The sequence below is a fragment of the Phaseolus vulgaris genome, chromosome 7 (genome assembly GCF_000499845.2).
Source record: "Phaseolus vulgaris cultivar G19833 chromosome 7, P. vulgaris v2.0, whole genome shotgun sequence".
In the NCBI taxonomy this organism is placed as follows: Eukaryota; Viridiplantae; Streptophyta; class Magnoliopsida; order Fabales; family Fabaceae; genus Phaseolus; species Phaseolus vulgaris.
The window spans coordinates 5,868,690-5,929,637 of NC_023753.2; the positions used below are offsets into that span (position 1 = coordinate 5,868,690).

The following is a 60,948-nucleotide window of genomic DNA, read 5'->3' on the forward strand; positions in this document are numbered from 1 at the left end:
ATACATAATAACCTTCAAATCATAAACTAATAACACTCATTTTAAGTTATATGCATAATTTGAAAAATTACTACAAAATATAGAAAAAAAAATATACATAAAAACTACCATGTTAACTGACACAAAAGAGAAGTATAAATGCAGTAGGTATAACATGATGTCATGAGAAAAGAGAGATAAGAAATAATTGTATGTATTAATGGAATTGTAAGTTCATATACTTAGTTATTTACTTTTATAATATTATTTTTTTGCACTCTTTCATAGGTGTCAAACAAACGTTTCTCTATTTTCTAAAGTTTTGGTTTGAAGAAAAGGATGGTTTGGTTGTGGACGAAAGTTCTGAACATTAAAAAGAAAAAGAGAAAAGCTGATTGTTTTGGTTTCCTTTGAAACATTTAACCTTTTGTTTTGAAGAAAGACAAGGAAAAAAAAATGCTTGCATTGAAGTTAACGAACGTTTCATGCAAAAATTCCTTTTATTTATTTTTTAAAATAATTGTTATTGCATGGTAGATTACAATGTAAAAGTTGCATGAAGTAAGAAGCAAACAGAATATGATTCTCTGAGCATGTTCTACCTTTTTATCCTTGTTCAAAAAGTAATGTATCCTTTTTATATTTCTTCTTTGTAGGTACGATAACACTATCTGCGCACTAATCTATTATTCCATTCACTTTATATCTAAGCAAAAAGATATGCTCATATTTACAAAATAAAAAAAATTATATTTTTTAAAAGATTCTTTCTTCATCTTTTTGGACAAAGGAAAAGTGGTACATATAATTGGAATATGATGGTATTTCTGTATGTGCGCGCAACATGCTAAAAATGAAGTTTAAAATCTCATATATTTTGTGCAAATTATTGTTTAAACTCCTCAGCTCTGAGTTCATATTTAATGATAAAATCCTTTTTTTTATCAACTGCCAAAATTATTCATATATCTTCAAAAAAAATTACATTGAACGAATTTGTGAATGGTTTTTTCCCTTCCCAAGGAAATCCAACTTTGTTTAGATTAATTTATTAAAGACTATATATTAGGGTTGCATGTATCTTATTGGCATATGCATATTTGAGGAGAACTTTTTTATTACTCAAGTTAAATTTAGTTTAACTATCCTTCTATTAGGAAAAAATATTTATTTTTGAGTTTATTGAATTTTTACTTTAAAAGTTGATGATCATATCCACATAAGTATGCAATTGATATTTTTATATAGTAATTTGAGACGAGAGATATTTTGCCTTCCTCGTTTTCCACACTCTCTGTTCATTTGAGAAATAAAATAGAAAGAGAATAAAAAAAGTAAGTGAAAGAATTTTCATAGAAACTAAATTAGAAAAAAATATGATTAATTTATTTAATATAAAAACAAAATTGAAATATAAACAAAGAAGTTGAACGCTATTAATAAGGTGTTGGTTTCATTTTGCGTAATTTTATTCTGTGTAGATTCACGTTGTAATTCTTTTTCTCATTTTTCTTCTATTTAAAATTAGAAAAAAAATATAGTTTAGGATTTTGACTTAAACAATCTCAAGACAGAATTCACTTGGAATTGTATATATGATTGAATTATTTTTTCAAGAAATCGTTAGTGGTATATATATATATAAAAAAAAAAGAATGATTATTGGGTTAGAATCGTTCTCTATTAACTCTGTTAGTGGTATATATATATATGGTTGGATTAGAATCGTTCTCTATTAACTCTATGATTTAAATAGACAGTGATTATTCTTATAACCGTTATCTATATACTCGTTTTAATTTTAAAAATATCACTGCGTTTTGATAGACAACGTTTGGTAATAAAAGTTATATATTACTTGTCGTAAATAAGTATTTTTGCATTATTGACATCATAAAAAGAATTCAACATAATTAACTGTGATAAATAAATTCATATATAGTATTGTTCTTTCTCATCTTAATACTTATTTTTTTTTAAATTGAATACTAAAAAAAAAATTGAATACTAAATCAAGGAAGAGTATTATGTATTCATTTTGTAGTGGTTAATATTTTAAATTATTAAAATACTTTTGTTATTCAATTTTTTTAATATTATATTTTTTCCATTAACTTTTATATTTTATAAAAAAATGCAATAAATATGTTGATGAACATAAATATAGTATAAGATAACATTGTTCAGGAAATATAAAAATGAAACACTAACTTTATGATCGTGTACATAAAACCGTAATCGTAATTCACAAAACAACAAGAATAGTAAGGATAAATTAATGAAATAAAGATAACATATGAAAATATAAGTAAAAAGAAACAATTAGACTTGAAATTAATATACAAACATAGACATACAAAATTCAAGTATCAAACCACAAGAGTTCAATTTCATTACAATACTAATATACAACAATCATATAGATCATACATGGATTATGCATTAAAGATATTCAACAAACGAAATATCAACTGACGTCGTCCATAAGACTCGTATTAAGTAGGTTATGTGAATCTAAAAGAAATGATCATGGTAAGTCTAAACATATAATATTGTGTGTCCATAGGCGGTCACAATATGTATAAACTCCTTCATCAATTTCTCACCACCTGATATCTTAGTTTACATGACTTAGATCCTGAGTGAAGCCAGATAATCCCAAATGTATAATTTTAATTTCATACAAATTCATCATTCTTGTACAATACATACCATTTAAATATTTCACAAATAAATTGAATATACAAACTTTACATTTGTAAAAAATCTACACATAATCCAATTCAAAGAGACAAGAAGAAAAGAAGAGAAAGATTTTTTTTAGCTTGAGTGAAATTGGCTTACGCTTTAGCAAAAACCTCTTTGCTTGAGCGAAAATTGGGTCGATACTCAGCTTAGTTGCAATACTATTTTCGTTTGAGCGAAAATATACAGGAGAGTAGGTTTTGTTGTAGTACCAATTTTGCTTAAGCAATAATCTTTTCCTTTGAGCAAAAATATCAAAAGCTTAAGTACCCTAGCAAACTAATTTTTTAAATCTTCACTCAAAATCACGCTTCAAACCATTTATAATACACTTCAACAATATTCAATACAATTTTCAACATCAAAAACAACATTTTAACTACCAAACTATCAAAATCGGATCTCTACACTTTAAAACAATATAGAACCAAACAATTTTCATCAATTAAATCTCTGCAATAGAAATTTAAAACTTGTGATTATGTCACCTCCACATCTATATCCTCTAGAGTACTATTGAAAAGTTAAAATTATTTTCCTTTACATAAAATACTTCTCTTCAAAACAACCTCTTAAATAAACTAGTTACACAAAAATCCGGGACATAGACCAAGTTATCCAAACATTATATAATTTTAATATATGATAAAACAAGTTGAGATGATATTTTTATCAACCGATCACACTTAGATTAATAACAAAATTATAAAAAAATAAAATAGACAAAATCTTTAAATTAAATGGGAACTTAATTATGAATGACCCTAATAATTTGCAATCAAATTTTAAAAGAAATGAGGTAGTAAGTGAAAAAGTTAAAGAGAATTGAGAGATTATGAGAAAGAGAAAAGAAAAATGAAAACTATAAAAATTTAAAATCCAGAATTCTATTATTTTAAAGTTATAGGTTACACATCAACTAAACTGAACATGGTTATAGATTTATCTTCTAAAATAATTACGTAAAATTCATTTATAAAATTATTTTTATTAATTAACAATATAAAACTCTTATATAGTTTTTTTGGGTGAACGTTGGTTCAAACATCCAAAAAGTTTGAACTCGTCACAAGAATTTGTCGACTTTGACGCAAAATAACATTTTTCACCGCATACAGGTCAAATGAATTTTCACATTACCAATTTTTAGATGGGGAACGAGACAAAAATCAGCATATAACTACGTGTTTATCATCCGTCCTCTTCTGTATTTTTACAATATCTATACAAAAAACTATTGTTATAATTTTAATTTTATAATTTTTTTAAAGTATAAATAAATTTATTTAACAGTTAATAATTTATGAATCATTTTTATTTCATTTCTTTGTTGTTTAAATTAAAATATAATAATTAATATTTGTTTCAAAAATATATAAATATATTAAATTATAACAATAGTGAGATAAGTTACTTGTTAGTTTACCCAAATTTGATAAAACAAACAATTCACGAAAATGAGTATCAGAAGTTTAAATTTATCTCTCTTAGGGGAAAGTATTCAGCCACTTTAGTAAGATGATCACTTACAATTTGTTTTTTCATCTATAATACTTTATTCTAATATTTTAAATAAGAGATTCAAACTCACTTTCGCACAAACCATATTCTTTTTTTAAGAAAATCTTATATACAATAATAGTAGTTTATAAAAATTTATGCAAAACAAAAACAAACTCATTTTTTATGTGTTCTAGCACTTTCTTGATAATAATGAATTACTGCATAATTATTTAATTATTAGAAATAAAAATAAATAGATAAATACTATAATAAAAAGTTTGAAAATAAGTAGAAACATTACCTTATAAGTTAATTTTATAAGATTGAGTTAGATTTAAAGTTCATTTATTAATATGGTATGAGAGTTATCTATTGTCTATCATAATAAGAGTTTGTTGTGATTACTAGTTATTGACTCGTTATCGGAGTATACATAAATATATAGTCTCACGCACGAGTTGACAAATCTTGATATGAGAGAGTGTCATCGAATCACCTATAAATATAGAATATCGTGCACGAGTTGACATATCTCGATGTGAGTAGTGTGTTGAAGATATCACATTGACTAAAGATAAGAATATTTTATATTATATAAGTGACTATAAACTTTATCCTATAAGTTAATTTTGTAAAGTCGACTTAAATTTAAAATCTTATTCTTAATACAAATATATCCAATCTATTAAAATCAGTTATTATTTTAATATGGATGATTTTTTTTCGAAAGAGAAAATTATAAGTGAAATGTAAGAGATTTTTAAAATAAAATTACGACTTAAGTCATATGATAAAGACATAAGGAAGTTTAAGTTAAAGATCTTGAAGGGAATTTCTTTATTTATTTTTGTTGGAAGTAACCTTTTATATTTTATTTGACTCTTAATTAATTAATTTATATATATAATGGTATTTTTACGGATTAATTTCATTTTCAATATTATTTTAAACTTGATTGAAAAATGTTTTGCAGATCATAGAGTGGAACTGAATCCACCAATATTATTTAATCTTCACTCTAACTTTTTTTTATTTGAAACAGTGGTGCAAATCAATATGGGTTGGTTTTCCTAATTTCATAATGTGAATATGCTTCCTGGAACAAGTAAAGCAAAATCCATTGATCTGTTTAAATTTCCTCGAACTATAAACTAAACATATTAACAAGAAAAAAGAAGAAGGGAATTTTACAATATGGCAACCGAGAGAGAGAGAGAGAGGGGTAAAAAACAAAGGACACGGAAAGCACTGCAAGAAAATGATGAGCTTTACAGAAGAAGGTGTGAGCCCCTCCCTTTTTCCACGGATGACGGATCCATGGTGTAGCCACAGCCATGGGGCATCGTATCTCTTCTCTTTCATCACGTGAACCCTTTTTTCCCATGTGACCCCACACTTTCCCTTCCAAACCATGCCGTCCCTTATGTATCTTCGCCACCAACCATAACGGTTAACGTTTCATGCACCAACCACTCCATTATGTTCCCCTCGATCTCCTTCACCAACCCTTCTTCTTCCTCTTCTTCCCTCATCTCCTCCATCTCTACCAACCCATCAATGTCCTCCAAAACCTCGCACTTCGCACGTGGCAAACTCCGAACCCTCTCCCACACCGTCTCCAACAGCGTCCCTCTGTAACACTTCGGCCTAACCAGAATCTCCGACAGCAACTCGTCCACCAAATCGAACAGTAATCTACGGTTGCAGCGCGGACCCAGCTTGTGTTTCCGCTCAAAGACGCAATATTTGTTGTCTTCTGGGAAGGAGACAAAGGAATGGGATGTGGGGTTGCGCTCGAGACGGTGAAAGAGTGAAGGGACCAAGGGGTGGGTGGGAGAGAACCACTCAAAGTGGAGGTGGGGTATAGGCGTGGTGGCGTTGCTGTGGGACCCAGTGCTACGGGACAAGATGGTTGTGACGTAGTGAAACTCTGGTTCTTCGTGGAGTGCGGCGGAGGGGGTGGTGGTGAAGGAGCCGTGAGATTTGTCGTGATCGCTGGTGGTTGGTCCTCGGGGCGGGGGTGGTCGTGGCGCTTCTTCTCTGCACGTCTGGCGGGAACAACTGAATAACCGTGTGCTGCGTTTTGCATCTCGAGAAGAATCATCATCATCATCACTCACCCGTGTCTGTGTTTTTTACCGTATAACACACGCAAAAGTTAAACCAAATGCCCAGAACACAGGAACCAAATAAGATCAATACAACAAATTTGAAACATGATTCTTTCACTTTTTTTGTGTAATATGAACACAGTGACTAGTATTTTAATTAACGCTGCACAAAACAACTAAATAAAATTATTAATAAATTTTATATTTAAATAAATAAATTTTATATTTCAAATTTATAATAAATAATTTAAATTTGGTATAAACTTAGATAAACGTAAAACTTTGTTATTTCCCCAGCAAATCTTTCAATAATATTATATCAATACCCAAACAAAAAATTAAACGTTAAAAAAGTGTACACACATACATACATATATAATAATATATATATATATGTATATATACATATATGTATATATACATATATATATAAAAGAAAAAAGAGAGTTTGATATTATTGGAAGATTTGTTTTCTATTGTAGGAATAGTATGCAAATGCATTTTAAGAGCTAAAATATCGAAAGAAAGAAAAAGGAAAAAGCGAACTAAAGTGTGTATATTAATTCAATATAAGAATATGTATATAGAGAGATGGAATGAGAAGTGGAGGATATTGTAAAGAAATAAGATTATAAATGTAAGCCGTATATAGTGATGATTAAATTGAAAGTAATGACCATTTTAAAAAGTTACTGATAACTATTTCAATATTATACAAGTTATGTTATTGAATGTTCTTGATAAGTTGTTAATTAAACATAATATTCAAATATATGATGAAACTCAATAACAATGTATTGTTTTTTTTGACGAGATTAATGTATTGGTGTTTGTAATGAGAATAGGCGGTGAAAAAAAGAAAGACTTGTAATTTGTGAAATTTATTTAACGGGTACCTGTTTTTGAGGAGAAAGACCAATCTTGACAGGGAGAAGATTTCGAACCGTGTTGTGGCTACTAAGAAGATCGCTTGAAAGTGGACGAGTTCTCTTGTTTTTGGTTTTGATGTCATTGGCTTTAGTGACTAATGGGTGACGGATAATAAATTGTTCTTCTTGCTTCTTTCTGATTGATGTTTGTGGAGGCTTGTTGACCCTCGAACTCGATTTTCCAAGGGTTGGTTTCTTGCATATTGTGACTGTTTCTTTTTTCTGCAACTCTTTCTTGGTCAATGCTTCAGGCTTTGGCTTTGTAGAAACTTTTGAAAGCTCAGTTTCAATGTTGATCGCAGGTGGAGGTGATGGGGGTTTTAACACTGAGTGTGTGCTTTGATTTTTTGGAATTGTTGGCGATGGTGTTGTGCTTGGTTTTTGTTTGGTGTCAATGAATCTGCTAAGTCTGGGGGAATAAGATTGGTTTGAAAGTTTACCAGGAGTGGATTCACTCACTGAAGTTTTAGGAGTTTTCTTGAATTTGAATTTGCCTACACATTCCTCTTCTCCTTGGTCTCTGTTTTTGATAGTGTTGGTGATGTCACGTCCAACCTTTCTGCCAACACCTTCTCTAACCTGTTTGACAATTTGCCTGGCATAGTGGCTTGGACTCCTGCTATTGTTCTCATCATATTTTCTCTTTGAAAAAGAAAGCCGAGGAACCTCAAAATCCTCATAAGGAACTGTGTTCTCCTTGTTGATTTGGAGAGAGAGTCTATGCTCAACATCCGATCTTCTTGCAGAGGACATTCTAGGAGTCTCAGGCAAGAAGTCACTTCCCGTGCTGTTTCTATGTTTGATTATTTTGATGTGTTGTCGTGGCCTATGAAGGTTTGGAGTGGAAAGGCATGGGGAAGAAGAGGAATGTGCATCAGGAAGAAGATCGAGACCCATTAACCTCGCAACCAAAGTTGGTGTCTTGGTCCCTGGAGAGACACTGATTTCTGAGGAAAAATCACTAAAGCTTTCTGTTTTTGATCTTGTGCACCCTCTTGTTCTGATCCGAATGTTCTTCTGGTTTTCAAGAACCATTAAACAAGTCAAGTGATTAATCATCATCGTTTTCATCATTACTCACTTTAGAGTATAAACAAACCCAAATAAAAATGTATGTGGAAAGTGAAACACATAGTGAAAAGTTGGTGGTACTGTGAAATAGTGAAAAAGAGCATGTTAATTAACTTACTGGTATTTTTAAATTTTCTTCTTTTGAGATTGATGACACTGTAGTACCATCTTCTGACTCCAAGCTACTCCTCGGTCGTTCAGCTCCTGAAATATACAAAACCATGAATTATCCATAGTTTGCCAGAGTAAGTTGATTTAAGGGCATATTGAAGTTATTTAGAGTAAAGTGGTCATTTTAGAGCATAAATGTGTTTGAGACTTGGAGAAAAGTGAGCATAAAGTAGAGTGTAGTGGAGCTAATGTACCTTTGGGGACAGCGTGATCTTCTGAGGTGCGAGACTTGAAAGAGGATTGGTGGTGGTTAATGGAAAAGTGAAATGGATGAAAATCAAAGGCCTGAAAGACTGCACACATGCAACCAGAAGGGATTTCTGTTTGAGCTTCTCGACCCTTCTTGGAGGACCTTCCACCCCAATGCCACTCCTTGCCCATAATTGGTAAACTTAGTGCTTTGCTGAAGTTTCAAAATAAGAAAGAGGAAGTGTGTCAAAGTGATAAAATCAGAATGAAAATGACATATATAAAAGGCACCAGCCAGCTGTCTCAGACACACGCTATTAGTTTGTTTAGTGTTTGTGGTCTTGGCAAGATAATCTAAATGGCTTATGGTATATGCAGGTGAAAAAGCGAGAAAAACGGATCCTTGAAGCATAAAACGGTCACATTTCATGAAAGGAATTAAAGTACACTTGAACTTGTGTATTTTGGAATTTTCGAGTACCAAAAAGACTGAGAAACTAGTGAGAGTATTGTGGGCATATGCGAGTCCATTTCTCTAAAGCGTAGGTCCAAACATGCAGTTAGGGTGTGGTATCACAATCACTAATGTGGTACACAAGTCAAAAGCGATACCAGGTTTAGTGCACACTTTCATGCTGTCGTAAGCTTCAGGGGGAGATGTTTAATGCATAGCACCAGTTAGTGCTTCGTCTTTCATCTCTATATCTTCACCAAGCCCATCTTTCTACCTTGGATTTTCTTCTGTCAAAAACATGCATTTTTGTTCTCCTAATTATATAATTTTGCAATTATATACAACAAAAATGGGTATTTGTAAAGCAAAATTGAGTAGAAAACACCAAGAGAGTACATTTGGAAATGATATATCAAAATTAATTTAAATTATATTATCAATTAAATAAAAGTTAAAATTATGATTTATGTTAGTTATCGGCGAAGAGATGATTATAATTTGAGTATGTGTATTATTTAATTCAAAATTTAGTTCATAAATAATATAAAATTACACAAAGAAGGAATAGGAGATGATGAAGACTTGAGAGATAGAGCATCTCCTGACCAAGTCCAACCCTTCAAAAGAATGACCCGAAACATGACATAGGATCCATGACTAGGTCAAGACCCACCACTAGTCCGTACATTAGAGCCCATCATTCCTCAGATGATCACCAGCTAGTCTTTTTTTTTTTTTAGGCACATTCTCCCTGCACCCAACACATTCTAACTGGCACCCAATCACTTAATAGTAAAAGACGAATATACCCTTAATGAAATTCTGAAAAATATAATTGTGATAAGCACCCAATCACCTGCACCAACCCTATTCTTCTCTTCTTCCATTCCATTGTGCCTGCCGCAGCCACCGTGTTGTGCAGCCACCGTGAGCAAGCTTGTTGTCCAACCACCGTGAGCGACGTTCTTCTCCATTCTTCTGCACCCACCGTGACCTCCATTATCATAGGCAGAGCACCAGATTCGAAGGTACGTCATGCTTCCGGATATTTTTATCCATAAGTGAGTGAGAGTTGCGGATATTTTTATCCGCAAGTGACTTTTGAGAGGTGCGGATATTTTTATCCATAAGGGAGTTTGGGGTCCGGATATTTTTATCCGTAAGTTTGTTTTGACTTACGGATATTTTTATCCGGAATATAGTTGGGTCCGGATATTTTTATCCGTAGGCACAACTGTGGCTTCCGGATATTTTTATCCGTAAGCAACGATCAGTTCCGGATATTTTTATCCGTAAGCAACTAACAATTCCGGATATTTTTATCCGTAAATAAAGAAGACAAGGGCATTTTAGGATTTTTAAAAGTGTGTCGGGTGCCAGTCACAATTGATCGGGTGCAGGAAGCAATTGCCTTTTTTTTAATTTCAGTAGAGTAGGATCCATACAGCATAATAGGGGTGTATTTATCAAAGTGGGCTTGTGTCAAGTCCATTAGGGTTGGAAGGTAGCCCTAGCTTCTGGAAGCTAGGACTAGGGGGTGGCTTTGACCTAGGTCAACCCCTAGACTGCCTCTCTCTTATTACATTTCTACCCCTCCCCATCTTGCCCACCAAGGCACCCATTCCTATAAATAGGGTGTCTTGCCTCATGTATTTTCACTTGATTTTGAATACAATAAAGAAACTTTGTTTGAGTGATTAGTGAGCTTAGTCTCCTAAATGGTTTTGGGTCTTATCTTGAGTGTATGAACATCTCAAGTGGCAGCTCTTCCTTCACTTAACTTGGAGTTTCCCACCCTCTAAGTGACGTGATCATCCTCTCCATTTCTCCATAAGCTTCCTTCACCTGATCTCTTTTCCATCCTGTCATCACGGCATTTACCATTCCTTTCTATGTTCTTGCTTATGTCTTTATCATTTGATCATCTTCATTCATCATTTACTTCCTTTGCTCTTTAATTCCCGCCTCATTCATCATAATTACCATATACTTGTGTTTTTCCTTTTGTCCTCTAGAAGTGAACCTTCACACTTAACCACTTGGTTAAGTTCGTGTCCAGTGAGGATCTTCTTTGGGTCTCACCTAGCATTACTAAAAATAAAAAATCATAAACAAGAGCAACCAATAAAAATGTGCAATCTTAAAAATCAACTCATATCATGTGGTATTCAGAGAATGGTTATTTTTTGCTTATTTGCTTTGAGTTGATTTCGACCCTTTAAATTCTAACACATCTAAATTCTTGTTTTTACTTTCAAGCAATTTCAATTTCACCTTTAAAGTCCTTGTCATTTACAATTCCGCTTTTTATTCATTAAGCACTTTAAATTATACTTTTGAATTTTATTTTGTGTCAATTTTTTTTCCTTACATCTTTTGCTTGAATCTTATGTTCTTAGTGTTCTAGGAGTCTTAATTTCTTTCTACTTATTTTGATTTTAATTGTGAAGAGCTAAAAACAAAATAGAAGTTGTTTGAGTAGTGGTTGATTTAATTCCAAACATAGAAGGCAAGTGTTTATATGATTTGAATCTAAACCCAACATCTTTTTCGGAAAAGTGAAAAGTGGAATGACAACAAAAAAATATGCATGCAAAAAGGATATGGAACTTTTGAATCCATAAAAACAAAGACAAAAGAGTTTGAGAAGCATTCACATTTCAACTTTCACTTTGCAAATTACTAAAGAGGGTTCTAAGTATATGACAAATTATGTTCATACTTGTAGAATTTAATCCTTCTTGCTTTCACAATTTCTAAAAATATTTCAAACCTTCATAATTAAAGTTTAAGTAAGTTTTTTTAAGTCTTTTTTTTAAGTGTTTTTCTTGCTTGTCTTCTCAAAGTTTTGTCATTATCTTATTTTACAATTTGGTTTATCTTTCTTGCTTTTCTTTCAAAATTTCTTAAGTTTTGTTGTGGGGATCTTTGGTGAGTAAGTGTAAGAGCTTTGTCATCTTTCACTTGAAGTACTTACTACCAAGTGTAGACCTTTGTGTTTAGAGTACAAATCTTTCTTGAGTGCATTACAATTTTTCCCTCCTTTACTAAATAGCCGAGTGATACAAGTGAGGAGTGGATAAAATTGTTATTTTTCATTAATTGTTTGTTTCTTTTTTGTGCAAATTATGGCTCATTTGTCATCAGGAGAATCTTCAAAGCCACAATCTCCTTAAAAGGCATATCTTTTGGGATAGCTTGTGGAAATCAAAAGGATTTTGTCCCAAAAGGAAGAGGGGATGAGACAATTAGTGGAAAGGTTGCAAAGACTAAAAAGCGACTCAAAAGAGACAACCTAGAGAAAGGAGATGAGAACCAAGAAGAGCCTCTAGAAGCTACACGCACTATGGGAGTCAAGAAGAAGACTAAGATTGGAGAATGCATAACTTTGAAGAGAGACGCCATCAACACCCACTATCAAATCCTTCTTTCCCTTTTATTAAATTGCCTAGTTTTAGTGGGGAAAGTGATCCCAATGTGCATTTAGGATGGGAAGCTAAAGTAGAACAAATTTTTAATGTGTATGAGGTCCAAGAGGACCAAAAGGTTAAGTCAACTTCCCTAGAGTTTTTAGATTATGTCATCCAGTGGTGGCATCAAACTGTAATGGACATTGGTTAGGCGAGTTGTGGTCTTTGGTATGATTTAAAGGAACGCATGCGCGTGCGGTTTGTTCCTCCCTCATTATAGGAAGGAACTCTTGTTGAAGCTCCAACAACTTCAACAAGGACCTATAAGTGTAGATGAATATTTTAAAGACCTAGAAACTACTTTGACAAAGATTAATATGCATGATAGAGAGGAGTCAAAGATAGCTAGGTTTGTGAGTGGTTTAAGGAGAGAAATTCAAGATATTGTAGAATTATATGAGTACTCTTCTTTAGAAAAATTGGTTCACCTAACCATCAAGACGAAATCATAACTTTTGAAGAAAACCAATTTAAAAAATACTCATAGTGATGGCTTTTACAAATCTTCATGGAAGGACAACAACAAAATTTATACAAAAACTTTTCCTTCCAATTTTTCAAAAGAAACCACTTCTAACCATAGAGTTTCTAAACCTTCCACCTCTATCCCTAAGTCACACACCAAAACCCTAAACACAAAATGTTTTAAATGTTTAGATTTTGGGCACATAGCTGCAAATTGTCCATCCAAAAGAATAATGATGGTAAAATGAGGGGTTGTAGTGAGTGACCATAGTTCCCAATCCTCAAGGTCTAGTTCCCCTACCTTTTCAAAAAAGCCAAAGTGAGGATGAATATGAGTTGCCTTGTGAAGGTGATTTATTAATAGTAAGGCGCATGATTGGATAAGTTCAAAAACCTTTTAATGAAAGTCAAAGGGAAAATATTTTTCATACAAGGTGCCTTATTAATGACAAATTATGTTCATTAATTGTAGATAAGGGTAGTTCACCAATGTGGCAAGTACAAGAGTGGTGGAAAAACTTGGATTGCCCACCATTTCTCTTGCATAGCCCTACAAGCTCCAATGGCTTAGTGAAGAGGGAAAAATCATAGTTAATAAAGAAGTCCTCATAGCCTTCTCAATTGGAAAATATAAAGATGAGGTCTTGTGTGATGTTGTGCCAAAGGAAGTCACCCATATTCTATTAGGAAGGCCATGACAATTTGATAGAATTTTTTTACATGATGGCCTTATTAATAAAATTTCTTTTACCTTTCAAGGGCATAAGATCATATTAAAATCTCTCTCTCCAAAAGAGATAAATGAAGACCAAGTTAAAATGAAATAAAAGAAAGAAAATGAAAAAAAAAGTGTTAAGAAAAGCCTTCTCATCTCCTCCAAAGAGGTCAAAAAGGTAATGTTAACCCACAAGGCTATATTTATAGCATATCCTAAGAAAAACCTAAAGATTGAGTCAACGGTAGATAATTTTAAATGTTTGGATCCTTTGGTAAAGGAGTTTCAAGATGTGTTCCAAGAGCCTCCTAAAGGGTTGCCTTCTCTAAGGGGTATTGAACATCAAATTGATTTTATACCCAGGGCTTCTTTACCAAATAGACCTGCATATAGAACCAATCTAACTGAGGCCAAAGAAATTCAACAAGTTGAGGAGTTAATAGTCAAGGGGTGGGTTCAAGATAGCATGAGTCCTTGTGCTATGCCTGTAATTCTTGTCCCTAAAAAGGATGAGAGTTGAAGGATGTGTACGGATTGTCGCACAATAAATAACATCATCATGAAATATAGGCATCACATCCCTAGATTAGATGACTTGTTAGATGAGTTACATGGGTCTCAAATCTTCATCAAAATTGATCTTAAAAGTGGGTATAATCAAATCCGGATTAAATCGGGAGATGAATGGAAAACCGCTTTTAAGACCAAGTTTGGGTTGTATGAGTGGTTAATCATGCCCTTTGGCTTAACCAATGCTCCGAGCACCTTCATGCCCTAGGCCATCCCTTTCTAATTACATTTCTACCCCTCCTCCATCTTGCCCACCAAGGCACTCATTCCTATAAATAGGGTGTCTTGTCTCATGTATTTTCACTTGATTTTGAATATTGTAAAGAAACTCTGCTTGAGTGATTAATGAGCTTAGTCTCCTAAATGGTTTTGGGTCTTATCTTGAGTGTGTGAGCATCTCAAGTGGTAGCTCTTCCTTCACTTATCTTGGAGTTTCCCACCCTCCGAGTGGCGTGATCATCCTCTCCATTTCTCCATAAGCTTCCTTCACTTTATCTCTTTTCCATCGTTTCATCACGCCATTTACCATTCTTTTCTATGTTCTTGATTATGTCTTTATCATTTGGTCATCTTCATTCATCATTTACTTCCTTTGTTCTTTAATTTTCGCCCCATTCATCATAATCACCATATACTTGTGTTTTTTCCTTTTGTCCTCTAGAAGTAAACCTTCACATTTACTTAACCACTTGGTTAAGTTCGTGTCTAATGAGAATCTTCTTTGGGTCTCACCTTGCATTACTAAAAATAAAAAATCATAAATAAAAGCAACCAATAAAAATGTGCAATCTTAAAAATCAACTCACATCAAGAGATTGATAAGTTTTTATCCTATTTCCAATGGGGTAGATAAGAACATCAAATTTTTATCTGCATAAGATATGCTAATGAATAATTTTGAAAAATAAGATGAGTGTTGTCATATTTTTGAACTAACAACATCATCATACAACTTTATAACACAGTGATTCTAAAGCATATTACATCAATATTTTCTATTGGATGTTAGAAAACCATTTTTAATAAGATTTTTGTTTTGATCCTTTTAAAGTCCTATAAGAGCAGTGAAAAAAAAAAAAAAAAAAACAATCGGGAATGATCCAACTATATGAAACCATGAAGCTATAAGAAACGTGAATGGCTTCATTCTATTACATGCCATATTTATATAGAAAGAAAAGAATGTGCATTATCGAAGGGGAAATTAAATAGAGTGTTTGTCACGAAGCTGAAATTGAAGATGAAATTGAAGGTGGTAAGTTTTTGATGGTTAAGGAGGATATGATAGCATTAATTTGACGAAGGGATCGTGTACAATGAAAAAGAATAGAGAAGGGAATCGTACAGAAAATAGGTCTGCAGTTGTAGGAAGTACCAAGTAGTTGTGGGACAAGAACAAGACAAGGGCTTAAATTTTTTTAATATGGTAAAATATTTGGTTGTGAGAAAAAATTAACTCGTAATTTCTACTCTGCTTTCTTGCTATTAAGATGGTCTGCATCTAAGTACTACTATATTGGGACTCAGTGTCAGGCTGCACCTGCACCTGCAACCATCATACTCTAATTGCAATAACACAGTCCTGCCACAATGAGTTATTTGATGATGCTACCACTATTTCTGGTAACACACTCACTCTCTACAAATTCCAACTTATTTCACATATCATATCATGCTATCATTACCTTCTATTTCTTCTCACTTCACTCCTCCACCCTTCTCTCCTTTTCTCTTCCTTTTCACCCTTTTAGTTTTTACTCTTTCAAACTTTACCACTCTCATAACTGCCTCCTTTCCATAATCTATAAATACACTTACAATAATTCAAAATACTGCTACAACCTTTCTGTGTAAATTTTTAAAAACGTCTCCAAACTTATCCCTCATCACAATCAACAACACTTTCATTTTCAACCTAATTAATGTATGAAAATAACTCATGAAGAATTAATTTAACAGTGTTTTAGTAATTTTATTTTAATTTTAAGATTACTGTGAGTGAGAGGGAGGGAAGAGTCACTTCAATGGCTGTGATATTTGTGAAAAATAATTAAGGATAGATTATTATAAACATTAGTAATCAAAGGTAGTGTTTGAGGTCTGCGCAAGATAATATAAAAAAATGCTTATGGTATATGCATGAGAAGAAGCGAGAAAAAGGAATCTTGAAGCATAAAACGGTCACATTTGATGAAAGGAATTAAAGTACACTTGAACTCGTGGTGATGTAATAGAAACAACTAGTTTTGAATATTTTAAACTTTTGAAAAGAATATAACTCACTGACTCCGAGTCTATCTATCTTATGTGCAAACAATGTATGTCTTCTAATCTTAATCGCACTCACTCCAAGCTTGCTATTAGTAAAGAGCCAAAACCAAAGAGAACCAACACTGCACCTCATCGAGTCTCATGAAAAAGTTATTTAAAATGAATCAATTTGTTGTCTTCTTTTAAATTGACACGTTAACTTGATCATCATCTTACATACAAAATGGCAGAATAATGCACAAAACGAAAAATCTAAATTTTCGTCTTCTCAATTGCGTAGTAGAAACTCACCTTCAATCCACATTCGCGATGATATGATGGTAGTATTCAAATTTTATTTTCAAGCCACCCAACTCTCTCCAGTTTCAAGCTTCAAAGGTACTCTTCACTCTTATCTCTCTTATTTCGCTTTTCAACAACCAAATGGTTAAGTTTATGTAACTTATTGTGTTTTTGGAAAGTGCAAGAGTTAAAACCAAATTTTACCAAAAAAATCTAAAAATGAAACCCCAATTGTCATCTGAGTCAGACACTCCCTGCAAACCAAATATATTCCACTATATTGGAAAGGTTTCTAATGAGATTCTACAGTACCATTGAAGATGTGTGGTCATGAACCGACCCTGAATCCTCTTGTGTGGGCCGACCCTAAAGCCTCTTTAGCTTACGTCAAAGCCTGAGAGGCTGTGTGGTGAGGTGTCAATCCAGTTAATTACCTTAACTGATTGGTGCTGAGGAGATTATCGTTACAGAACTTGTGTAATGAACATTTAAGTAATCAAACAAGTTACAAAAAGAAGAGGAGGAGACGAGAAGGCGTCAGGGAGAGTTATATGAGGGAGGGGAGACCGACTGAGGAAGGGGGGAGAAGAACATAAGAATTAGAGTGTTGAACAATCTTGATGTTCTAGGTCAAGGGTTATTTGTCTTGGCTAGAACATAAGAGTATCTTTTATGCTTAAAATTAGAGAGTTGGGTGGGTTTGAAAAGGAGTTAGAGAGTTGTCATCATCTCATCGTTAGGGAATGTGGATTGAAGGTAAGTTGTGCAGCGTTATTAAAGAGAGAGAAAGTTAAAGTTTTTGTTTTCTGTACTCAAGGTGTCACTTTGTGTATCAGGTGATGATCGAATTAATGTCGTTCCTCCAATCCACCTTTTATAATTAACAAATTAATGCGAAGAGAAAATTTGTGACAAATAAAAAATAGAGAGAAAATATTTATTATTTTGACTTTCTAAATTAAAATTAATTATTACACAAAATGAGTATATTTATTAATTATAGTATTTTGGTGATTTCTAAAAAAACAGTACTTATTTTCAATCAAAAATGACTTTTATAACCAAAACTTACTTAATTAATAAATATCATCAAAATTGTCGTACATTGACTCTAAAATTATGGACATTAATGTTGGTCTAATGTAAATTAAATTATCTAAGATCCATATTTGAAGCGACATGATACAAATTATAAAATTAACATTGACTTAACCAATACAAACTTAAATAAATATAAAAAGTATTCTATTAGCATTGTCTAAACTAACTCTAACTTAAATAAATATAATACTATAAAAAATTTATTAAAAAAAACTAATTTTAGGGACAAGAAATACTTAGTTACTATATTGACTAAATTAGATACTATTTTATAGACTAAAAAATTATTGATATCTAAAATAATTTCTATTATTAATAAAATTTATAAACTATTTTGTAAATTATTTGGTGACTAAAATATTGGTAGTTAATTACATATCAATTTCGAAACTAGTTTATACATTTTTTTAGTAATAGAAATTGTTTTAGATACCAATAATTGTTTTAGTCACTAGAATAGTATCTAATTTAGTCAATATGGTGACTAATTACTTTTTATTTATAAAATTAGTTTTTATTTAATAATTTTTTTGCTGTAGTGTAAATATTAAAATTAAATAAGATTATTAAATATTGATTATTAGATTTTCTTGTACTAATTGTTAAATATTTTATTATAATTTCAATATAAAATCATTTAATCGATTAAATTGAAACTAATTTAAAAAAAAAAATTAGACTAAATTAAATATTATCTTAGACACTAAAAAATTTATTGAAATCTAAATTAATTTATTTCTAAATTGGTATCTATTTACCTACCAATAATTTATATATCAACTTTAGAATCTAAACCATTGATATCTAAAAATTATTTATCAATAAATAAAAATTAATTTAGATCTGAATAATTTAATTAATATTTAATTTATTTAATATAGCAACTGATTATTTTTTTTTCAAAATTAATTTTTATTTAATTAATTTTTAGTAGTGTTTAATTATTGAGTCTAGTTTTTATTTTTGATTTTTTTTAAAATTAATGTCAATTGAACTGATGTAAAGTCTTTATATAATAAAAAATAAATTTTATAATAAAACTTTACGTTTTTAATATATTAAAATTAAATTAAAACTATTTGTGTATTTTTAAAGTCAAGTTAATATAATGCAGTATGTAGAGAATCCAATCATGACCCTGTCAAATGATTTATATCCTAATCAAATATTGGTCCTCAACATTTATGACTTTCGATCTGTTTCAGTTTACCTTTTCATAGCCCCTTGGAATTCATTCCTCAACCTAATTCCAAAGAATCTTCTTCCCATGGAAATCAAGAAACAAGAAACAAAATTTACAGTAACTCTTTTTTTTTTCTAGGTTTTCTTGACTTAATAATGGAAATCCATCTCGTCCAAATTATTTCTGATTTCAAAATACAACTAATATTTTGTAATGATTTCTTTAACTATTATTTAACATCAATCATCTTTTTTTTGTATTCTTGTTTTTTTGTATTCTTATTTTTGTCCCAATTATTAAAAAAGATATAAAACACAAGAGAGGTGAATATGATTTTCTCTTCATTACGAGGTGTTCCTCCAAACATCAAACCTCTGTCTAGAAATCTTGTATTCTGATTATTTAAATCTAATAATTGTTACACTAACTCTAATGATTAATCAAATGATAATTTCTGCTGATCAAAAATAAAAAAAATAAAAAAATGATAATTTGTGACACCATAAGCTTATTACTAAAATTATTACTAACTACTCAAAATTTCCTTTTTCTCTTTCATAAAATCTACATAGTCATTCTAAAAATCACTAAAAAAAAATATTAAATAAAAACCAATTTTATAAAAAAAATAATAATTAGTTGTTATATTAAAAAAATTAGATACTATTTTAAAAACTAAAAAAATTATTGGTATCTAAATTAGTTTCTATTATTGATAAATAATTTTTAAATTGGTATTTAATTAAACACCAATATTTTTTAGATACCAACTTTAGAATCTAAATAAGTGTATCTAAAACTTAGGTAGCTAATTAGATATCAATTTATAAACTATTTATCGTTATTTATAAAAAATAAAAATTAATTTAGATACCAAAATTTTTTTAGTCTCTAAAATAGTATCTAATTTTGTTAATATAACAACTAATTTTTATTTTGTTTCTATTTAATGATTTTCTAGTAGTGAGTAGAGTGTGGATTTATAAATACTAATTACTAACAGATTTACCATATCACTTATTGTGTCGATTTTTTTTTTAATTTTCTTCTTAAGTGTATGCACTACACGAAATTCATTACATAGAAATCAAAACTAGAGACAAAAATAATTAGTCGTTAACTAAATTAGATATTATTTTAGAGACTAAAAAATTATTTGTATCTAAAGTAGTTTCTATTATTAATAAAAATTTATAGAATGGTTTCTTAATTGGTATATAAATTAGTTATCAGGATTTTAACTACTAATATTTTAGATTCTAAATTTGTCACAATTAGTCTTATAGAGACTAATTTAGAATCTAAAATACTAATAGCTAAAATCTTTGATAAATAATGGTTATATATCAATTTAAAAATCACTTTATAAATTTTTGTTAATAATAGAAACTAATTTATGTACCAATAATTTTTTTTAGTCTCTAAAAAGATCTCTAATATAATTTAATAATAACTAATTATTTTGGGATCTAAAATAAATTGTAATTTGATTCTTGTAGTGGTAATGGAGTAACGGTCTTTAAGCAACATTTTTTTTTATGAGGAGGATGTGATATACATTCAGTTATAATATTGATTTCAATGTTGCCTTAGTCAAATTGATCAAGATATTTGTAGACTAAATTCATAAAGATGTTTTGAAAATAGTTTTCTGTAATCTATGCATATATAAAGAAATTTTCTATATAGAAATTTTTTATTATAACGGTTTTTTTTGTCTATATACATTTGTTTTTATTTTATCCTTCTATCAATATTTTATTTTATTTTTGATTATTTTGTAATTTTATAATTATTTAAATTTAAAATTAAAAAAAAATTTAATATTAAATCTAAAAAAAACTATTTAAACATTACATTTATTATTTAAAAAGAATGATTCAAATTAAAATTTTAAATGAAACTTGTTACTTTAATTCTTTTAAAATATAATAGAGATTTAGGTGAAACTCCATAAATATCTCATAATGTAATTTATTTTTTTATAAAATTAGTAAATTTAAAATTTTTATTTTATTAGGATGTGTCTATAATCTGAATAAAGAATAAATTGTATATAAACTAATATTTAAAATCAAATCACATATTATTATTTGTATATTTATATTAAAAATATAAATTTATAATTTATTTTAATAAATACGAATATATTATATCTATATATAAAAATATTTTTTTTATAACTGTTTTAAGAATGGTATTATAGTTTACTTTTGTTTTGAAAACGAGTTTTTCAATGGTTAAGTATTCTACAAAACAAAAATGTATAAATAAATATATATAAATTATTTAGCTTTTCTGTTTTTTCTAAAAATCTTGAAAATCTTTGGTTCATAAAACAACTTTTTATTTTTTCTTCCATTTCGTTATGTCTTTTTGTTACTTTTCTATTTATTTCACGTTATAATTCGTTTTTTATTTTTTTTTATAAAAATCAAATAAATTAGTGATCATGATAGCTATTTTATTTTTTTAATCTTGATGAGAATATACAAATAAAAAATTAATAAATATATTTTTTTTTTAATTTTTAAAATTAAAAAAATTATGAATAATATGTTTTATACAATTTGATTATTGTTATAATTTAATTAATGGAGATATTTGTTAATTTTTTTTTAATAATACGCATACTAACGTTTACATATTTATTAACTTATGTTTAATTTTTCAAAAAATCTAAAAAAAAAATAATGATGCCATAAATTAGTAATTTAGTAAACAGATTTATATCCCTAAAATTTTTAAAGATAAATATTTAATAAAAATATTAAAATTTCAATTAATTTTAAAAAAATAATTGTCAAAATTTAAGTTTAGTTTATATATAATGAATGTTTGATTTCAGCTCAAAACAAATATATGATATCTTAAAATTGAATCTATTTTGGATAAATTTTATTTTTTATATATGAACAGTGAATAATAGATTCGAAACTAAAAATCAGTCATCCTAATATTTTAAGTTCATCCTACCTTGTGCAGTGATGTGCGAATGTTCCTGAGATTGAAGGCATGGTAGTCCAAAGTAAGACTTCAAACGGATGAATGGAATCACCAAATAAAAATAACAACTACCAAAAGAAGGGTAGAACAAAAATCCTACCTTCTATAACAATGTTATGTTATAGTTTGACGTTTGAACATGTAAAATAATTACAGTCACAACACAACAACTAACAGTAAAGAAAATGATTTAGGATTGTGTTCCATAAGCAATGAATCCTAATTGTACTAGGAGGCTAAATAATATCAACTAACACAAAAGTACACTACAATACAAGTAAAAAGAAACACACTACAACATTATGTCTATGTGAATAATACAACATCAATTATGTGCATTAATCAAACAAGAATTAAAGTTGACATTCAAACTGGTGAGACTATTATATAATAGCATATTATGACATATATTATAATTGCATGCATTTTAATTTCAAATAAATAGACAAGGATATTGTTTATCTGTAAAAAATGTGAAAACCAAAATGAAGAGGGAACAACAATAGTACATTGATTTCAGAATTGAAGTCAACAATGAATAACAAAGCACCTAATATGTAGAGCAATAACAAATGTAGAGGCAGAGATCTGACTGTGTTAATTACTGCCAGAACTTTAAAGTTTGAAATGATCTCCTTATTCACACACCCATTGAAATTTCTTGATGACAGAGTAAACTCTTTCTTAAAATTGAAAATCTATTAAAAAAAATAGTGAGTACTTATAAACAAATACTTTAGTACTCATGTTAATAAGAATTCCACTAACATTATGCAAGAAAATGTCTATTTATATAATAACTTTGATTGTATTTATAAAGTCTAAAGTTCCAAGGTTTCTGAAAGAGAACATTATATGAATGCTGTAAGTATAAAACATTATGATATTCTGTCTCTTCTTAAAAATCTTATATTTAGACAAAAGTTAACATTATATACATAGATTGAGGTTTTAGTAGTTGAAAGGTATGAGATTGTGATTATGACACAAATTATATAGTGTCTAAGGCAGTTATTGCTACTGAGAAATTTACCCACTAATTGTCAGGCCGTTGAAAAGTTTTGCAAAACCTTACATCACTTGGATTTTGTGGATGACCTTACTGGTTGTAATGATGATGGTGAAAGGGACCACGAGTTCTTCCTCTCAAATGTTTCTGAACCTATTCAGATTCGAAATCAGTTCCTTATAATTCTCTCACAGATGAGAACTTGAAATTGGTGTCTTCTTGGAACGTGGCTACTTCTAGAGTGGTCCCAGTGCCTGCACTTGTTGCTTCTCACTCTCTTACCTCCACATTATATATTATACACACCAATACGTTCAACTTGTTCAAAAATAAACTATCAACCTTCATACAACTCATCACTTAAGACAAATAATGTCTTTAAATACCATTCATCTTCACCTGTGATCTCAACGTACTCATTTTCACAGATCAAATCGTTGGATATGATATGATATGATGACTGACATCATAACATGATTCTTGCATTAAACTAGGCGTCTCAATAAATAAACAATGATGTAGCTATTTTGAAAACGAACATGCTTTATATATCCGTTATATGGATTTGCATGATGAAATCTGAAAATTTTGATGCATTTTTCAATTCAGCAAATGATGTCATCTTCAGAACTAGATTCAGTTTCACATGATACATTTTTTTCCCTTACATCATATTCCTGACCCTCTTACACTCACCTCCATATTCTGTGTTATATTATATAGCCCTCTGGGGAGAGAGAACCCTACTTCATAATTTGAACTGGTCCTCTTTGGTGGGGGATTTGAATACTCTAAAAATTTGATATTAAGTATCATATATATATATATTTTTCTTTTCTCGCATTCTGAGTTCTTTATATTATTTGTGAAGGCTTTGAAATTTGTGAGGCCTGAAGAAGAGGGTAGCTAGGTGTATGATGACAACAAAAATTGAGAGCTCTAGTTAGAGAGGTACATGCTATTGTACTTTCAAGTTTGGAAGGGAGGGAAAGATAGGAGCCTCTATTATGGCTAAAACACTTAAATTAAAGGAAGGGTAGGGTCCTAATGGATCAAATTTAGATGGCACAAATTATTGATGAGGCCCCATTCCTTCTTCATGCAAATTATCAAAAAAATTATGAGAGACTGAGGTGTGGGGCATACATTCACATACATATAGACTCACTAATTTACTTTCTACCATGTGGGCCTCATACATGTTGACTGAAAAAGCCCAAATTGAGAACTAGTATATATGCAGGTTAAACTTCTATCTCTAAAAATGGACCAAACAAAACTATTATATATCTAAACCCCTTGCCATTATTTTTTTGTAACATTCAGAGGGATGATGCAGTTTTGAGATCCAATCATAGTTAGGATAGTTGAAATCAGCGAATTTTACTCATAGGGTTTTGAATCTTAATGTTGTAGTTAGATTATAAATGAACTAGAGAAAAAGAAATGAGTTATTAATGGATTTTAGGCAGGTTTTTTAGATTTTGAGATATCTTAACTTTTCAACGTTAAATTCTTCCTAAACCTCCATACATTTTCTTTACTTTATAAATATAAAAAATTTATATTTTGTCCTATTCATATTGCATAACCAGATTTTTTTTTTCTTTTGAATTACATAGTGTTTGAAAGTTGTTTTTTTCTTAAAAAATTACATAATTGGAAGTCGTTTTTTCTTTTTGGACAATCTTAGTTGTATTCTTCAATAACACTTATTATTAAGAAGAAAACCATCACCAACATCCAACTCCTAATCAACAATATCATTCTTTTTCTCATTATTGTGACTTTTGCCACCACTTCGATCACCAATTGTCCCCTTTTCAAAAAAAAGTTCCATTTTCAAAAAAAGGTCACATAGTTTTCAGATTGTAAAATTTAAAAATGGATTGCACTATTTTGAATTGTATAATTTAAAATAAAAAATTGACTTATGACTTGTCTAATTTAAAAGTTTTATTTAAGAAAAAATATTTATAATAATCTAAGTTTTTTTAGTTGCACAATCTAAAATAATAAAATCAGAATTTTTATATTTACAATTTTAGAAAAAATAATTGTTAAGAGGTAGAATTTGCCCTTTTCAATTCTCCTCTTGGACAAGTAGTTGAAATTTTTTTCTCTTTTCCCTCTTCTTTCTCTTAAAAACAAATAAGGCGAAAGCAAGGAAGCATGTACGGTCCTTGGGCTGAAAATTCCTCCCCCTTCCATTACAATTATTAAAATATTTAACTATTTAACAAATAAAAATCTCCACAAAAAATATTATTATTTTATATATAAAATTATAAGTAATTTTTATTTCAAAAGTTAAAAGTAATAAAAAGAATAAAAAAATTATCAACGAAAATTTGCATTTCGAATGATAAAAAGTTCTATAATTCATAGGATATTGAATAACTATGTGATGTTATATTTAGTTGTCGATTTTGTTCATTAAATTTGAATTCATTGAGATAGTAAATGAAACTAAAGAGGTTCACAACCTTTCTAAAACTTGACAGAACAAAAATATAACAAGCAGTATCATGAGTTCTATCTTATCTGTCCCTCACTAACATGAAAATAACTTGTCTTCAAAAGATAGCTAGCTAGATATTCTTCATATTATAAATCATACTGTTTTTTGGTTGTCATCTTATGGAAAAAAAACTCCCATCTCTAAGGCAATATAATGATTGAACATCACTCAGAAATAGTCTCTCAATTTAAAAAATATGATGAACCCACACATCTTTATTATATGCTATATTCTCCAATATTTCCCCCCAATTCCATCTATTGTTAGGTCTATGTAGGCCCAATTGCAGCTTCTGTACCATCTTAACCTCAGGTAATTTACTTTTACTTGTTTTTTTGTCTGCCTTATTCTTCACCAATTATAAGTTCTGTTGCTTATATTTTTAGTTTGTATGGACTTATATTACTTCAGTTTCAAAGTTTTGTTAGTTGGATTATAGTATTGGCTTTGATACCTGTGGAATGCAGACCAAAAAAAAGTGAATGAGTTAGCTATTATTTAAATTTGAAAAATAGCACATTGTTCAAAATTCCTCAACTAATTATAAAGCTTTATATAAAGGATCACACATATTTTTTTAAAAATAAATGAGTCAGTTCCACATATCTCAAATACTATTTTTATTTTTTATAAGAGTTAGATATGAATCACTTTACGAATCCCACATATCTTAAATACCGTTTTTTTTTTTATAAAAGTTAGATCACCATTTAAATAATTCATATTTATTTATTTTTTATTAATAAAAAATAATACAATCCTACCTTAGTTCATCTCTTTAAGTCAATGAGATTTTCAGCACTATTAAAATATTAAAAATAAACAATCTTTTATTAACTATTTTATTATCATAAATAACTTTGAAGTTTTTAAATTGTTGACTTGTATAAAAATGACATATTTAGTGATTCAAACTGATAAATCAGTCATTGATCATGATTGTACAAATGGTTATAAATTATAATTTGTGGCCAAGGGATATACCACATTTTGTGGATTAACTTATATTAGAGGTGTTAAAATGAATTTAAAACAGCAAGTAAACTTATCTCATCACATTAAGTGGCAACTAACCAAAAAGTAAATTTGGACTTGTTTTTAATTCAACCCTTATGAGCACTCACCTATTCAGCTTACACTAACATGCACATGAACATTCCTTAAATAAATACCGTAGAATCCTGAAATAGGTATAGATGGATTATCAGCAAGAATGGATAGCTTTTCAAAAACAAACAACTCATGCATGTTAGATGTCATTTTCTCTATCAAAGTTTTGACCATAACAAAAAATCATAGGTGTACTGTCTAGGCCGAAAGGTTGTACCAAAAGTCTCGACCGAAAGGTTGTACCGAAAGTCTCAACCGAAAGGTTAAATATAAAAAGTAAATAAGTAAAGTTAAATTAGTGATTATAGCAAAGCCCATGGGCCCAAATATACAGGTGTGTGTTTTCAAAATGTTAGGTGCAAAAAGAAAAGACCCAAGTAACTCTTAAGCCCAATAAGAGAGCCTTATAAATAGAGGTTCAACTCAAGAGGTAAGGGAGATTCAATTTATTTTATGAACATAAAACTATATCTGACTTTGGCATCGGAGCGCCTTGCATGTACACACACCCACCTGTGAGGAGAAGAAGCCGAGAGCCCAACTCGAGTAGAAGCCGTGAGAGCCCAACTCGAGAAGAAGCCGAGAGCACCTAGCTGAAGGAGAAGCCGAGAGCACCTAGCTGAAGGAGAAGTCGAGAGCACTTAGCCGAAAGAGAAGTCGAGAGCATCTACCTTGAGGAGAAGCCTAGAGCACCCAATGTGAGAAGAGACCGAGAGAGTCCAGCCCACAGTTCGGAAGATTTGTATAAGAGTTAATCTTGTCAACCTGATTTTAGTGTTCTTGGTCCTTGTTGTAAGAACATTTTGGCGCCCACCGTGGGGCCGAGAAGTAGCTGAAAAAGGTTGAAGACAAGATGAATCAAATGAGAAGAACAAGGTGGAGAGCAATCTGGGGAGCAGAGAGATAATCAAAATTCCATGTCAATGACTATGCTCATGCAGTTACAAAGAGAGTTCGAAACACTAAAGAAAAGCAATGAAGAAAAGTTAAGTATGTTAAGGGCGGAGAATGCGTACATGAAAAGGAAGTTGAATGAAGAGACGATTTTAAACACATCATTTGAAACTGTTCAACCAAGAACACATATCCACCAAAGGGTACATAATGAGAAAAGATTTGAAACTACAAGGAAGAGAATACCAGAGACTTCTGGTATCTTTGTAGGAATATTTGTTAGGAGGCATCCATTTTCCAAAGCCATAGAAACCCCACTGCCCGAAAATTGGAAGAATTTTACCATGGAGAAATATGATGGAGGTACAGATCCTGATGAACACATTGCAATATACACAACGCAGATAAGTTTGTATACGTGGAATGATGCCATTTTGTGTCGAGTATTCCCAACAACTTTGAAGGGAGGGGCTCTGAGTTGGTTTACTCGGTTGCCACCGTTATCCATTGATTGTTTCAACACTTTAGTAAAAAAGTTTGGAGCTCATTTTGCTACAAGCCGACCACATCATCTGACATCAATTGCCTTAGTGAATATAAGGCAAGAAAAGGGAGAATCCCTAAGAACATTTATGGAGCGCTTTGGAAAGGTAGCACTAAGTATCCGCAATCTCAGTCCGAAAGTCACAATGCATCATATGATTACAGCACTGAAACCGGGACCATTTGCCGACAGTCTTTGCAAAAAACCGGCAACCAATCTTGATGAGTTAAGACAATGTGCATCAAAGTTTATGCAGATGGAAGAGTTGAGAGAATTTCGAGGGCGGATGGAAATGATAAGAAGATAAGTGAAAAGGAAGGAGGGCATTCGTTTAGAAAAGAAAGAGAATAATTTCGTAGCCGAAAGTTTCAACAATATACACCGTTGAGTAGTAATGGAGCAAGAATCTTACAATAAGCAATGGCAGTAAAGATAATCTCACCACCAAAGAAGGAAAGAACTTCAGAAAGAGCATATCAGAGTAAACATTGTCAATACCACAAGAATCATGGTCGTCATACAGAAGAATCTGTAGCTTTGAAAGATAGAATTGAAGAATTGATTCAAGTTGGGCAGTTGAAATGCTTTGTTAGAGATGGAGGGATAAGGAGCAGACAAAGTCCAAGGCAGTTAAACACTCATCATTGTATGTAAAACCTTTCGGTCAAGGATGATTTTTCATGTATAAAGAAAGTCTTATTCAAGATTGAAACACTTAATGAAGTTATTCATATGAAGAGTCAAACTGTTAAATCCATCAATGCTTCGCATACTTCAAACCTCTCGGTCCTGGATGCTTTCACTTCAAGTGAAATCCCTCCCGAGAGTGTATCTCGTACTTCAAACCTCTCGGTCCAGGATGCTTTCACTCCAGGTGAAATCCCTCCCGAGAGTGTATCTCGTTCTTCAAACCTCTCGGTCCTGGATGCTTTCACTTCAAGTGAAATCCCTCCCGAGAGTGTATCTCGTACTTCAAACCTCTCGGTCCAGGATGTTTTCACTCCAGGTGAAATTCCTCCCGAGAGTGTATCTCGTTCTTCAAACCTCTCGGTCCTGGATGCTTTTACTTCAAGTGAAATCCCTTCCGAGAGTGTATCTCGTTCTTCAAGCTTCTCGGATCAAGATGTTTTCACTCCAGGTGAAATCCCTCCCGAGAGTGTATCTCGTTCTTCAAACCTCTTGGTCCTGGATGCTTTTACTTCAAGTGAAATCCCTCCCGAGAGTGTATCTCGTTCTTCAAGCTTCTCGGATCAAGATGTTTTCACTTCAAGTGAAATTCCTCCCGAGAGTGTATCTCGTTCTTCAAACCTCTCGGTCCTGGAAGCTTTTACTTCAAGTGAAATCCCTCCCGAGAGTGTATCTCGTTCTTCAAACCTCTCGGTCCTGGATGCTTTTACTTCAAGTGAAATCCCTCCCAAGAGTGTATCTCGTTCTTCAAGCTTCTCGGATCAAGATGTTTTCACTTCAAGTGAAATTCCTCCCGAGAGTGTATCTCGTTCTTCAAACCTCTCGGTCCTAGAAGCTTTTACTTCAAGTGAAATCCCTCCCGAGAGTGTATCTCGTTCTTCAAGCTTCTCGGATCAAGATGTTTTCACTCCAGGTGAGATCCCTCCCGATAGTGTATCTCGTACTTCAAGCCTCTCGGATCAAGATGCTTTCACTCCAGGTGAAATCCCTCTCTCGAGTGTTTCATTCAAATCAAATCTCAATCAACGAAGTTCTTATTTAAGTCGAAAAGTTATAGTCCGAAAGGTTGGCAGAAAACAAAAACCGAGAGCTCTTATAAAAAACCCGAAAGGTTCCAATACTAAATTGAAAGGTCTTATAAAAAAACCGAAAGGTTCTAATACAAAAACCGAGAGGTTTCATTTTTTGCATGGCAGAAAACAAAAACCGAGAGGTCTTATAAAAAACCGAAAGGTTCTAATACAAAAACCGAGAGGTCTCATTTTTTGCATGGCAGAAAACAAAAACCGATAGGTTTTATCAAAAACCGAAAGGTCTCATTTTTTGCATGGCACAAAACAAAAACCGAGAGGTTTTATCAAAAAACCGAAAGGTTCCAATACTAAACCGAAAGGTCTTATAAAAAAACCGAAAGGTTCTAATACAAAAACTGAGAGGTCTCATTTTTTGCATGGCAGAAAACAAAAACCGAGAGGTCTTATCAAAAAACCGAAAGGTTCCAATACAAAACCAAGAGGGCTTATAAAAACCGAAAAGTTCTAATACAAAAACCGAGAGGTCTCATTTTTTGCATGGCAGAAAACAAAAACCGATAGGTTTTATCAAAAACCGAAAGGTCTCATTTTTTGCATGGCACAAAACAAAAACCGAGAGGTTTTATCGAAAAAACCGAAAGGTTCTAATGCAAAACCTAGAGGTCTCAAGACAAAACTGAGAAGTCTAAATAAACATTGGCGTATCAGTATCAAGTCCAAAAGTTCAAACCTATAAAAAATAGTCAAAATTGGTCTCTAACTAGAAAAATCGAGAACTTTAATTAGGAAGTTCATAGACAATTATTTTCGGTTCAAACTCAAAAATCGAAAGGTCCAGGTTGCAAAGTATTTAAATAATTTTATACTTGAAAACCGAAAGGATAAGATAAATTTATCTTAGGTTGAAAAATAAATCAGTTAAAACCGAATACTAAAATCCAAAAGGTGGAACCGGATAAATTGGTTATATTAGATCATCTAATTTTATCTTTTCTGCATACTTATGTTAAATAAGATTATTCACTAGCAAGCGATTAAGTTACATGCTAAGTAAGTAAAATATTATATATGGTTTGATGTTATACATCCAAAATAACTTCTTCAGGATTTCATGTCAATAATAAGTAAATAATAGCTTATGATCGAAAGATAACATTTAAGTCATATAAGTCAGATGACCGAAAGGTTAGGTTGGCACCGAGAAGTTAAGACCGAGAAGTCTCGGAAAAACAAAATTAATCAATCATATCACATAACCGGAAGAACAAGATTGAGAATTCTATGATATCATTTGCTTGTAACCGAAAAAAAAAATTAATCAATCGGATCACATAACCGAAAGAACAAGATTGAGAAGTCTGTGATAATATTTATGGGTAACCGAAAAATAACATTAAATATTTCAAACAAATAACAAGTTGGTTAGGCCGAAAGGTCTAAAATGATATTTAATTGGTAATAAAAAATGGCTCGAATTAAAAGAAAACAATAAACAATTATATTAAGTTCAAAAGGTGGTTTCATGACGAACCTAAAACTTTCCAAAAGGAACTATTTCATGTAAATCTTTCGGCATAAACTACTTTCACTTAAAATTTTTTCCAAAGAATATTATATGTAGTTCTCATGGTCAAAGATGCTTTTTTAGTTGGGCAAAGTGCATCGAAAATTATCGAAAACTAATGTCGAATACTGATGATGCCAAAAGATGAGGTCGAACATGTTTGTTATATTAGATGAGTTAAACTAAGATATATCTTTTAAGCATAGTTAGCCAAATACTAAGCCAGATACTGAAACCGAAAAGGTGAGATGTATTTATTTTAGGTTGGAGAAATACTAAAATTGAAAGCTAGGATCCGACACGTTGGTTATATTAGGTGATATATGGTGCGGTGAACATGGACAATCACATCTTCACTTTATCTTTCATGCACATTTGTGATAAATAAAGATTATTCACTAGCAAATAATTGGGATACGTGCAAAGTAAATAGAATATTATATATAACTTGATGTTATACATCCAAAATAACCATCAAGTGGCTGGGACAAAACATGTTAAGAACCCTGGAACTTTACTTGGGAGTTCTTACAAAACAACAAACTAAAACAATCTATTCGGCGCCGGCATGCCTATCATCATCAGCGCCACCATCTTCATCTTCATCTTCATCATAAGGAATTTCACTGATGGGCATCAGTTCGTCATTATAAAAATCTTTGCCATGTCGAAATTTTCAACATCCATTGGAATCTTGTAAAAATACTCGGCTTGCTGGAGAGGTTTTTCAAAACCCAACTTGTGTTGCTGAACAACAACCCTCAACTCGAGTAACCCTTGAATTCAACTGGTTTATCACAGATTCTAAACGAAGATTATTATCAGCTTCAGCTTTCTTCGCAGCAGAAAGATCAGCGAAGTTTCCTTTCAAACGTTGAATCTCCTCGTCAAGGGATAACTTATGAGCCGTTAACTCAGTAATCTCATCCTTCAAAGACTCTTTCTCGGCTTCATAACAATCCTTAGCCTTAGACAACTCTTCAACTTGGGAAGTTAAGGATCTGATCTTCTCATTTGATTCAGTTGCTTCCTTTTTCAATTTTTCAAGTTCAAAAGAAGAAACAACATCCTTAGTCTCTTCTCTTATTGCTTTGCCAATTAGTAAAGTCCGACTAGCAAGCTCAATCACCGAATTTGTAAGAGAAGGAATAGTAGCCTACGAGAACATGTCACGAGAAGAAGCATTGGGACTAGTATGCACAAAATTCGAAAGTTATAGGCCGAAAAGTTGGCCGAAAGGTAAACGCCTTCAAACAATTGTTATCAATTTTCAACAAGTTATAGGCCGAAAGGAAATCCAAAAGGTAAACGCCTTCAAACAATTGTTATCAATTTTCAACAAGTTATAGGCCGAAACGACTTCAAATATTATGTTATCAATTTTCAACAAGTTATAGGCGAAAGGAAATCCGAAAGGTAAACGGCTTCAAACAATTGTTATCAATTTTCAATAAGTTATAGGCCGAAAGGTTGACTGAAAGGAAATCCAAAAGGTAAACACATCTTCAAAAAAAAAGAAAAAATTATGTTATTCAAGACTCTTGCTAGATTCAACCAACTCTTTAATCAGCTTCAAGATCTATAGCTTCTTCACAACAGAAATGATGGTAGATGAAACAATTGAATGAATATCCTCATTCATCTCAATTACTTTCCTAATAGCCTCGTTACTCATGTCCAAAAAATTCTGTAAATTCATCAAAAATAGAAACAGAGCTTGAAGAAGACATTATACCTTTTGAGAGTATTCAGTTCAATCTTTCTGAATCAATAAAAACAAAAAACCCTTCCAAACGAAGCGTTACAATATCACAATTATAACTCGTCATGTCAATCGGCATAATCAAGAAAAGTACACGAAACAAGGCAATACTTTGATACGAAAGGTATTAAATACAAAATTTGTCCTTTTCATTAGGCATAACGTCTTTTTCAAATCCTCATGCCTGGGGGGCTAGTGTACTGTCTAGGCCGAAAGGTCAACCGAAAGGTTGTACCAAAAGTCTCGACCGAAAGGTTGTACCGAAAGTCTCAACCGAAAGGTTAAATATAAAAAGTAAATAAGTAAAGTTAAATTAGTGATTATAGCAAAGCCCATAAGATGGACCCAAATATACAGGTGTGTGTTTTCAAAATGTTAGGTGCAAAAAGAAAAGACCCAAGTAACTCTTAAGCCCAATAAGAGAGCCTTATAAAGAGAGGTTCAACACACACCCACCTGTGAGGAGAAGAAGCCGAGAGCCCAACTCGAGTAGAAGCCGTGAGAGCCCAACTCGAGAAGAAGCCGAGAGCACCTAGTTGAAGGAGAAGCCGAGAGCACCTAGCTGAAGGAGAAGCCGAGAGCACTTAGCCGAAAGAGAAGCCGAGAGCACTTAGTCGAAAGAGAAGTCGAGAGCATCTACCTTGAGGAGAAGCCTAGAGCACCCAATGTGAGAAGAGACCGAGAGAGTCCAGTCCAAAGTTCGGAAGATTTCTATAAGAGTTAATCTTGTCAACCTGATTTTAGTGTTCTTGATCCTTGTTGTAAGAACAATAGGTATCAGAACTAAGATATAATCATTAAGGTTATACACTGATACAACACCATAACAAGGTAAAAGCAAAGGTTAAATAATAAAATAACAAGGTAAAATAACCTTTTTACATTGAGTGATTAATTTAAACGTGATACCTAACTCTTAGCAGCAGAGCCCATAATCTAGGTTAGATATTCCATGAACTGTGGCAGCCTGCTATCATACACTACATACCCGAAAGCTAGAGGGAAAGAGAATGAACATCAATATGGTAAATATAAATATACAAATTCGGAACCAAAAGACTCCATTTCGTATTTTTTTTTTATCAGCAACGAATTAATAGAATTTAAAAGAAACACTTTAAGGGTGTTCCAACCCTTATATATAATAACTCTTAATTAAGCATTCAACAATTAGATCAAAGTTAAGCGGCACACCACTTAACTCAAAAACTTAAAACTAGTTAAAGATACTCAGTCCCAAAACCTGAATCTGCATAACACCAGCATAACACAAACCAGAATCCTGGTGATGAAGGAGAACTACTAGGGGAAACATGCTAACCGCTAGGTGTGACCAGCACAACATAACCAAGTAGCACAACATAACCATTTCGTGTCTTCTTATTTCATCATAGGTGGTATACATATTCTCTTCTGCATGCAATGTGCTTATTTATCTAGAATTCAAATGAATAAGAAAAAATAAGCAGTGCCCTGGAATATAATGAAGAATTATATGAGCATTTATTAATTGATGAGCTTGATAAGGATGGAGATTATAATCAGATTTTTACACTTAAGAGAGAAAAGGATATTCTGTGAGAACACTGAGATTTGTCATCAATCTTGCAAAGTGATTAGTAGATAATATGTAAGGACCTACAATCAGCAACCCTGGTTTGGCAGTCCAATAAACAATTCTGTATCCACTTCTAAACTCTGGCTACTTGAACCGTAAGGTGCTGCTTCTACTTGTGCTTCAACTTGTGAGTGTCCAGGCCATTGCTGCTGGTATGTATTTTCCGTCCCCTGCCACTGCCATCCATAAGAAAAAAAACTTAGAAAAGGGTGATGGCCCTTTCCAACAGTAAAGATTCCATCTTCCCATTTTAGACAAAGTGATCAATGTAATATATGCAACACTATTATTTGCAAGTGGATCCATGCTACTTTTATGTTATTCTTATCGACCATTTGATTTTTGTGATTCAATCATTAAAAAGAGAAGGCAGATGTATTGAAGGGAGGAGATTCCCACAAAATATATATTTCTTCGATAATCTTTTATCGCTAAGAAATAAGACATTGTTTCTTTTGTAACAAGTCAGGATATCAATAAAAGGATTGTGTAAAGAGAAGAATTAGACAAGTTTGAGATGTTTGTAGAATATATATTTTTGGAGAGATTATACATTAAAATTATTGGCATTAATTGAAGTAAGATGACCACATTAATAATTCTGACAAATATTAATCCTGAGGTAAGCTATATAGGCACTAAAAGAGACTTAAAAACACAAACAAAGTTAATTTATTGAGGCGTGTATGATCACTGTCCGTAATGACTTATTTGTAGTGAATTGTACAAGTTTATCTAGATACAGCAGGAATTTCTTGGATCAAAATCGAGGATCAGAACTAGCAAGAATAAGTAAGAATCCAAGACTATGTAAATAGATAAAGAACATAAGAAGTGACAATAGGAAAAGACCATGAAAGATGTATTGAAAGATGCAGAAGAAACCTTGGGCCTATTTATAATTGGGAGAAGCCACAACTTCAAAAACGATTTCAGCGTGCTTCTCGTTCCAGCAACTTAACTTCCCAGGAAGGATGAAGGAGATCGCGAAGAGAATAAGACTCACGTGCAAATATCCAACCAGAAAGCATGGGAGCGTGTGACGAGTGTCTGAGGAGAGCTTCGTGAAAACTGGAATTAGAGGTGGTCGAAAAAGACGCACGAAAATATGCAACATTGCATGAGATTGAAATCGGATTTCTACAACCTCTTTGTTTTTATTTTCTTTTGCTATATACATGGATTCAGTTTTGCAAGATATTGTGTCCATGAGTCAAGACGAAATAACCAAATTGAAAAGCCAAGGTACAATCTTTCCAACCCAACAAGATCTCCAATGAGCTACAAGAGGTGACAATAAATGACGATAAAGACAAAGACCAGACAAAGGTAAAATCAAATGAAAGGGAACAGGGTTGAGAGTTGTGCCATCAAAGAATTATTTGAATTTAGGGTTTAGGGTTTAGGGTTTAGGATTAGACAAAGTGATTATGAATATGCAAAGAAACTTTTTATGGGGTTGGAGTAGCCATACTAAAAATATTATTTAGATTAAATGGGAGAGTTTGTGTAGACCTACGCAAGAGGAGGGACGATTGAGAATCAGGAAATTAGAAACTTCAACTTAACAAAATGGAGATGGAGGCTAAGTACAGACACCACAAGTATTTGAAGAGATGTGTTGTTGTCTAAGTACGGAAATTGTGTAATTACACTAGTAGGATTAATGCGTGCAAATAGCTTATTTCACAAACCTGTAGTCCAGAACAAATGATTAGGTCATACATTGAACAAAAGTACTATTAAATTTTGAGAGGACAAATGACTAGGTTATACACCAAAACAAAAATACCCGAGGCTATATTCAATATCAAATGACAAAATGAAAATTGTACAACATCTAGGTTTGTGGACTGAAAATGAATGGGAGTGGAACCTTGAATAGAGAAGACACACCTTTGAATGGGAAAGAATGGAAAAAAGAACAACAATCACAACTCGAGAATGACATTAACAATGCTCATCTTCAAGAGAAAGCTCAAGATACGTTGTTATGGCTAGCTGATCAGGGAGGAACATACATTGTCAAATCACCATATGTTGTTTTACAACAAACCACCACTTATGATCTTAGCTTAGCCTTGGATACAGTGTGGGTTGTCAAAGCACTTCCTAATGCACGCATCTTGGCTTAGAGAATTTTGCAAGTTAGAATCCCAACAAGGGTGAGCTAGATTAGTCCCCTCCACAACTTATCCTCTATGTAGTTAGTCAGATAAAACTGTCCAACATATTTTTCTGGAATGTTAAGTAGCTTATCGGGTTTGGACAACATGTTCCATATGGGCAGAGTTTCAGGTATCCTATCATAATAATATTAAATATCACTTTCAATAATTTTTCTTAGTCCTTAGATGTTAAGGTAGGCTCATATATCTTCTAATTATGTTTTTCGGTGTTACTTAGATGTAATGTTTGTTAATTACATTTTGATTAATAAAAGGGGTCAACATGTTATTCATAAGTGTGTTAAAGTGGGTTGCTCATCTTAATATAAAGGTTATCTCTAATTCCTATTGCCAAAACATATCTTGATAATCCATGATTGTCTCTATCTCGTGTAGTACATTAACTCCAAACTCGAATTAACTTGTGAAGAGTCTTGAAAGAAAAAAAAAACTTTCAATTCTATCTTCGTTTTTGTGCGATTTTGTACATGAATTAGATTATTCCTAAAGTAGTTTTTATTTATTTATTTTTTATTGTTGATAAAAAAAGTCTAAAGCATAAACAAATTCATGTTTTAGGTGAAACAAAAATATTATAGTTAACTACTAATTAAAATTATATATATATACTAGAATTTTTAAATAAAAATTTGTAAAAATGATTTTATTTATAAATTTTGAAAGGACACAAAATATTAAAAAAAATTATAAAATATAAAAATTCTACTATTAACCATAAGTCAAATAGCATGCATCAAACTCAATGAATTAACAAAACGTCATAATTAAGCAGTTGGCAAAACTAAAATGGATCACCTTGTTTCATTTGTTTATGATGCATAGAAGATTTGGGATAATGAATAGCATGGATCAAAACCAGGAAGGATAAGAATATCACCATTTCAGTTAATTTGACATTCTCTTCGAGCAAGTTATTCTCCTAAATTCAGTGAGAAAATGTGTCAGGAGTAGAGGATTCTTGTAACAGTGTTAAGCGTTTTCAATGTACTTAGCAGCTGAATGAGGCAGGGTTACCTGGGATCGTAGTTGATCAATCTGCTCCATATACAGTTGAGCCTGAATGAGAAAGATCAAAATCTCTCAATTCTCTCCTTTGAATCTCTCGAATCTCTTAATTTTTTGTTGATTATCTCAACTCAGGTGTTTTACTTACCTTTCTTTGTCTGACTCTTAACAAACTTATCTGCAGCTGATCCTCAATTCCTTTCAGTTCATCATAGGAACAACTCACGTTTTCTCCCAGCAGCTTCCTAAAACATCAATTCAATTTCAAATAACGAACCAAAAACTGTGGAAGCCAGTGCAGTGCATTTCAGGCAAGAACAAAAATACAATCAGTAATATATAGCTCAAAAAAATGCTAAAGAACATTCCCAAAAATTGAGTCATTAATTTGGCAGCAGCAGTAAAACCTCAGCTATACTATTAGGATTGAAATACGATGAACCAGAGGTAGTAGGATAATTGAGAAAGCATTAAATAAGGGCTAACCTTTTAGAAATTTCAAGAAGCTCAATCTTCTTTGCCATGCTTGCAGATTCTAACTTCAGTTGCTGCATGAAAAAGATCAACAAAAGTTAGCAATATATTCCACTTACTATCATAAAAGTAATAAAAATAATATATTTTTCTACTGTTAATGTATTTACTATAACCTAATTATCAACTTAATACTAAAGATTACTATCAAGGAGGTCGATGATTCATCAATAAAAATGAGTTAAGGAGGAATATGGACCATTATGTCCTACAGAAGTTACCATTTGTAGTGCAGTCAAGTATATAAATATAAATGAATCAATCAATTAAAAGATAAAGAGAAATTAGGAAATGGAAACTTAAGAAAGACAAGTGATTTTAAATTTTCTAAGTTAGGAATTTCTTTAAGCATTCCTCGACAATTCCTTTTATTTACGACCAAACTCCTAAGTAGAATGGGAGAGCGAAACCATTGTGCACATTATGGCAAAAACTATATGATTACATTTTTTACCTTCTTTGTTACCTTTGTTACCTGAACAGATATTAATATTTCCCTTTAATTACAAATTACTACCACACATTATCAAACACATTATGAAATAGGTTCACTTTAAATTATATTATTTTTTATTGTATTCTAAGTTATATTAAGTGTATAAAATTGTTGGGAATCTCTCCTTAATTTAATGGGGACCATGACCAATGAATCTTGATAATTGATCTATTGAATATATTCAATGATGACCATTCCAAAGTTTTGAAATTATATCTCTCTTGAAAACTATGAAATTCAATCTAGAAAGTTGTAGATAATATTTTCAAGATATCTTGAAAATGTGATAAACATTAATTATCCACTATCTCTTTATGAAGAAGCATTTCTCTCATTCTCTATATAAAGTGAATTTGTGAGGAAGAGAAGTGTAAGCAAGTGAGAAGAGCAACATAGAGAAAAAATGAGAGAATAGATATACACTATAGTGTGAGATTAGAAATCCTAGTGAGATGCTAGAGAGACATTGTATTTCATTCTTGTTGGGTGAGATTGAGTGTTATCCTCATAAAGTGAGAGAAACTAATATTGTAATCTTACTTTCATAGTAAAGACATTTTTTGGACTAGGTCCCGTGGGTTTTTATTTCTCAAGTTGAGAAGGTTTTTATTTCTCAAGTTGAGAAGGTTTTCCCACGTTAAAAATTCTTTGTGTCATTATTCTATTTTGCTCTGTTTTCTATTATCTAGTTATTGTTTTCGCAAGTGCCCATTTTGTATCTACACCAAAGAGGGAGAGTTAGTTCTGGTTTTCCCAACATTGGTATCAAAGCTTGGTTCTGATACAAGATGGAAGGAATCTCTACTGACGCAAATGATATTGAGAAGCGAGGAAAAGGTGAAACCCGTGGGAGATTTGAATCCCTTGGAAGAAACAAAAGCAAAGCCAAAGGTCGTTCTCAATCTCTCACAAGAACAACAATATTGTAGTATTGTAGCAAAGAAGGTCATAAGAGATTTGAATGCAAATTTATGAAGAGAGACCAGAAAGTCGGAACTGTCCATCCAAACTTAGTTGATCCAAAAAAGGAGGATTGTACTCCAACCACAGTTGTCACCGTTGACGATGATGTTTTTCTTATTGGAGAAGACAATTACCTAAATGTTGCATATGGTGATTGCTCTTGGATCGTTGACTTTGGTGCCTCTTTTCATGTAAGTCCACATGAAGATTTCTTTTCAAATTATAAGAAAGGTGACTTTGGTACTGTGAAAATGGGAAACCATGTTACAAGATTGTAGGTATTGGTGATATTGTGTTACTATCAAACACGGGAAACAAACTTGTGCTGAAGGAAGTGAGGCATGTTCTAGAAATGCATCTCAACCTTATCTCAACGGGTAAGTTGGATGATGCTGGTTTTCTAAGCCACTTTGGTAATAGAAAGTGGAAACTAGCAAACGGGAACCTAGTCATTGTCAGAGGTCAAAGGAAGGATCCCTTTACATTATGCAAGGAAGAATTTGTTCTGGAAAAGAAAATGTTGCTACAGACTCCAAAGATCTTTGGCATAGACGTTTGGGACATGAGTGAGAAAACACTGTAGATGCTTGCCAAAAACTACTTGTCAGGTATAAAGGGTCAAATCTTGGAATCCTGTACTGATTGCATCATGGTAAACAATGCAGAGTCGGTTTTCAGAGATCAGGTGATCCCTCAAGGAGACATGAGGTACTTCAACTTGTGCATACAAATGTTTGTGTACCATCTGAAAAATATCTTGGTGGAGCCTACTACTTTGTAACATTTATTGACGACCACTTAAGAAGAGTATGGGTGTACTTGCTAAAAACCAAAGATTAGGTACTATCAACATTTAAAGAATTTCATGCTCTAGTGGAGCGTGAGACTGGAAAAAAGCTTAAGTGTCTGAAAGCAGACAATGATGGAGAGTATCGTGGTCCGTTTGAAACCTATTGTAAGATGTATAACATTAGAATGATAAAGACACCACCAAAGACTCCTCAATTGAATGGAGTAGCTGAAAGGATGAATCGTACTATTGAAGAGAAAGTCAGATGTATGTTACAAGGTGTTAACCTCCCTAATTCTTTATGGGGTGAAGCAATAAAGACTGCAGTTGATCTTATAAACCTGACACCTTTAAGACCTCTAGATGGAGAGATTCCAGAGGAAGTGTGGTGCAAGAAGAAGGCATCCTTCAACCATCTAAGAGTATTTGGATGCAGAGTCTTTGTTCATATTCCAAAGGATGAAAGAAAAAAGCTAGATGATAAAGCCAAGGGGTGCATATATTTGGGTCCCCAGAGGATGAATTTGGGTACAGATTGTGGGATCCTATAAAGAAGAAAATTGTTAGAAGCAGAGATGTTGTGTTCTTCGAGGATCAAACGATCAGAGATATTCAAGAGAAAAATCAGTGCTAGTTCAAAGTTCGCATTGATTCCGGGGAGAGATTCCTCAACAGATAGATCATGATCAAATAGACCAACAAACATATCTTGCTCACCCAGTTCCTAACCAGATTGATGAACAACCAGATCATGATTAAATAATGTTAGATCCTCAAATACAACAAGAACCTGAGCCTTTAGAGCACCAAATGGAAGTTAAATTTAGACTCTCTGAAAGAAGAAGAATGTCATCATCAAAGTATCTTGAAGAAGACTATATTACTTTGACAGATAATGGTGAACCTCAAAACTTCGCAGTGGTTATAGATTCAATTGAGAAAAGTGAGTGGATCAAAGCCATTGAAGAAGAGATGAGATTTTTACATGAAAACCATACTTATGATATGGTGGAGCTACCTAACGAAAGAAAAGCCTTGAAAAACAATGGGCGTATAGGTTAAAACTGAAGAAGGAAGTTCGAGACCAAGGTACAAAGCTTAAATTGTTGTGAAAGGGTGCAATCAAAAGAAAGAAGTTGATTTTGATGAGATATTCTCACTAGTGGTAAAGTATTCCTCCATAAGAGTAGTATTTTGTATAACAGCTAGCCTAAATCTAGAAGTTGAACAACTTGATGTCAAAATAACTTTCCTACATGAAGACATCAAAGAAGAAATATATATGGAACAACCAAAAGGCTATGAAGAACCAAACAAGGAACACTTAGTGTGTCGTCTGAAGAAGAGTTTGTATGGTCTGAAACAAGCACCTAGACAGTGTATAAGAAGTTTGAATCCTTCATGACCAGGCACGACTTCAAGAAGACAACTGTTGACCATTGTGTGTTCATCAAGAGGTATGAAGATGGAAACTTTATTATCCTATTATTATATGTCGATGATATGTTGATCAGGATAAAGTAAAACCAAGATTGTTGGTTTGAAGAACGCTTTAAGCAAGTATTTCAAGCTAAGATTTTTCCTCAGTTCATTTAAAGGTATGGTCTTGGGTTACTTATAAATTTGCCTCTACACGTTTTTCTTATTTTGATTGGTGTCTTGATCCTCTGGTTTGTATGTATTTAATCAAAAGACTTTGAAACTCTAGGCCTTTTGTTTTTTCAGAAGGTTGAGATGAGGTGTTAGGTTGTTTCTGAGGCGTCCTTTTTTCATTCCGTTGGCTTGCTTTTTAGTTGCTCAAGTAGGATATTTATGATAAGTTTTTGGGGGAGGTGTTGTACATTTTTGTTCAATTTTGTACAAGGGTTGGACCACCCCCAAAGTGGTTCATATTTATTTATTTTTTCTTGTTGATAAAAAAAACCCTTTGTAAAATACTAAGTTTCAAAATTTTCGGAAAATGACTTATCATTTGAAATAACCTTCAACCCCATTTTCCACCATCTCTAACAATCCTCCTGACTTCTCTCTTCCATTTTAAACACATTGCTCTTCGGCACATGCTAAATGGTCGCCAACAGAGTCCTATTAAGGAATCACAATTCAGCCACATTTATGTCTATTATATCTAAGGAGAAGAAACATTGAATAAGACATTAGCTTCTTCTGACTCCAATATTACTTCTTCCATCACCTTACTGCCCCAACTTGGGTCAAGAGTCACTATTACCTAGCTCGGCAACAACTGATGTTTATCACTCCTTTATATATCTTAAATAATTGCATTATCTGTCAGACATGGGTTTTAAAGCCATGTGTGTTCTTGGCTAAAGATTGCAAGAACCTATAGCGAGGAGAAATTAACTTTATTACTTCTCACTTTCACAGTGAATTAATTATGAGATGCATTTTAAAATAAAGACCTTAATTTAAAATATTTCAAAATTATGATAATTAAATATTAAAAATTATAAATAAAACTAAAATTGAACATAAAATATACGTACATCAAAAGTTAAAACAAAATAAGTCAGGTTTTGAAGTATGAGCTTGTAACAAAAAAACTAGGAATTATATAAACTAACTTCTATCAATCATAAGAAATATGCAAATAATGTTGAAATACTTATTATCCAAGATTAGTTGTTAAAATACTTATTATCCAAGGTTATTTTTCTGAGTTTTAAAAATAATTTTTTACAACTTTAGAAAACTTATTTGTAAGGTAAAGTTACACTTTCAAAATTTTAGAGAATTTAGTTATAAAATATATTAAAACTATATAGTTTTAAATTATTTATTTATAAATAGATTTAATTATATTTATTTCTTGAAGTTTGAGAAATTTGGAGTATTTTATTGAGGTTCTACAATAAAACTTTGAAATTTAACGAAAATTAAAAACTTTAGAATAAGCCTTTGAAACTCAACAAAGGTTAAAAAGACTTACGTTAATTTGTTGAGGTTGTAGAATAAACCTTTAGAACTTATTGAAAGTTTAAAAAACCTCCATTATTTTGATGAGGTTTTAGAATAAATTTTTAGAATTTTAAGGAAGGTTAAAAAAACCTCCGTTGTTTTGCTGAGGTTTTAGAATAAACCTTTGGAATTTAATGAAGGTTAATAAAACCTCCATTGCTAAGGTTTTAAAATAAACCTTTGAAATTTAATGAAGGTTAAAAAAACCTTTGTTATTTTGCTAAGATTTTAGAATAACCTTTGAAACTTAACAAATATTAAAAAACCTTCGTTAATTAAATCAATTCCTAAAATAATAATATATTTGTGCAAATGTATGATTGAATATGATGGAGAAATCGGTTTCGTGGGTTTCTGGTTTTCCTCTTTGTCAACAATAATAGTGTTTGTTTTGAGCAAGGAGGTTAGATGGCAGATACTACATTTTTTATCACTAATTTCCCAAATGAGTTCTTCGAAAAGGATTTATAGAGATTTTTTCAACGTTGGGGAAGAGTTTTAGATGTCTTCATTCCTAGAAAGCTAAATGCAAAAAAATAACATTTTGGGTTTGTTAGATTTCACAGGGTGAGGGATGCGCTCACATTGGAAAGAAGGTTGGACCCCATTTGGATTGGAACCTAGAAATTGCAGCAAACAAACCCAAGTATATCAGGCAAGTGATTGCAAAGAAAAAATGGACTTCCACACAGCGAAATGTACAACCCCAAAAAGTTTGGAGTCAGAAGGATCAACAACGTTCTTTTACTCAAGTTGTTAAGAATGAGAATGTGAGTATTACCTCGAAGGATGCTAGTGACACAACACCCCATATCAGGATTGAGGTGGAATCATCTAACTGGCTGGAGATATGTTTATGTCTTGCGAAGAAGAGGGCATAATTGAAAAGGCAATAGCAAAGAACAAGGATTGGTTTGACAATATTTTTGGATCATTAGTTCCCTGGAATGACCCCTTCGTGGTATCTAAGAAGTTTGTATGGGTTAGTTGTAGGGGCATCTCGTTGTCTCTCTGGAATAGTCAGTGCTTTGAACGTATTGGAGCTTTAGTTGGCACACTTGTAGAGGTCGATAAGGCTACCACTGCAAGAGAGGTTTAGAGTATTCGAGATTGCGCATAAAAATCCTAGTGGGTGAGGAAGCAAATCTGGCAAAATCAATAAGGATAAATGATATCCCAATGATTTTATCGAAAAATCTGATTTGTTGGATATCCCAATGGTAGGGAGAAAATTTACTTGATACAAATCGAATGGGGTTGTTAAGAGTAGAATCAACGAGATCTTGATTTCCAGGGAGTGGTTGGAAGCTTGGCCAAACATCAAACAATTTGTTTTAAGTAGATTGGTCCCTGATAATTATGCTTTAGTATTAAAAGACACGTGTGTGGATTGGGGTTCAAAATCGTTCAAAAGTTTAAATGTGTGGCAAAGTGATGGTAGGTTTAAGGATTTCGTTCGCAGTAAATGGCAGAGTCATGAGGTGTTTGGCAGAGGGTTGTATGTTTTAAAAGAAAAATTGAAAAAGCTAAAATCATATATGAAGTCTTAGAATAGAGACGTCTTCGGGAATGTTAACGAAGTAGGGAAGATCTACAAAGGAAAATTCAAGAGTTGGACGTAAGAGATGATGAAAGCGAGCTAGATGAATTTGGGAGGGAGGATAGAAGACTCCTTTAGCCAAAACAAAGTCGAAACTTTTTTAAACAGGAGGTTGTTCTACAAGAACAAACCCGTCTTAAATGGTTGAAACAAGGCAAAATTCTTTCATTCGACCGTGAAGTGGAAGAGAGCGAGGAACGAGATTAACGGGGTAGTAGAGAACAACCTTTGGTGCGATAATAAAGAGGTGGTTAAGGATAAGGTTATATATTTCTTCAAAGCCAAGTTTGAAAGGAGCTTTGGGCCCTAGGTAAGGTTGGACAACATCTGTTTTAATTCTATCTCTGGTGAAGACAATGACTTTCTGGTAGGAGTTGTCTCTAAAGAGAAAGTTAAGGCTGCAGTTTGGAGTTGTGATAGTTTGAAGAGTCCTAGCCCAAACGATTTTAACTTCAACTTCATTAAATTTTGTTGGGATTGTTTAAAAGAGGATGTTCTTTTGGTTGTGAACGATCTTATGTCTAAAGGTATTTGGCCTAGGGGTCAAAAGCTTCTTTTATTTGTCTGATTCCAAAGTCTGATAACTCGCAACAACTTAAAGACTTTCGTCCAATCTCGTTGGTAGGGTGTGTGTACAAAATCGTTTTGATGATTCTTTCTCTTAGGTTGAAAAGGTGATTAGTAAAGTCATACATTCCAGACAATCAACTTTTTTAGAAGGAAGGGGGCTTATGGATAGCGTTCTCGTGGCTAACGAAGTCCTTGATAAGATGAAGAGGAAGAAGAAAATATGTGTTTTTTCAAGGTCGATTATGAGAAGGCTTATGACTCCGTGAGGTGAGAGTTCATTTATTATATGCTTGGAAGACTCGGATTCTGCAAAAAATGGATTTATTGGATTAAATTGTATTTGGAATCAACTTCGGTGTCAGTTTTAGTAAATGGGAGTCCGACTAAGGATTTTTTTCCAAAGAAGGGTTTGAGGCAAGGTGACCCTTTAGCTCTGTTCTTGTTCCTTAAAGCAGCTGAAGGTATAACAGGGTTTCTAAGATCGCGGTTGAGAAAAAAATTGTTGAGAGTTTGGAGATTGGGAGTTAGAAGATTAAGGTGAATATGCTTCAGTACATCGATGATACTTTGTTTTCCTACAAAGCTAGCTTAAAAAACGTGTTTAACATAAAAATTATTCTGAAATGCTTCGAATTGGCTTTTGGTCTTAAGGTGAACTTCTTGAATAGCAGAATTTATGGGGTGGGGGTCGATCAGACTTCAATATTTTGTTTTGCGACAATCCTCAGTTGTGATGTGATGAAGACTCCTTTTAATTACTTGAGGTTGCTGGTAGGAAGGTGTTTTAAGAGGAACGTGTTTTGGGAGGAAGTGGTCAATAGAATCAAAAATAGACTAGGCAATTGGAAGGGTAGATTCGTCTCGGTGGTCGGGAGGATTTGCTTGATTAAATCTGTTTTGTCGTTTATCCCTCTGTTTTATTTATCTTTGTTCAGGATACTGTCTACTGTGATGAAGAAGATCGTGAGTCTGCAGAGAAATTTTCTTTGGGGGGTGGGGGTCTGAAGGGAGGAAGATTGCTTGGGTTGCTTGGGATAAAGTCTGCGAGTCTCGGGAAGCAGGGTGTCTTGGCATTGTTAATAATGTCTGGGTGTGGAGGCTAGCTTGGAGAAGGAGTGTGTTCGCTTGGGAGGAGTCCCAAGTAGGTCAGCTTCTCAAGGTGGTACTCGGTTCGACTCTCGCTTTGGATTCTAAGGATAGATGGGTGTGGAAGAATAGCGAGTCTGAAGCGTTTTCAGTCAAGTTCGCGTACGGTATTCTGAGATGGGAGGTAGAAGGGGGACACCCGTCGTTGTCCAACTTCTTCTAGAGGATCGAGGCCCTACCTTGAGCTTAAGTCACATCTTGGAGGGTGATTGAAGAAAAGATTGCTACTAAGGTCAATTTGGAGAGACGCGGGGTAATGGTCGAGAGTAACCTATGTGTCCTGTGCGGGAGAAAGAATAGTCGACAAGTCATCTGTTTTTTGGTTGCAAAGTTTCTTGGCTAGTTTGTAAGCTTTGTTGCGAGTGGTTAGAAGTGTGTTCGATAGACCCTTTTACACCTGTTTCTCATTTTACGCAGTTTAGATTACTCGACGAGTCTACGTCTGTTAATCTAATTATGGGCAGTATTTGGATTGCAGTGGTAAGTGAGATTTGGAGACATAAGAATGATTGTACATTTAAAGGTAGAGTGATTGGCCATTCTGAATTTTTTTCATTGGCATAGTTAAAAGTTTGGTCTTGGATTTTCTCAAAAGTGTCTTTTGTGGTCTTTTCCTTCTCAAATTGGTGCCTAGAACCCATGGTATGTATGCATTCGATTAAAAGTCTTTAATGTTTTGTAGGTTGGTTGAGCTGATCATTGGTGTTTTTTAGGAGTGTTAACTTTTGTGGTGGTTTAGAGTGGTAGGGTGTTTTGGTTGGTGATGTTTGTGTAGGTAGTTGGTGACAAATTTATGGATTATGTTTTTGCTTGTAAAGAAGTGTGATTGTCTCTTTGATTTGTAAAATAGTTGGATTACCCTTAAAGTGTGTCACGTTTATTTATTTTTTCTTGCCGATAAAAAAATTAAATTAATTCCTAAAGTTTCCGTTAAGTAACTTCTATTAAAACATTTTTTTAGTGTTATTTTTATTTTGTATTAGTATCTAAGGATCTTCATTCTTAATTAATTTTGATAGTTAAAGTAACTCGAGAAATAACATGTAACGTATTCATCCACAATTGATGCGCATCGATTTTAACGAGACATGCTAAATAATAAAGTTTTTCATATAACCCTTTATATATGTTTGGCCAAAAACTCCTTTTAGAATTCATTTTTACTTAAATAATAGCAGGTGATTTATACGTTCAACTATTTAATTGGCTATAGTGCAAGGACTTATATGTCTTTTATTCAATTGATTACTTGACTAATATCACGAGAACTTTTACCTTCCTTATTAGGTCACAACTCGATTGATAATATGAAGACTTATGTCTTTTATCTATGTGGCTACTTGATTAATATTATAATGAAAACTCATCAAATCACAACATTCACAAAATAAGATGACCTAGAGCTCTATTTAAAGACTTAATAGCATACATAGGTATAATTAAGATTTTGTCTATCTTTTATAGGTCCAATAAGGATGACAACTTTGGGATGAAGAAATGTATAGAGTATTTTAGATAAGACCTCCATACCATAAAAGAATACTAGAGCATTGGTCAAAGGACTATAAGAAGATTGAAATTTAGTTGACTTTCGCAGGAACAAGTCAGCATCATTTTTGGGTCAAACTTTAGTTTAAATAATTATATAAGAGTAGTTTAGGATTCCATGGTCATATATTAGGCTTAGTAGTGTAAAATAATTGGGCCTTGTATTTGGGCTAGAGGTAGAATAGGGTTAGAATATGGGCAAATTCTTCCTACATCCAATATTTTTGAACTTGCACCCAACACAATTTTAAAATTCCAAAAATACCTTTTGTTCTGAAAATGAAAATCCGAAATTGAAAATAATACATTCTGGAAAAGTAGATTCGGAAAAGCTTTTTGTGTTCCGAAAATAAAAATCTAGAAACAAAAATCAAAAGCCCATTCCGGATAAGAAAATCCGCAATACAAAAAATAATACATTAAGGGCATTTTCGTCTTTTCCACTAGAATTGGGTGCAGTGATATGGTGCAGGAAGCAATTGCCTAAAATATGATGACATAAACCCTATAGAGTTACATTTGGGCTTCTTTAAGCCCAAAGTAAACCCTAGACGTTCAAGAGGTGTTGCACACAAAAAGGAGACTAAATTGACATGTGCTACACATAAGAGAAGGCATGGAAAGTGTGACTAGCCACATGACACTTCCTTAATGGAAAGAATTTACACTAATGAAGAGGTGACAATTGTCAATCTCTCATTTGAAGGATCCTCTCAAATGAGAAGATGACACTTGTCAAACACTTAATAGCTTCCGTTGGAATGTCATTTCTTCATAGCTTCCGCAAGTCATCTTTCATTTCCATCCAAAGACAATTCAAAAACAAAAGAATGAGCCAATCCGGGTTTGCATCATAGCACGAGGACTTTTCATCTCCTATTACTTGTTAACTCGTGATAGTGTGAGAACTTGTATATCCCCTATCTAGTTGGTTACTTGACTTATAACATGAGGATTTTTACATCCTTTATCTAGCAACTCAACTAATAACGTTATCACTTTTACGTCCCTTGTTTACTTGACTGGTAGTGTGACTCATGTCCACTTACTTAGTTCGTGACTTGAGTGATAATGCCATGACTTATACAACTACTCTACATAGTGTGTGAATCACTCATCTATTTATCTAATTAGATACTTGATTAATAACTTGTGATTCATTTGTTCCTATCTAGTTGGTGATACAATTAATAATATTTGACTTGCATACTCTTATCAAATAATCACAAATTCAAACTCAAAAATAAAATGATACTTAATTTTGAAAGTTGGATTATTTATCAACTTATATAGTTTATTTAGTTGTACTTAATTGGAAGTTGTGTACTATAAATTTATTTATTGACCAATATGATAGTCCTTGTCTAAAATATCAATATAATACAAGTCACAAATCTTTAAATCCTATTCACAACAACAAGCCACCAGATACTTGTATTATATGTGACTTGTATTATAGGAAAACCCTAAACCCTATAGAAGTTACCACCAGTAGGAAAATTGATCAACTAAAGAATATAGGAAAACTAGAAAAATAGAAACCCCTAGTCAAGGAAATCTAATTTCAAATTTAAGAAGAATAATTGATTTTAGTTAGAGACTCTAGACTAAACAAAGACAAATAACTAATCTGAATGTTATAACTTATAGAATCTTATTGATTCTTCTCTATTTCACTTGAAATATCACTACCAACCGATAGTGTATCAACTCACTACTAACTGGTATGTCTCTGCAATCAAAAAGATATGAGAACCACAAACCAGGCACGGTAGTGTTGCAAATGCACAAATTTAACCTGAATCTTGAGTAAAGCATGTTTATTGTTTCATTTAATATTTTAATAAATAATCAATTGTTTGTAAAATTAAAAGTGTTCATTTCCTTAAAATAAATAAATCGAAATACATATAGAAGCTATGCCTATTGTTGTATTATTATAATTTTCTCCTAAATTTTGCTGGATTATAAATGGTTTCAAACCTGATAAAGGTTGTTATTATTAGGCGCAGGTAACATAAGCAATGAAGTATTGGTTAACGGTATTACGCAAAGGAAAGAGCTAATAAAAAAAAAGGGAAAGGAAAAACCATTTTGTGGGTAATAACATTAAAATGTAACAGTTGAGTTGGAGTATGTGTAGTTTGGTTTATATTAATATGTTGTACATATATTTATTTAGTTGGTTAAAAAAGGTATTAGTAAATAAAATAAATATAATTATTAGGTTAAGTAAAGAAACTTAATATGAAAAAATAAACTTGGACAATGACATAATTGTTACTAGATAAAAGCAAACTATCTATGAGATCCTCAACCATTGTTTTTGTGGATTTTGTTGGATAGATGTATTAGGAGGTTGTGGAAGTTGATTATTATCATCATTTTCTTTCCCTGTGATACAACTCAAATCGACAAGCAGATGATTAAGGACACCACGAACACTTCACAATTAGTCATCTCAGCATTCAAGATAAGGTCCCACCAAAACATCTTAAAGACATCAGCAGAAGAAGAACTGGACATAGGCCAAAACATCAAATGTTCTTTCTTCTGGTCTTTTTACAAGACAAGTTTATGTAAATAATTTTGGCTCTTTTTGGGAGTCCAAATAGAAGTATAAGCTAGAGTAGGGTGTGCTTAGTAATTTGGGCTTGTGTCAAACCCACCTTTCATGACATGTGTACCTAGGTTTATGGCTTCTTTGACCTACCTTCTAGAAGGTTGCTCACAAATGACACCCCTACCCCTCTCACTCTTGCTCCCCAAGTCACTATCTCCTATATAAAGGGTGTCTTGCCTCATGTATTTTTACACATTAAATTTGAATAGAAAAAAAACTTTGCTTGAGTGATTAGTGAGTTTTGTCTTCTAAAGGTTCTTAGTTCTTATCTTGAGTGTAGTGTATTTCAAGTGGCGGCTCTTCACCACTCATCTTGGAGTCTTACGCCTTTATCTTTCCTTTTTATGTTCTTTTATCATTCATTTACCATTCGGTTTTCACTTTATGCCTTGCTTCATTTTGTTCATTTAATTTCGCAAGTCATTTTCATCCTCTCTCTATAATTGTGTTTTCTCTTTGCTCTTTAGAAGAGAATATTCACACTTAACCACTTGGTTAAGTTTGTGTCTAGTGACAATCTTCTTTGAGCTTATCACTATAATTTCTAATTCAAAAACCATAAACAAAGTGCAACCTCTAAAATGGACAGTCCTAAAATCAACTCACATCACTCGGGTTATCATGAGTAGGAATATCGGACCTGTATGAAAGTATTATGGATCGATAACAATGTATGTATGAAATTGGATGAAAGCAAAGAGTGTTGTCATTGTTGAAGTACCTATCATATGTGATGCACCTGAAAGAATATTTGGTTGGGATTGAAATGTGGTGTAAGTGGACAAAACTTGTTGGTATGGAAACTAGGCAAACATATTGTGGTGGTGGACCATAAATGTGACATTTTTGTTGGTTCAAGGGGGTAGACTGATGAAAAGATTGTTGTTTGTATGCTCATGTTATCGCTGTTTGTTTTACATGTCATTTATAAACGACATTCATTGACCCAATCTACAATTTGCATAATATTTAGAAGGCTTACGAAATTTAATTTCATCTAGTTCAAAATGAGGATTATTGGTTTACTTATAGAGGATTGAATTTGATCCTAAACCCCACATGAGACGTAAGGAATCAGAAAGACCAACTAGTAACCATTTATATAATGAAATTGATTAATCAATTTTGAAAAAGTCAAATAAATGTTCTTATTATAGGAATTAAGATCACAATAGGACAAATTGTCCATACAGACAATAAAATGTCGTCTCTTGTATTTTTTTTTATCTACAAAGAATAAATAAAATAAAATGAGACACTTTAGTTGTGTCCCAACCCTTATACAGAAACTGGTCAAGGCCAAGCTGGTCAACACCTGACAAGCATCCATCAGACTCTACAAACCACCAAACCAATCCTCAAGAAAAAAAAAAGGAACGGTAGACCATATCAAAAGAATTTAGCAACTATTCTATCAGTGTTCTTATAATCAATCTTTAGTTAAAAGAGGACAGAATAAAATACAGACAAAACATCCCCTAATACAACTGGAAGCCCACAAAACAATTACTAAACAAAGTCCTCACCGAAAAACAAGTCCAACACAAATCTACTCAAAAGTGGGTTTGCTTTCTTCAAACCTAAAATTTTTTTACCTACTTACTAACCTGCCTAGGAGCCGCAAAATTTGTTCATAGCCTCACTAACGGTATCACAATAACCTGCACAAAAAATCCAACATTCCTAGATATATAGAAAATAACATTTTGCACACCGTCATTTTTTCAAATACTTCATACAACATATGAGATCCAAGCATCAATCCGAATAAGAGAAGTCTGCAAATCTTTCCTTAGTCGAAACCCAATACCAAGATTTTCTTTGAGCCATAGTGAAAATCTCCAAAAAATCTACTCTCCCATTCTTAGAGATACAATTATTCCTATGATTCTGTATTTCTCCTACAACTGTTATCCAAATCCCCCCAACATCTAATGAAAGCTTCCTTCATACCTACAAGCTTAAACAACATGAAATGCATTTTTGCATCAGAATGATACACCGAGTAGAACCCTCAAGCTACTTAAAACAAAGACCCCATATTCTCCAGGAAACCTTACACAAAGAAAATATGATTTATTGTCTCCTCTTCCTCACCAAATAAGGGACGGAGATTACTTACCAGAACTATGCCACGTTGCATAAGATTATCCTTAGTAGCAATTGTAATAGTCAACACCCTCCAAGTTGTAACTTGTGCTGAAGGAAGAGTCTTTAACTTCCAAAACTCCGCAAGGAAATCCCTAGTACAACCTTGTTCAACCCCTTTAAATGATTATAAGTTGTTTTCACCGAGTCAACTGTAGACTTTGTATCCCTCCAGATCCACTTATCAGTCATACCTTTACTCTCCTCCATTAATCTCTTATTATCCAACCACCAAGAATTGTTCATCTTGACTAGATTCCCACACAAAGAGAGTCCTTCTCCTCTCCAGATTCTACGATCAACAATTATCGTTCAAAACACCAACATGTGATAATGTGCCGCCAACATCTAAAAAGACTGAAAACAGCCTAGAAAATTTTTGTTTTAAAGATTCATTATCCACCAATTTATCTCTCAAAACATAATTTCTTTTCCATCTCTTACTACCCACTTTTTCAAATTTTAGCATGGATTAATATGCAATATTATTAGAGTCGGCTAATCTGACTCAATTGTGACATAAAACATTTATAATTTATTCTAATAAAATATAATTCATAAAATTATTATAAATTTTAATATTATGTTATGAAAAATTTATATTTCGGTTGAACCGACATATAAAAAACATCAGAGTCGACTTAACCAATTCTAATAATATTAAATGTACTTTATTTAGTGAATTAACAATTTAAAAAATATTATTATATTATTTAATTTTATTAATAAACATTATTAAGTTTTGCCTATAATAGGGCATTGTTATTTTTAATTTTTTTAACAGAATACTGAGTTAGATTCTGTTAAAGATATTACATTTTGACTTCTTAAAAATTAATGAAATATTTATGATGATTGATGTTAATATAATATATTTTTAATTTAAACTAGAGTTAACTCAAATAATGTTAATTTATACTGTGTGTGCCTTCGTACTAAGGAGTAGATTATTTTTAATCTAAATGTCCAAATTTAAAGATGAAAAATCTACTCAATCACTCATTCTTCTTCTCATCTCGTTCATTTACTCTCATATTCGTCATTCATCCTCATCTCTCTCACGTACAATCATCTTAGTCATCTATATCCATCTCTTTCATTCACATGCATTTGAAGATGGTGACAATGTAGTAAACATTTTCTAAACTATTAATAAATAATCAAATTTTATAACTTTTGCGTCAATCAAATCAATACTATATTTCCATAATTAATGAATATTTAACTTATAATGTTCTTAATGTGAATTTAATCTATGTTTGTAATATCCGTTATCAAGAATTAACGTAAAGGTTATAGCATCACGAGAGACGCTAATTACATGTTAACGTCATCTATTTGTCACTTATGTTAGTTCTTGGCCGTCACCAAATCTAGGTTTTATTATAGTTTATATTAAATGTACTAGGGCCAACATTAGTAGTATAACTAAGCTTTAAGTATATTAAGTTTGATCATTAACTATGATTAATTCAAATATCACATTAGAGTTATATAAATATTACTGGACAATTCATTCACATTTATGACTCCATATATTATGACTTTTCTAAATTTCTAAGATCAGAATAAAACCTGAATATAATCGTCTCCAAGTTTATTCGCAGGAACATCCTTCGTATATTGACTGTATCGTTCCAAAATCTTTGACATGCTGAAATATTTAAAACAACTTTTGTTAAAATTAAGAATTTAATTAAAGTATAATGATAGCTGCGAAAATTCACGGTATCATTTGGTTATATATTTTTGTCTATTGCTAACTTTTGTAATAAGTTATTTAAAAGTTACATTTATATATTGTAAGATCAAAGTATTAGAACAAAATATGAACATTAATATAGAGCTATGTAGATAAGTTTTAGTACATTTTTTTTTTCAGCAAAAGTTTTAGTACATATACCAAGAATTTAGCCTGTTGTAACTAATAGTGCTTATTTATAGTCATTTTGCACAAGATTGACCCATTTTCACATCTATTGATTTTTATTAGAAAAATGAGATGTATAGATTCCCTCAGAGAAAAGTGTTGGTGAAATAGTATATGTATAAATGTTAAACCCTAGGATCGCAAAGTTTTATGTTGTCTGTATAAAAAGCTATATAGTTGTTCTCCTCATCTTCTAATAACGGGCTGCATCTGCAAAAATAATTTATAGTTATACAATGCTGTGCATAATCTAATAATTTATAGTTACACAATGCAGTGCAAATTTGTGCATAATCTTCTGCAGTTTTTAGCTTTAAGCAATAAGCATTGGTATTTCTTAGACTGTTTTAAGTAGTAAGAGCATGTTGACAATAGTTTGTTAATGTAAAAGGTTAAGGTTAATGTTTCATCTTAATTTAATTTATTTATGATAAAAAAAAAATATACTGCACTGCAACATTTTACCAATAAACCAAATTTACTCATTAAACCTTCCTACCAAATTATCTATAGTTTTTTCCAGATTATCTCAAAACAAGTAACATTCTTATTTTTTAATGTACTATTAATTGTTTTTCTCCTAAATTTCAATTTTAACATTCATTTTATACCCAAAATTACATATTTTTTTATCAACAAAAATAATAAATAAAAGGGGAATATTAAGAGTATTCAAACTCATAAAAAAAAATCCTGCATTGGCTATAAAAACCCTAAACATTCACAGTAACTGATGTTTTCACTTTACAGTATATTATTAATATTTTAAAAAAAATTCCCTCACATATTAATATGTTAACAATTCAACCACCACAATTACTTCATTCTTTATTTAATGTATTTATTAAAAGTAATGCACCTACGTGTGTGTAGGTATATATATCATTTTTCTTAATCTATTTTTTAGAAATATTAAATTCCATATAAAAAAATAAACCTACATAACTTATGTATACTTGTTGTTATAGTGCTAAAACCAATCTGTTGACATTTTAAAGAATTAGGGTAATTAAGAGATGTGCACATAATTCTTACTAAAAATAAGAAATAAATGTGTACGGAATGTCCCTAAGAGAACTGCTCGTGAATACTAGGTAAATCCCTCTTTCCAAGGTGGTATATATATATATATATATATATATATATATATATATCAATACTGTTGGAAAAAGACATGCATAAACACATGCCTGCACTTGAAAATGTCCATAGTTTGTTCCACAAAAGCCAAAAACTTCCATGTCTCAAGGTTCTAAAAAAGTGAGAGTGAAGTTTATATAAATAGATGTGAATTTATGTAAGTTGCTTTAACATTTACTCATATTTATGGTAGGAAGTGATTTTAGTACAAGATATAGATCTGTCAATAAATTGTCCTATAAGATATTGCATATCAAATTCTACACGTAGGTACTACTGATCTAAATTAACTTTTTAAGGGGCACATCACCCAATAACCCTTTATTTCATATCTTATTTAATCCTTTATTTCATATTTTATTTAACAAGTCTTAATAGAACTGTGAACATGTCATGACTCTGTGAAGATGGCAAGTCTTATATCTTTGTTGCTTTATTTTTTTATTATAGTAATAAATTTTGATTAAAAACTCGTATTATATGTAGATTGGAGTATTTTAAGTATTTTCATTTATATTATTTTTTGTTGCTAATTAAAAAAAAAACCTTAAACAGAATTGGACTTTGATGATAGATTGGTTTCATGTCTATAATTACTCTAAACAAACAACTAAAATCTAGGGAATATTGAAATGACCTACCACAATTCAAAGGGTACCTAACTTACTAATGGGCTTCCATTTTATTCAGCCAAGGGAATACAAATACTCAAACCAGTACAATGAATACTTCTTACATAGCCAGAACCTTTTAGTATAGTCATCTCAGTAATCAGTACAACTCAGTCACATATAGCACAATTAAAGACACACCCACTCATTTGTTTTTCTCTTTTTTCTTTTGTACATATAGCACCAAATTTCAAATAGTAAGTTAGATAAAAAAAACTAAGAAAGACTACTCACAGAACCACCAATTCAACCCATCTCCCTTTTTTTCCACATTAGTATAACAGGTACATACATATCTTTGAGCAATAATATATAGCATATATCTATTGAAGTACTATTTCTTAAGCAGAATAAACGAAGAAAAACGTACTCGCAACTTGAGAACTCATAGAGCCTTCCATTCTGGGCGAAGACTATGACAGCTACTTGTGCATCACAAAGAACTGATAGCTCATAAGCTTTCTTTAGAAGACCATTTCTACGCTTTGAAAAGGTCACTTGACGGCTTGTTGCATCCTCAATTTTTTTCATTTGAACCTTTCCCCTCACCATCTCCTACACATAAAAACAAGAAGATGCATAAGCCCCTCTAAAACAAAACAAAAAAGAGAAGTCAAAAATTTTCTATAAGCTCTAAATGGAACCAAATAAAGTAAAAAAAATTATAAGAACTGATAACTAAGTACAAAAAATTGAAAATGTACGGAACAAAATATTACCAGAAATTCGCAAGAGGCTCTTCCAGAAAAGTTTCCCTTTAATTTGTGTTCTTTCTAAAGCTGGAAAATGTAAGATTTTGAAACAAACAGTTAAAACCCACAATCCAATCTGGGGTGAGCAGCAACAGTCAATAGAAGAAGATAGTTAAAAGAGATATTTAGTTTTATCAGAAATAAATTGATCCTTGAACTCCAGAATGGATCTTACAGATCGTTTAGGCTATTTTAGACAACATGTACCAAATTAAATTAAATGCGGTGAAAAATAGTGACCTCTCAGAATGGTTGAAATTAAACCATTCTAATATAAGCAGAGAGAAAGCTAAAAGAGCTCACTGCTTCATCATAGGTCAAGGAACACAGAGAAAAACCAAAACTCACCACTATTCTTAGGTTAAAAAGAGAAGAGAAACTGTAGCTAGTGGAAGAAAGAACTGGAAAATATTCCAGAAACCCTAGCCAGAAGCATCGTACTTCCAGCAAAGTGGTATTCATTGTAGATGTTTTTCGGACCACAGAAAGGAGGGTGTTGCCTTATTCCATCCATTTTTGTCATCCTCCCATAGGTTCGACACCCCAATAGTTGACTTGAAAACAGACCACAAAAAGAAATGGAAAACAAAATTTCTGTTTCTTTTTTGTTTCTTATCATCTAATTGTCTGTCTTTTTTTAGTAAAATTAAATAACTATTTAAGGCAAAATGTTCTTAACAAAAAACTTTGGTATTTGAATAAAAGATCTAAAAATGTTAATTTAAACAAAATACTATAAAACTCTGTTACCACATAAGAAAAAATAAATATTAAACATTAAAGTTACTTAGTATGTTATTTTATTTTAGTTAAAATTTATTTATTTATTTAATAAAATTAGGTAATGATTTTTTAAAAAATTTAACTCAATTTTATAAAAATTAGTTTATTATTGTAACATGAAAGATTACAAGTTTTCAGGATGTGGAATTACGTGCAGTCAAGATAACTTGACAAACTGGTTAATTAATAGTTTTCATATAAAAGGGGAAAAGCAAATAGTTTGAAATAAAGAAGCAACTAAACTTACGTAAACTGACATATAAAGTTGGCAGAATACTTTGACAAAGAAGTAATAATATTATTGAGAAAAATAAACATATATATTTAGCACAAGAAAGGTATAAACCTTATATAAAGGTTGAATATTAGTACATTATCAGCTTATTTAGATTCTACATGTTGATACCATAGCTGTCCTGAAAATCTTAAGGATGTTATTTAAGCCATTTAAGCTCAATTCATAAGGTGAAACAAGACGACGAGATAACCATTAAATCGATATATTTTTTTTATAAATTTGTGTTTTTTTAATGGAGAGATTTCTTAATTATTATATTAATTAAATTATATATTATTTTATTGACTAAAAATTATTGGTATCTAGAATAACTTTTATTATTAATAAAAAATTATAAGTGGTTTTCTTAATTAAGAACTAATGATTATATATAAATTTAGAAACTATTTTATAAAATTTTATTAATAATATAAACTACTTTAGATATTAATAATGTTTTTAATTTATAAAATGATCTCTAATTTAGTCAAATAGTAACTAATTATTTTGATTTCTAAAATTAGTTTTTTCTTGTAATGGTACATCTTTTATCAGCAATAATAAATAAATAAATAAATATGGTTTACTTCAGGGATGAACCAACCCTTATAGAACTCACCAATTATAGTTAGCCAACAAAATACTAACTAAACTACTTTAAAACCAATCAAACTACTCTAAAGCAAGAAACCCCAAAATTCAGAAAACCAATAATCTAGAACCAAATCTAAATCGAATAAAGGCAAATCATATATTCAAGAAACCAATCTGAATAAGAAAAACAAGCAGATGAAATTTTAGAGAAAATCCAAGACCAAACTTTCAATTGAAACAGAGAGAAAGTCTCTTAATATCTATTAGGTGAAGCTTGAGGATAACTCGATATTTTCAATCTACACAGTTTATCAGTTGTGAATGATTTTGATTAAAAAAAAGAACGATTGTATTTTAGTAAGAGTTTATCACCTATTATGAAAATATCATTCATTGAAATTGTGTTAAGCTTAGTTGTTATTCTAGATTTGAAGGTAGAGAAAATAGATGTGAAGATTTGTTGTCCATGGAGGGAGAGATATACAAGAAAACAACTAAATATTTTTCCATTAAAGACGAAAATAAATGTGTGTATTGATTAAGAAAAACAAGTAAGTTTAATGTGTGTACAGGTTAAATCAAGTTTCAAGCAAAATCCACAAAAATGAACAGAGAAATTAGATATGGAAAGTTTTTCTGTGTGCATAATTTGAAGTTTAATATGTGTAATGGTCTACACAAAACTAAATATAGCATGTGTTGTTGGTCTATTAGTAGTTTACACTAAAATTGGGTAAAAAAACATTAAAATGTCATGACATAGATTTTGAAATTGTAATGCTAACATGAAATTTTCGTTTTGATAAGCCTACTTTATTGGAATAATTGGATTCATATATGATTGGGACACTGTTTCAGAAAGTTATTTTAGACTATTTGACTTATTTGTAATGAGTCATGACATGACTTGTTGGTTTAAGTTATAAGAATATGTAGTTTTATGTAGGCAAAATTTATTATTATTATTATTATTATTAAAAAAACATAGAAGAATTTGTTATATGTTATCAAATTCTTGCAAAAATTTGATTTTGTTTAATTTGTAAATAGTTAGACTGTTTTTCATTTATTAAGAATTTAATTTTGTATTGAAATATCTAAGTTTATTGATATCATTATATAAAAATGTTTTATATAAATTAAGTTGATGGAGTTAGAAAAAAAAATCATATCAATAACAATGGAGTTTATGTAATGGTTAAGACATTGAAAAAAGGAAAATTTAAAATTTAAAGTTTATTATATGGTTTGA

At 31.7% G+C, this 60,948-nt stretch overlaps 2 protein-coding genes across 4 annotated transcripts; both read right to left on the reverse strand.

The window, feature by feature from the left end:
• Positions 1–5,320: 5,320 nt before the first annotated feature.
• Positions 5,321–9,374, reverse strand: LOC137828793 (protein LONGIFOLIA 1). 2 transcript variants are annotated; one of them, XM_068635494.1, is made up of 4 exons: positions 8,704–9,374; positions 8,457–8,542; positions 7,235–8,281; positions 5,321–6,353 (listed from the first exon to the last, which is right to left on the reverse strand). In XM_068635494.1, exons 1-4 carry the CDS (start codon positions 8,888–8,890, stop codon positions 5,649–5,651), a joined length of 2,025 nt encoding a protein of 674 aa, XP_068491595.1. In that variant the 5' UTR covers positions 8,891–9,374; the 3' UTR covers positions 5,321–5,648. The 2 variants fall into 2 exon arrangements, with proteins under 2 accessions (XP_068491595.1, XP_068491593.1); XM_068635492.1 differs by having other exon boundaries at positions 7,235–8,284.
• A 25,447-nt stretch (positions 9,375–34,821) lies between these two features.
• Positions 34,822–58,619, reverse strand: LOC137829878 (MADS-box protein AGL42-like). Of its 2 annotated transcripts, none has more exons than XM_068636856.1 (9): positions 58,391–58,619; positions 58,010–58,069; positions 57,661–57,845; positions 55,125–55,203; positions 38,639–38,700; positions 38,301–38,397; positions 38,162–38,203; positions 37,943–38,066; positions 34,822–35,134 (listed from the first exon to the last, which is right to left on the reverse strand). In XM_068636856.1, the coding sequence occupies exons 3-9, from the start codon at positions 57,840–57,842 to the stop codon at positions 35,079–35,081; spliced, it is 642 nt and encodes a 213-aa protein (XP_068492957.1). In that variant the 5' UTR covers positions 57,843–57,845; positions 58,010–58,069; positions 58,391–58,619; the 3' UTR covers positions 34,822–35,078. The 2 variants fall into 2 exon arrangements, with proteins under 2 accessions (XP_068492957.1, XP_068492956.1); XM_068636855.1 differs by having other exon boundaries at positions 38,025–38,066; positions 58,391–58,616.
• Between the last annotated feature and the right edge of the window lie 2,329 nt (positions 58,620–60,948).

Coding starts and splice junctions, on each gene's coding strand:
- LOC137828793 (XM_068635492.1), bottom strand. CDS start 8,890: ATGGGCAAGGAGTGGCATTGGGGTGGAAGGTCCTCCAAGAAGGGTCGA. Junction 8,543..8,703: donor AGATCACGCTGTCCCCAAAG/GTACATTAGCTC, acceptor TGTATATTTCAG/GAGCTGAACGACCGAGGAGT. Junction 6,354..7,234: donor GTCTTTCTCCTCAAAAACAG/GTACCCGTTAAA, acceptor TAAAAAACACAG/ACACGGGTGAGTGATGATGA.
- LOC137829878 (XM_068636855.1), bottom strand. CDS start 57,842: ATGGTGAGGGGAAAGGTTCAAATGAAAAAAATTGAGGATGCAACAAGC. Junction 55,204..57,660: donor TATGAGTTCTCAAGTTGCGA/GTACGTTTTTCT, acceptor TAAATATTTCAG/CATGTCAAAGATTTTGGAAC. Junction 38,398..38,638: donor CTTCTTGAAATTTCTAAAAG/GTTAGCCCTTAT, acceptor TTGATGTTTTAG/GAAGCTGCTGGGAGAAAACG.